At 38.7% G+C, this 72,089-nt stretch overlaps 5 protein-coding genes across 8 annotated transcripts in view; all 5 read left to right on the forward strand.

Moving 5' to 3' along the window:
• Positions 1-3,256, forward strand: part of LOC122402451 — a 4,581-nt gene extending 1,325 nt beyond the window's left edge. For both annotated transcript variants that reach the window (XM_043405239.1, XM_043405238.1), the window contains exons 3-6: positions 1-153; positions 232-1,250; positions 1,415-1,716; positions 1,827-3,256. The exon at positions 1-153 is cut by the window's left edge and continues 79 nt beyond it. In XM_043405239.1, the coding sequence (XP_043261174.1) occupies positions 1-153; positions 232-1,250; positions 1,415-1,716; positions 1,827-1,899 (1,547 nt within the window). In that variant the 3' untranslated portion in view covers positions 1,900-3,256. The remainder of the gene's footprint in view (positions 154-231; positions 1,251-1,414; positions 1,717-1,826) is intronic.
• Positions 3,257-12,676: 9,420 nt separating this feature from the next.
• Positions 12,677-32,280, forward strand: LOC122402417. 3 transcript variants are annotated; one of them, XM_043405183.1, is made up of 9 exons: positions 12,677-13,516; positions 14,161-14,295; positions 14,382-14,575; positions 15,043-15,150; positions 18,060-18,232; positions 18,323-18,438; positions 18,541-18,638; positions 19,276-19,331; positions 26,885-30,008. In XM_043405183.1, exons 1-9 carry the CDS (start codon positions 13,433-13,435, stop codon positions 28,675-28,677), a joined length of 2,757 nt encoding a protein of 918 aa, XP_043261118.1. In that variant the 5' UTR covers positions 12,677-13,432; the 3' UTR covers positions 28,678-30,008. The 3 variants fall into 3 exon arrangements, 2 of the variants coding, with proteins under 2 accessions (XP_043261118.1, XP_043261116.1); XR_006259511.1 differs by lacking the exons at positions 12,677-13,516; positions 14,161-14,295; positions 14,382-14,575; ... (3 more) ...; positions 18,541-18,638; positions 19,276-19,331 and adding exons at positions 24,827-25,062; positions 25,503-26,665; positions 32,240-32,280 and having other exon boundaries at positions 26,755-28,739; XM_043405181.1 differs by lacking the exons at positions 12,677-13,516; positions 14,161-14,295; positions 14,382-14,575; ... (3 more) ...; positions 18,541-18,638; positions 19,276-19,331 and adding exons at positions 24,827-25,062; positions 25,503-26,665 and having other exon boundaries at positions 26,755-30,008.
• On the forward strand, positions 21,285-24,065 carry LOC122402418 (DET1 homolog). The gene is made up of 8 exons (XM_043405184.1): positions 21,285-22,110; positions 22,214-22,351; positions 22,440-22,584; positions 22,674-22,782; positions 22,872-23,064; positions 23,155-23,438; positions 23,507-23,713; positions 23,807-24,065. The coding sequence occupies exons 1-8, from the start codon at positions 21,703-21,705 to the stop codon at positions 23,988-23,990; spliced, it is 1,668 nt and encodes a 555-aa protein (XP_043261119.1). The 5' UTR covers positions 21,285-21,702; the 3' UTR covers positions 23,991-24,065.
• On the forward strand, positions 31,980-33,985 carry LOC122402436 (serine/threonine-protein kinase rio2). The gene is made up of 5 exons (XM_043405212.1): positions 31,980-32,045; positions 32,240-32,381; positions 32,467-32,845; positions 32,933-33,217; positions 33,301-33,985. Exons 1-5 carry the CDS (start codon positions 31,980-31,982, stop codon positions 33,983-33,985), a joined length of 1,557 nt encoding a protein of 518 aa, XP_043261147.1.
• A 1,719-nt stretch (positions 33,986-35,704) lies between these two features.
• Positions 35,705-40,738, forward strand: LOC122402443 (sorbitol dehydrogenase-like). Its single transcript, XM_043405220.1, has 8 exons — positions 35,705-35,861; positions 37,916-37,949; positions 38,524-38,684; positions 38,759-38,922; positions 39,395-39,579; positions 39,666-39,844; positions 39,916-40,037; positions 40,120-40,738. The coding sequence occupies exons 1-8, from the start codon at positions 35,808-35,810 to the stop codon at positions 40,271-40,273; spliced, it is 1,053 nt and encodes a 350-aa protein (XP_043261155.1). The 5' UTR covers positions 35,705-35,807; the 3' UTR covers positions 40,274-40,738.
• Positions 40,739-72,089: the final 31,351 nt, after the last annotated feature.

Genomic DNA, 72,089 nt, shown 5'->3' on the forward strand with positions numbered 1-72,089 from the left:
ATGACAAAACCGATGGGATTGGCAGCAATACAACCGATGCTACTGCAAATTATGATATAGGACTACGATCTGTTGCTAGTTTTGTGACAGTTGTGCTGTCATTGAGTCTATTATTTTTCTTAATACATCGCTTGCGCCAAAGAAAGATACGAGGTATTTTACCTTTCACAACCATATTACTTGTTTGTTTCTTAAGACCATAGAACAGAAATGTTGATTTTCTTGTAAAAGTTTGCGTGGCAGGAAGACAGAACAGACAGTTGGCAGAGGACCAAAGAAATTTAGGTAATATGGGATACTTAGAACGAGATGGATTGTCGCATGGCATTCCTATGGACGATATTTCGTGTGGAGCTAATTATCCATTATGGAAACCACCCAGCAATTACTTTCCACGTGGAGAGGCTCCACCCCCTTATGAGGAAGCTGTCGCAGCGGCACGAGCAGAGCAGGCTCTTTTAGCTATGAATCCGCAAGCACTTCCTCAACTAAATTTTCCAAATAGCTATCTGACAAATGCTAATAGCCGTACTAGCGTATCGCTAGTAGGAAGCACACAAAGTGGAATAAATGGAAATCCAACGACGCTGATATGCGACGCTGGTATCACAGATTCGAGCGTCTTAATGTCGACGCCGAGTAGACCAATTTCAAATCCAAATATATATGCTAGTTATCGTCAATCGAATCAAAACGAAGCGCTATCTCCAGGCGTTAGCGTAGGAACCTCCACTACAAGTTTTACTATGGGCACGAGTACTTACGAGAATCTACCTACTCCGATTGGAATCCCAAACTTTGCTAGCCAGCATCCAGATATAACTACACAACCTGTGTCTAACTTGCAACCTGTTATTCCAAAAAGTTATCAAACGCATACTACTCTTCCTCGTCAATCTGGAGCATTTACAATATCCGCGACCTTATCCAATTCCAGCGTGACTGCCCACCGTACAATTCCTAGGACTCTAACCACTCGTACTAGTACGAGATTACGAGATATTATAAACGATTGCTCCAAGAACGAATTTCTACGACCCCCGCCAACCAATGTTGCCTCGCCAAATTTGCAACATTCTGTACAGCAAAACGCTTTAATCAATCAAGAAAATACAAGAGAAAATACAAATCCAAGTACATTTTACGAAGATTTACAAATACAGCCTTCAGCGACTCCTTCTTCGTCAGGACTACAACAAACCGAAAGACAAATGTTAGATCACAGATCGGAAAAATGCAATGATTTTAAGGTATATATTTATATGTACAAAGTATTCCAGATTTTAAGAGTCAAACTTTGTCAGTGTAATCCTTGGATTTGAAGCCTTAATACGCTGGAAAAATTTGTGCCGTTAAATTCTGAGATAGTATGTCGCGAATAAGCAATCTTGTAAATGTACTTTATTCGTTTCAGCCGCCATTGAACGTAGCAAATGAAATTAACGAAGAAGGAAGTTTCGAATCGGTAGCTTGTACTTGCAGCATGCAAGCTCTTCCTACTCTTCACGATGATACTGACGATTATAGAAGTGAATGTGAAAATTGCAAGAGCGCGACAGGTTCTCGTTACTACCTAGATAACGAGGACGAATTAGTTACATCTCCACACGAAACTATGACATTACATAGAAGACCAGATGAAACAGCTTCGAGTACTACGCCTCAGTATTATCGAACTTCGCTTACACTGCCCATAAGTACCCGTCAACGAACAAGGTAATTGTAAAAGATTTTCATTTATATTATCGCATCGTTCTGCAACGATTAAGAACTTGCCGGATTATTCATCGTAGGCGGCAGCAGACAACATATTTCTTTATTTTCAGGAGTACCGGAGTTCGAGAAAATTGGTTCAATACCATGCCACAAAGTTCAACAGAATCGTCGGACGAAAATTAATCGCGAGAATATAACATATAATTCCCACACATCATGTAGCTATTAAGATGATCTATGATGCATTACCATTGACAAAATTCAGTATTATGGTAGATGGGCAATGTTCACGTTTTATTACGTTGCGGGCAACAATGTCGTATTGTTATTAATAGAATGTCGTCGGTTCACTGAAATGTTTTCTACCTCGTTCACTGACAAATCTGAACTGTTCATGTAATTCATGTATTCAGACAGTGCACGATCTATGATGAAGATTAATCACATTTTTGCTTTCACAGTTCTTTACACGTTATTATACTGTGGGAGCAAATTTTAGATATACCTATCGTAGCATCGCAACTTACAAATTCTATAGGTTCGATTTAACGAATACTGAAAAAACAAAATAGCTTTATAGCATCTCTAGGATTTTTTTAAAACTATGTTTGATGCATATCGTTCGTTACAAATTAATCGAGGAGAATGAAAACTCAATTTTTATCGCTTTATCTCCATCGGAGTCGAGTAATAAACTTCATTATTCTTGTAATCACGAAGAACATGCATACATTTCTAGCAACTGGATAATACAATAACGTGTAAAGAGCAGATTGGTTCACACTATACGTACTGTTACACATAACTAGTACATTAACATTCTATTAGCTCGAACATAATATCGTCGATAGTAAAAGATTGAATATAAAATACAAAATGAAACGTTGCACATAAATCAGTACCGACTTAATAACTTATCACAATGTCATTACATTTACAATAATTTTTAGTATCTTCATCACGTACGATTTTTATATTCCATTCAGTATTTCTTCTGTATCTTATTGAGTTACGTGTACCATACCATTTTATGGTATAATATGTTTTAATTTAGTCGATAACGTTATTCAAAAATTTTCATCCTATTCCAACTTTTTCTTATAAAAAATTTAAGACTGTATTTTTACTGTCACATCCAATTAGTGAGACGCGTGCATTCTAAGGTCTTTTGAAAATACATATCAGTGAAAATCGCAAGGTCATATTAAATAATCGAAAGATGACTATTTTCGATTGTTATCAAGTTACATCATCAAATTTGTTATTCTTAACTTTGTGTTTGATGTGAAATGCAGACCTTCGATACGCTGTGAAGTAACAATATTTATGATTTCCATTGTTCGATTTCAGAAGTTCCATTGGTTCGAATAGTGTGAATCAGCTTTAATGCGTGTTGTATACACACATACGTTATATGTTTTTCTATTATCATGCGAACATTATTCGTTTCCATTATATTCATGTGTATGTGTGTGTACAGAATCCACAGATGCATGCACGCACAAACACACATATAACGTCTTTAAACATAAATTAATACTCAGGAAAATTATACCTTTTCACTTTCCGTGTGAAATACTTTTTTCGTGATATATTTTTTCTCGAATGTTTTACAAAAAAATTGAATGTAGTCATCTGTATTCTATTTATAAACAGTTTGATCGTATAATATATCGCGAAAATTTTCACTGACTGATTTTAACAACCTGATATAAAAATAAAAATTTTTATGTCTATACAATTGTATTCCGTACAGTAATAAGAAAAATTACATTCGTTTTGGAACTGCTTATAATAATACATACTTTTATTATACGCTATAGAAGTACAGTGAATGGAACGCTAATTATCTACGATTGATAATTGGTAAATCTTAAAGCGTATCACAGATGAAAAAAGAATGACTTCCAAAAACGCGTAATCTTTAATAATTTCAGTATCTGGTTATTAATAGAATCTAAGAATTCGACTGACTAATCAACAACACCCGAAATGTCCCCGTTTGGACCGAATGAAAATTACGTGTTAACAAAGTACACAAAAAATATGTTTCCTTTCGTAATTACTTTTATTTACATTTTTATATGACACGGGATATTGTCTTTCTTGGCTGCCAAAATAAACATTGTAGCGATTAATAAGCGCTAGAACGTATAATTATTGATAATATACTAAATTGTGATTATTAAATTGGTCTGCATTTTTATGTCATTATAACAAATCTTATTGTATTTGTACATATGTGCAGGTTTTATTATTTACGTTAATTAACGTAAAAATTTTTGTTATATCCTTGCGAAATACTTTCACCTGATATAAAATTTAAAAAACAAGGCACATTTAAGGGCTGCCTAGCACGTTATAACGGAAATATAATTACCTGTAAACTATAGTTACCTTACGTAAATATTTGTAAAATTATAGATATTTATTTCTTTTATAAATATTGTATATTATTTAAACTTATGTTTTGCATACCTCGATGCAATACGAACATTATTACGCGATATCACGATTGATTTTTTATAAACAATAGATTTTTTCGCAATTCAAATTGGTCAAACATGTATTCTATCTTCGACGTAAAATATCGTAGATTTTATGTTCATAAACTGGCCGACGTTGAAACTTATACATATTCTTATTTACAGCTTTCACGTTCAAGAATCAATTTCGATAGATGTCGGAAAATCTAATTAATTGATTCTTAACTTAAAAAAAGAATGGATCTGTTTGAAATGTATGCGTTAAATCAGTAGTTTCGTTTTACAACGCGTTACCAAACATGGAGTATAAGTCATCGAGGATCAGGATCCTACTCTGTTTTTTACTAATATTAGTGAATTAAAGGCATCGAAAGTATCGTAATATATGAATATGCTAATTATTGATATTTGATTTGTCTTTGTGACATTTAAAAGCAAAATGAAGGAAAACAATGGTAACTATAAGAAAGAAGAAATTATATGTGCTAGAATTTTGCGTACATAACCAACTGGTTGTAAAAATTGTATGTTTATTAACATAGCAAAAATTGTAAACCTATAATTACAAACACCATGGACTTTACTACACAGTGAATCTGCAGTCTTGTGTAACGCAAGCTGCATTTATTAGACAAGATCGATATAAGGTAACATGTTATACAAATTTGATATAACAAAAATACTTGTAACTTTGACAAAATTAACTACATATGTTCCATAGCACACGGAATCTTGCTATGTTCTATATTACTCATCGGTGAGGTCCGTTAGAAACGGTGCCGGGGGCAACCGTTTCGGGCCGGGTGCAAAATCGATCGATTGCACGTGTCGCGGAATATTCTCGGTCCTCGAAGGCCCGAGAATGTTCCGCGGCGCGCGCCTCGAACTTTTGCACCCGGCGCGAAGAAAATCCAAAAGACGATCGGGACCAGGGGTATATAGCCAGGGTCCCGATCGCCGGGCGGTACTTGATTTCTGACCAGTATACCACGCACTCGGTATCGTAACACAAAACGCGAAACAATATTCACGAACACAATTTAATTATTATACAAAAATATATAGTTTTTCCTGCACACGTTGTCCAGATTATTTCAAACCCAATTAATCCCAACGGACTTAACAGGACGTAGGGATCTTAAACGTACATTCTTCCGGGTGTCGAAAATATTCGTGACGAGGACTTACGACCCTCGTCGACGCGTCACACAGCAAACGCGTCTCATCCGCGGAGTGTACGAACATTTGGTCCTTCGAGCCGGATCAAATGTTCGTACACTCCGCGGATGAGACGCGTTTGCTGTGTGACGCGTCGACGAGGGTCGTAAGTCCTCGTCACGAATATTTTCGACACCCGGAAGAATGTACGTTTAAGATCCCTACGTCCTGTTAAGTCCGTTGGGATTAATTGGGTTTGAAATAATCTGGACAACGTGTGCAGGAAAAACTATATATTTTTGTATAATAATTAAATTGTGTTCGTGAATATTGTTTCGCGTTTTGTGTTACGATACCGAGTGCGTGGTATACTGGTCAGAAATCAAGTACCGCCCGGCGATCGGGACCCTGGCTATATACCCCTGGTCCCGATCGTCTTTTGGATTTTCTTCGCGCCGGGTGCAAAAGTTCGAGGCGCGCGCCGCGGAACATTCTCGGGCCTTCGAGGACCGAGAATATTCCGCGACACGTGCAATCGATCGATTTTGCACCCGGCCCGAAACGGTTGCCCCCGGCACCGTTTCTAACGGACCTCACCGATGAGTAATATAGAACATAGCAAGATTCCGTGTGCTATGGAACAACATATTTTAGTTATTTTAGTCATTATCGTTGTCATTCCTGGAGGCTAAGGCTGAAAAATATTCTAAAGTAATCATCATATATAATTTCTTTTCTTGTGTATACATATGTGTACAGGATGAATCATCTAATATGTATTGAATTTATCACGTTATCGATATCGACGATACAAAACAATATTCGAGGAAACTGAAGATACAATTTGATTAGAAGAAACATTATAAAATGTCTGACAACTCTTCTTAGCAATTTCTATTTATAAAATTTCTGTATTCCCCTCGAAATCTATTAAGTTTTGTATCTTAATTTATTTTCGATTCAACTTTTCGAGATAAATTCATTTACATATTAAATCGTAAAAAATCGCCCTGTATATCTATAGGTATATATACAGAGGGTTGCAAAAATAGGTGACCAAACTTTAACAGTTTCAATTTTTCACATGAATTTTTCTTAATCAAAATTGACGAGCACGTCGAGACGACAGAACCTACATAAATATAGAGATCTCCACGAAGTAAAGCTAAAAATGCAATAATCTCATTTGAAAATGTTTCTAACGATTTCAAGATTGTTAAAATTTATTAGTCATTTTTAATGAAGTTTTTTTATTGTTTCGATGTAGATTTACAGATTAAAAATTGTAACCAAATAGAAAAAATGAACAGTGATAGACATCGAACCATTGCTAAGAATAATTCGCGAATTTCTAATTATTAAAATTACTATTTTGGTAAAATCGTCTAAGACAAAAACATAACGGTCATAGCGATTGTTTGAAACAATTGTAATAGAAAAATGTAAAATATTTGTTTTCTAAAATTATTAATTTTTCTTGTAAAACCTTCATCTAACGTTGATTTTTCAAATAAAGACAGATATTATTTATCCAGAAATAAAATGAATTTATATAAGGTGAGAAAGAGACTATCCACCTGAAATATTTCCGTAATTTTTTTATATAGAACAAAATGTATTCGACAAAACGCAATCTGATTGAAAATTATGCTTTGATACCGATTCCTCGTATTTGCCTGTTCGTCGATCTAGTTTGTGACACTCACGTAAACATATACATTATAACAACAGTAAATAGTGTAAGTTTTTATTGTATTATCGATAGCTATCAATATAACTTTCACTCAATGATAGTTCATGTTATCAAATAACTTCTACTATGATTGACAAATAAACAAGTACACGAAAACAATCGCTATCGCGCTAAAGATGAAAGGTATGAAGTTCTGTTTAAATAAATATAGTTGATCTTAAAATTGATCTAAATCTTTCCTTAAAAAACTAATGCTACCATAATATGTCTCTCTATATACCGTATAACTGTTATACATATACGTTTGTTTCTATGTCCAAAGACAACAGAAATATTTCAGATAGACAAAATTTCTACCCCGCCTTATATAATTAAAAAGTATAGCAACGAGGTACAGCCAGGTAATGATATGTCGAAAATAATGAATTATAAGAAACGACACTGAAAGCATTTTGTTTTAAGAAAACAAATGATAAATGGAAGGGAAGCGATACGTATGTACATACCTTACAAATAATGTAAGCGAATTCTGACAAAATCGGAGTCTCTTCCTATTATAGTCGACACATTTCGTGTGTTCATTAAACTCGACTATATTCCATTTTTGAAAGAAATGTGTTCATTATATAATAAATCTCTTTCTATATGCATAAAATCGTTCGGCGAGAAAGGGTAAAACAAATGTGACGTGAAATGAATTTGAGAAAACGTTTAAAATTCTCGTAGTTCAAACGGTACAAAAACTTGAATTACCTAACTGTTCGTCTAGTAATTTGAAGAATTGTAATATATTTATCTGAGTAGTTTTAGATGGGATCACTATTGCGCTTACTTGTGTAAGTGAAATATTATGAATTAATATAAGTTATACATATTAGAAAATTTATGTCGGCTAACTATTATTTGATTGTAATAAACCAATAATTTACATAAGTTAGTATTTCTCGATCCTTTGTTGCGTGTTTTATCGATACACACTTACCTTTCTTAACACGTTCACTATACAGGGTGTACGCGTTAAATTTTTTAAAAACATGTTTCAGGTAAAAAAATGTCAATTTTTGGTCGGCTATAACATCTTGTATATTCTCCATATTGTATCTACGTTCCGTGTAAACCATATTTCTGCTCCTGAAGTATAATCTCTTTCTACCAGGAAAAAGTTAAAGAGCCTATTCAAATACGGAGCATAACTAATACAAGTTTACAGGCTACAAACTGTATTAGTACTATCAGATATGAAACTACAGTATAGGATATAATTACAAAGTATTGGACATAGTTGCCTGACAGAAAGTTTACGAAAAAGAAGTACTGCAGTGAACGTGTTAATCTTCCATTACCACATAATAAATACCTACATACGATAAATGTTATTACATGATAATATACAACACGTGGTCAGTTCATGGTTATAGATACATACTCGGAGGCATGCGTCTCAATTTCTAATTGCACCACGTGTCGCTCACGCATGCGTACAAAACTAAGCAAAACTCGTGCATAAATAGCACATTCATACGTACGTTATGTATGAACATAGTATATTTACCTGTGTATCCTCTGTGTAGATGTGGCTATATGCATAGTACAATTTCGATACATCGCAAATCGCAAATGTCTTTCATGCAGTGTGGCCAGATCTGGCATAATTGAGTGCATCGAAATCGACAACAGTGACGACGAACTTCCTTAGCGTCTAATGGAGTGGTGGGGATAGCAGGCATACACTACCGCACGAGCCACGTGTACGTGAGCTCGGCGCTTGCGCACAACTTCGGGAAATCGATAAAGAACGTCAGTGTGAGCCTTTCCTTCTTGCTCTTGTAAAAGACAAAACAACTGAAATACGACCTCGCGATAAGTGGCATACGATTCCAAGCCTCGACTGTTCCAGCATTTTTACTTTCCGACCTATGTAAGGTATAAGGAAATTTATAAAGTATCATAATGGAAAAAAATATTTCGAAATTTTTTTTTAGCGGAAATACACGTTTTAGGACCCCCTCATCATATTGTGACTACTACAAAAAAACATATTTTTTTTTTGTTCCTATGCTATTGACATGATTGCGTCTAAACGGCTGAATGAATTTCAATGAAACTTAACATTTAAGTTTTATGTTCTCGTTTTAAGGTCTCATTATATTTTAAGCGTGATCAGTTCCCATATAATGATGATTATACGTCTGTAGTTTTATAATTATTTCGATACATATACATCATTTGTAACAAATTTTTAAAGCGATTTATATAAATCTTAAGAAGGATTAAGATCAAATATACTTTTTTCCTATCTTTCCTAGACAGGAAAAATTAAACGAAGTCTTATGCCTTGCATACCTACCTAAACCACATAAAAAACGTATTCCACAAATATTTTAGAATAATGTTGTTCAAAGCAGTCTTACTCGTAAAGGGTTAATTAAGGGTTAATTAAAATGAAAAAACAACTCTTAGCCAGTACCGTGCACGCTACAGAAATAGATTACTACTGACTTTTCCCACTATGTTTTTTAATAACCGTATCAAATTGTTACACACAATCAAATGTTATATATTTGACTTAACTTTACATAACAAAATAATTGTAACGATAGGTAAAACAATAACGTGCACGCTACCGTTCAATGGAAACCACGGGAAGGTGGTGGTCACTTCCATCAGGAGGGAAATGTAAAAAATTGTTATTTCTTTGTAACATTATCACATGCCGTATATTAAAATGTTTTTATTAATGTAATGAAATTACAATATAATGAAAAACTAACTCGTGAATGCATTAATTTTTATTAATATACACACGAGCCATAAAAATGGAAAAATGATATAATTGTTTACATTTCCAAAGGATGGGATGTTGGGATAGTACGTTTGCGATTAAGCTGGCACGTTATATCGTGCATTGTTGCTCTTACGGTACCGTGACGTAAGTGTAACAAGGCGCGACATTCTACGTCATAGCCACACTATCTACAGCAAGCAATTTCACTAACTAAAAATATACGGCAAAATATAAGCAAATAAATGAAGAAAAAAAATGATAGTTAGAGCAAGCAGAATAGTATTTACAGCAAGCGAAATACGTAAAAAAAGTAACAATGCGAGACAAATTGAACGACTATTTACATATTAGCGAAGTCCAAAAAAAAATATTTTGGACATCACTAACAAGACTGCGGTTGCAGTGTAAGCGCTTTCGCGTGACGTTATGGCACATACATACATGCATCACACCTTGTTGCGCCTACGTCGCGGTACCGTTGACGTAACAAGATCAGTCTACCGCGACGTCGCATGAAAACGTTTATACTGTCATTGCAGCCTAATAGTACGAATTTACTAAAGAGCTTTTCTCTGGAGAGAAAAATCTCTCTAGAGAAAAGCTCTGTAGTAAATCGGTACCTTAATTTTCGTCATATGACGTAGCGGGAAAATTCTCAAAGTTATTGTCATATGTTGCGTTTAATCTTAAATTACACTTTTGCTTCTTAGCAAATCTATGATATAAGTTTTTGGAATACAATAGAGCTAGATGATCGTCATCTACCTCCATGGGTTGAGAGTTTTCCCTCTGCGCCTTTAACGAAGATTTCACAACGCAAATAGAGTTGACGCTGGCCGAAGAAAGTTTATTCCGTTTCTTTGTTTTTATGTCAGGTAACATGGAAAACAATCTTTCTGCATCGGCATTGGAATTTGGAAGTGATCTAATTGTATTTACTAATTTCATCAATTCAGGAAATTTAATTTTATAGTCCAAATTTCGCGTTAATAAAATTGTTTTCCAGAAACCATCGAATTTCATCTCGATAAGCGTCTGTCTACCTTTCGTTGTAAATTCCAAAGGCAATACTGACCATTCTGTTTGCAGTCCTTCGTCGAAACCGCCGAATTTCTTAGCGATTAAGAGAACATTTCTGAAGGAAATGTCTCTATTTGTATCATTTAATATAAAAGTGGGTTCAAAAACATACAAGTTGCTAAGAAATTCGTCATCGATTGGCAATCGATGACGAATTTCATTTGCAGCTGTAATATAAAACATTAAACAATTTTTCCTTACGGTTTCTACGATGTCGGACTTGCCTTCTGCATTCAGTTGATGCAGAAAATTAAGACACTCTGCTCCTAAATTTATACTATTAAATGGGAGTTGATTTTCGACTACAGAAAAATTCATCATTCTTACTAAATCCATGTGTTTCAAAAGCTGCGGTTTCAGAAAATTGCGTAATATATCGCATAAAAGTTCTGCCGCAGTCTTTTGAAGCAAATGAATTCTTGTCTCTTGAGTTTGAAAGAAAATGCTAAATTTATAAAAAAACTCAAGAGCGTAATTTAGAAAATAAAGATATGCTTTGGCCTCTGGATTTTGTCCTATCCCAACATCCCATCCTTTGGAAATGTAAACAATTATATCATTTTTCCATTTTTATGGCTCGTGTGTATATTAATAAAAATTAATGCATTCACGAGTTAGTTTTTCATTATATTGTAATTTCATTACATTAATAAAAACATTTTAATATACGGCATGTGATAATGTTACAAAGAAATAACAATTTTTTACATTTCCCTCCTGATGGAAGTGACCACCACCTTCCCGTGGTTTCCATTGAACGGTAGCGTGCACGTTATTGTTTTACCTATCGTTACAATTATTTTGTTATGTAAAGTTAAGTCAAATATATAACATTTGATTGTGTGTAACAATTTGATACGGTTATTAAAAAACATAGTGGGAAAAGTCAGTAGTAATCTATTTCTGTAGCGTGCACGGTACTGGCTAAGAGTTGTTTTTTCATTTTAATTAACCCTTAATTAACCCTTTACGAGTAAGACTGCTTTGAACAACATTATTCTAAAATATTTGTGGAATACGTTTTTTATGTGGTTCAGGTAGGTATGCAAGGCATAAGACTTCGTTTAATTTTTCCTGTCTAGGAAAGATAGGAAAAAAGTATATTTGATCTTAATCCTTCTTAAGATTTATATAAATCGCTTTAAAAATTTGTTACAAATGATGTATATGTATCGAAATAATTATAAAACTACAGACGTATAATCATCATTATATGGGAACTGATCACGCTTAAAATATAATGAGACCTTAAAACGAGAACATAAACATAAATGTTAAGTTTCATTGAAATTCATTCAGCCGTTTAGACGCAATCATGTCAATAGCATAGGAACAAAAAAAAAATATGTTTTTTTGTAGTAGTCACAATATGATGAGGGGGTCCTAAAACGTGTATTTCCGCTAAAAAAAAATTTCGAAATATTTTTTTCCATTATGATACTTTATAAATTTCCTTATACCTTACATAGGTCGGAAAGTAAAAATGCTGGAACAGTCGAGGCTTGGAATCGTATGCCACTTATCGCGAGGTCGTATTTCAGCTGTTTCTCTTTTACAAGAGCAAGAAGGAAAGGCTCACACTAGCGTTCTTTATCGATTTGCCGAAGTTGTGCGAAGTGCCGAGCTCACGTACACGTGGCTCGTGCGGTAGTGTATGCCTGCTATCCCCACCATTCCGTTAGACGCTAAGGAAGTTCGTCGTCACTGTTGTCGATTTCGATGCACTCAATTATGCCAGATCTGGCCACACTGCTTTCATGTTACTTCGGGATATGTATCTTCCTCGTTATAATATATAAATTTTATTTCGATAACGTTCAACTACTTTTCTTTACCATTCTTGCGATGTAGCTAAACGAGGAATATTTTCTTTCAAAAAATAAGAATGGTGTTTAACTTTTAATATACGCATTTCACGCGCGTGCGTGCGCATATGACCTAACCTATAGAAGATGCTTTTCATCAAGATATATTTGGAGTTTACACACGATATGCACACACGTGACAGTCGATAAAGCAATCAATTTTATAGTTTCGATATTTCTCATATTATGGAAAATAAAAGACTTTCAGTTTGGTCAAGAGGAAAAAGTGTTTATTTTTTTTTATTTAAAGGTTGCTAGTTGAAAGTATTTTTTTATCCGTAAAACGATCCCGTGGATATTCTTCGAACAAACATCGAAAAATAAAAGTCACAAGAGGTAGGTAACGGCGGTAACGCATGATTTGTCGAGATATAAATTCAAAGTACCAACAGAAGTAAGAAAATAAGAAAAATAATATCGAACACTTGCAATTGAATGCAACAACAAGGCGTTGATGCGCAATCGACTAATTTAATCGGACGCCATCTCGTGCTATGCAAAGGTATCACCTAAAATAAGTAGTTTTCCAGCTCAGATCCGACATTCGCTTAAACGCAATCAACTACACGAAGAGTTGTGACGGGTTACAATCCACCGCGAACCACGATAGTCAGAAATAGGCAAGAGGAACAAGGAGGACACGTAAAACATGGCGGAAGCCGTTATGAACGGGTCTTCACTGTCCCGATTTTTTTGTCACAGATGCAATATCGAAATTGAAGGTTTACTACCTGTAAGTATACTTATACATTTTTTACAATGATAATCGTCAATTTGATGTATTTCTTTTTCTGAAATTCCAAATCTTTTGTTTCGATCTGTCATTCGATATCACGCGTGAAACGTTTTTTCTTGCTTTCCGTTCCGGGATGGGAAAGCGGTTTTATACATGCTATTATTCTTGAATATCTTGGCAAATTCTTACTTTACACAACCGTATTATTATGATCGATTAACGTTTGTGCATTGTAAAAATGGCACGGCTTTCACGTGAAATTTATGTACGTCAAAAACCGTTTAATTTGAACAGTCTTCATTTCCTGATTACTTTAAACGTTTCTCCTCGAGCCTATGATTAATTTCGATAGTATTTTTTATGACTAATAACTTTAAAGAAGTACTGACAGTTTGCTGTGCATTTCCTATCTTTAAGGAACATAAAAAAAGGCAAATAATTAGTATATATGAATCTATTAAATTCGTGGGTATATTCTTTTTGACAGATACGTAAAAAGCATCAAATATCTTGTACATACCTTTTGTTTGCCAATATGTTTATGTTTGTTTTATTATATGTACGATACAAACTTAAAGTTATATAGAATTATTTAATTTATAATGTTTATCTGTTTGTTATATTGTTTAATTCTTTTTCAGGATTACACATGTCCAAGATGTGCAAGTGGTTTCATAGAAGAATTGGAAAGTGGTAGTAACGACAGTAGCTCAGGAATAGATTTTAGTCACTTAATTGAAGATTTAGGTGACATCGATGATTTATCAACATATAATGTAAGGAAAGTTCTTAGTTCTTTTTAATATATTTGTTAGCTAATTTAGATCATGATCCTAAAATCAATTGAATATTTATTGTGCAGTACCCAAACTTTAATGACTTAGAACGTTATGACCTAGAACATGATGAATTAGAATTTGATGAGTTACCAGAACTGACATTGCGTCTACCTAGTCCTAGACCAACAGCAAATGCTCCCAACAGAAATAATGTTCTTCCTGGTAGAAGAGGAGTGAATTGGACCAGAAGTAATTCCGACACGAGCCTTTCTGGCAGGTATGGTGTTTTTCAAGATATCTATACAATTTCTGATAACCCAAGTACAGGTATCCCACGAGTTACATGGTACTCGAGTTACTCGAATTTCGACTTGCGCTGAACCAATTAACCATGTAACTCAAGAGACACTTGTAGTTGATTTAAATTTAATCGCATGCACAAAATCCAAATTATGACTAACAAGAAAATTCTCTTATGTTTCTCAATTAATTTTTTAAACATTACAAGCATTACATAAGTAAAAAAAACATGCAAACATATCATCAACTTAAATTCATTTGAGAATTATATTAACATATTCATGACATTTCTTGCGATAGTAGAATTGAATTATTTTCTCTGATATATTTTGATATTTTTTATTCATTTTCTATTTACTATAAACACAATATAACGTAATTTATAAATAATAAAATTGAAACTAAGTTGTAAGTGCAATTGGTTAATTTTTTTGCATCAAACAGTCGTCGTCGAGGACCGCAAGCTAGAATTATACCGAACTTATTACGAGATTTTCTACTTCATCTCGCAAGAGCAGGTCCAGGTCATCCACAGAATAGGCAACCACCTGTGTATGTACAACATTAAATTTTTATTATTTGCCTGTATTATTACCTGTACAATTGTACTTGGACTTTTTATGTGCGCACGTATTTATATCATATTCCATGAAATACGTTACACACATTTGAATAGTAGTAATAAGTTAATTATGTAGTTGTTATCCTGAGTGAATTCAAGAGCAATTTTTAATTCATATTGTATGTGCATCTAAAACATTGTTGTTCGGCATACAAAACGGGATTTTGTGTTAGCCTTAAATAAATACTACCATATTATGTAGGAATATAGATTTAAATGATAGCCATTGCAATGAAATTATAAATTGAGTGCACTTACAGTTTTAATAGTGTCTAATTTCTTGCCTATTTCAAGCTTGCTTATTTCCGTGTGTGTAAAAGACCAATGCTTAATATGTATTTCTCAAATATTTATTTATTATTATGATAAAGGTGCATTGTACATAATCTGTAGTATTTTGCTTTTTCTTCTTTTTGTGTTCCACATTTTTGAAACCGCATGTATGTGGGTAAGAATGTTTAGTGTGTCCATGCGCGAGCAAGCACAATATAAATCGTACATATTTATTCTCTTCTATAGAGGAAAAATTCCCCGAATTTTCTGACTGTATTGCATACAGTAAAGCATGCTAATAGCCTTGATGCAGCATAAATTGTTACATAATAATCCTGGTTTGTTTTCTGTCGAACATCAAGTAAACTATTTTTTGTTAGATTAATTTAAAACAATAGGTCAGAAACAAACATCTGAATAACCTTGTAAGTAATCGTTGTCGCCACGTAAGTAATCGACGTGGCGACAAACGCGTTAATATATATGCATGTATAGTGGAACAAATATAGCGAGCTCGCAAAAACTATATGGTATCAAAATGGCGATATCGTTGATTATAAGATACTAACGATTCAGGAGTAGGCCTCGAGCGATCTATGTTAGATGCTAGAATTTTAAATATCTGAGTGCCTCAAACAGCTATTGCAGATACCATATAGTATTGTTACATAATTTCTAAAGGACAATTTTCCGTTGCAATTATGGAAAGACAGTCCAGTGACAAAAAATAGAAATAGACTCAGTCTAGATAGATAACTAAGGCTTTATAATCAATAAATAGCTTTTCAGTAACGAGAAACATATTTGTTCTTAAGGAAAAACTGTATTTGTTTCACGTACTATACAACCGGTGATAGTGATCCTTGTTACTTAAACAGAATACAGTAGTCCCCACTTTAACCCTTTGCGGTCGAGTGTCGACATATAACCGGCCAATTTAGTTTATATACGTATTATGGAGCGGCTCGCGTACTTACGTCTGTCGTTCTGAACGTTAGGATACGCATGGGTATAGTAAACCAAAGGATCTAATTTCCTTTCAAAGAAATTAAGGACCTTTAGCGATTAAGTCTTAACTTCCATATAATGTAAACTCACGACGTGCGAACCAACAGGTTTTCGTATATTTTATAACATCCTATGAAACCAGATGTCGTTGTAAATTATAATAAATATATGGGCGGGGTAGCTAAAGCAGACCAATATACAGGTACATATTGTTTCATACGAAAGTCCCAAAAATAGTGGCGGGAATTATTTTTTTGGGGTTCTAAGTCTCAGCCATAAATTCTTATATATTATATTGGAGAAATCAGAAGAAACACAATAGAAAAAATTTTTTGGAATAGAAACTGCTCCATAATTGTTTTTGTATATATTTTAGGTGAAAATATTTTATAACGCGCATAGCACCTTTAATTTGGTGACTTATTTTTGTTTTTCTATTCTATACACCGTTTTACTCAATATAGAATTGTTTAAAACCATAGAATATAGTTATCCATTAAATGGAATACAAAAATTCAAAGTATAAGTTGCTTTTTCACGCGAAAAACGCCGAAAAAATCGGTTTTTTATTTTTGCTACTACGGCGCACCCTGCCAAAAAATCTGAAAAAATTCAGGGACATAACCAATGACAATATGCATTTACAGTAATTATATAAATCTAGTGTCTCGAAAGCTTCAATATGAAATCGGTATTTTTCTGCGTTTTTAATTTTTCGCACCCAGGATTTGGAATCGAAAAATCGGAAAAAATTCTCAAACGCATATCTCAATAACCACAATGCACCAGATTTTTTTCATAATTTTCGTACTCGATTAAATAGGGGAAACAAGCACAAATTCGCTAATCCGGATTTTCCCTATAGCTACCCTTCCGAACAAGATACAGGGTTGAAATTTGGCACAGAATGATTTTTTTTTTGATACTCTATCGATGGATCCATCGTATGTCGAATTTGGTTCAAGGGCGCATTTGACCCCCTTATTTAGCTATACCCTTTGTTTTTGTTGTTTGTTCTAATTTTGTTGGATTTCATCAAAAAGTTTTGTATTTAAATAAAGCTTTAGTTTTCAGAACGCAAACGTTTGACGTGTATATTTTCTTTACTGCGCGCGCCAATATCTCTCGTTCACAGCGACGCTCGCTTCGTTCGCAGTCTGTGCCGAATCTCCGTTAAGGTGGGAACTACTGTACATCACGCTGAACGTATCTCCGAACTAATCAGCCTTTTTGTTATGTGGCTGGTGATACATTGTTTCATTGAGAAAATCATTGTCACCGGGTGTACAGTCACCTTAAACAATTCTATTCGTATTATACAGATGCATAGAAATCAATAGATGTATAAGCTCAATGATACACAGACTACTACTTAGGAGTTAAAACATGCCTAGCACCGTTTCTGCTTCTGTACAATATGGACAGAATCATTTGTGGTGAGTATACAAACTGCAAAGTATTACTACAAGGAGAATTGCTAAAAAGCTTGTTCACCCAGGATAAAAGTCGTTGTTTTATTCAATATTTAGTATTACTAAAATAAAACAAAATAATGTAGATTCAATATTAGACTGTTCTTGGGAAATCCCGGAGATTATGTTTGGGGTCAGAATGGTTTGGATACAATTGTAACACAAATGTTAAATCAACTGGATGGAGCCGGACCACCTCCTTTGCCAAGGAAACAAATCGATGAAATACCAACTACATCTGTAACTCAGTGTCAAGTTGGTAAGTATAAATTGCGTCAAAATTTAGACAGTAGAAAATTTCATTCATTTTTTAAATTGTTTCCGATGTATTGTCTTTTACTATCTGTAGATAGTAAACTCCAGTGTTCTGTTTGTTGGGAAGACTTCAGAGTTTTGGAAGCAGTCAAACAACTTCCCTGTCAACATTTATTTCACTCGCCATGCATTGTACCATGGTTAGAATTGGTAAGAAAAAAAAAGCTTGTAGCAAAGAAATGAATTCTTTTTTCTTATTAGTACGCATATAACATTCTATTGTTCATGATTTCTTTCTCTTTCCTTTTTTAGCATAGGACTTGCCCTATTTGTAGACAGAGATTAGGAGGTCAAACCTCTCCAGAAGCAAATCAAGATATTGTTGGATCTAGCTTAGCGGCTCTGTTTAGGTACAACGAAAAATCTTGCTTCGCATACTACTTTACCTAACTTAAAATTAGCAACAATTTTCACTAATTTCAAATGCATACAAAATGTTAACCCTTTGAGTACGAAGTATGACGCTGAAAGCTTTACACGAGCGATCACCACCAGTAGTAACAAGTACTATGGCTAACAGCATTTCAAAGCGGCGATCTTTACTGAGCGTACATATGCACTCATAATCTGCATGAACGTATACAGGACGTCTCATTTTAATCCATGCGATTATCAAGAAACTAATGATGTTTCGAAAGAATGTTTCAGATGAATGTTACTTTATTTCAAGGTAGAGATCTTATGGTGGGTATAACTTTGTTCCAGGTGGAGGCCCTTCCGATATTTCAAGGTCACCCTTGTTTTTTTAAGCGGAGCTATCTACCTTTTTTATCTATTTGCAAAATCATTCCAGGTTAAGTTCTATTCATTTCAAAGATAATCGCATGGATCGTATAGAATAGAACATCCTGTATAAACAGAGGATAATAACTTAGATTACTTTAACCCTCGGATGGCGGATTATCTTAACAATCGAACTCAAAGTGTTAAATATCCTTTTAGTTTGAGATTAAAAAGATTATTTGAACGCGTTTATTTATTTTTTAGGGCGGCGAATGAATCAAACAGTACTAGCTCATCGTCTACATCATCAACGAGTGAGAGTTTAGATTGATTATCCAATCTTGACACTTTCTCTACCTAGCAGGACACACAAGTATACACACCACACATATCTGTTTTTCACTTCAGGTTTATTTCCTGGCACTGTTGACTCCAGCAATGCTTATATACTTCGTAAACATTGTATACCGATGCTAACATAAATTTCAAGCTTTATACCTTAATCAACAATGTAATTGTAAATCATAAAGAATAATGGAGTATCGAGTTACAACATGCATATGTTACTTCGAATGAATTATATCAAGGTGCGGATCACCACAAGTCAAAGAAAAACTGTATGCGTGCATACGTATTTAAAGTTGAAATAACCATTGTTATTATATAGATGCTATTATAGTTTACAACAAAGCACAGTTTATTAAGTTTCCCAAACGAACGTGTCTAAAAATTTTAAAAGATATGTGCGTTTATTTATAAAACATTTCGGATTTGAATGTTTAATAAATTTAATGTAGCAGAATAATATTTAAAAAGGTAAACATTGTAATATAACTCAAGCATAGAAAGTGTATTACATATAAGAATTATGCGATGAACGTTAGTGGTTTTCATTTTGTACAGTTCAGTCGAAAATTCATGTGCAAATTCAGCGCATCAAATGTTATAGCAAATTTCCTTTTCGACCATGAATGATATCACATACAGTTTACATTAATACAATTAACTGTATTATACATTCTTCTGAGTTTTCGACATATTCGAAATCGAATCATTATAGTTTTTTGTCTGTATTAAAGTCCATCTCCTTGCACCAGTAATTCTTTTTTTTTGTACAAATTATTATTCATACATCTTAGTTTGAACGACACCAATAAAAAAATAATCGTGGTTAATACTGGTGTATGACGTACGTATATATATATATATATATATATGTATATATATAAGTAAATATTTTAATAACTAAATCATGCAAAATAGAAAATCATTGTGAATAATTTACAGCATAGAACAATTTCGATATTTGTATTTTTATTGAAAGTAGTTTTTTCCATCAGTCATCATCAAATCGATTCGCAAAGTCGATCGTAGATACGCTACATAAAGTTTAAATCGTGATGTACGACTTTGTCAGTGTATCTTAAAATTCCCTCATGGAGGACGGTAAATACAAGTCTTTGTTCGCTTGTAGTTCACAGTCGGTAAAGAATTTAAGTACAATAAATATACGAATATAGTAGGCATTGTGAATAGTGAGATGGCTACGTATTATGTTTACATTTATAGTTATTAATATATTACACGACTGAGATTGTTTACTACTGGCGATACCAAGATCGAACTCTCCTTCAATTTGCCATATTATCTAGAACATAATAAAGTATAATATTATATCTCTGTAGGTGGATGAAGTTTAATTTGTTTCGAGTCGTTTAATACAATGTAAAATGCACTTTAATTTTTTATATTGCTCATTTCTAAGCATAAAAAAAACCAAAAAGAAAACAAACAAAATTGAGGAAACTATAATTTGTATTCGGTTCTCATGAGTAAATCTCAATTTAACCGCGGAAAAATTGTAAATGATTTTAAAAATAAATAAATGGCTTATGTTCAAAACATCCTAAGTATGATGGTTATTCACTAGATAATACAAAAACATTTCCAGAATATTTTGATAATTAGTATTATTACACAATCTGTGTTATTTAAAAATGTTAATGTGTAACTATCTTGTAAAGATACCGCAAATGTTTAATGTAATAACGAACGAAAGATGTGTGAAATACAAAAAGTTGTAAATACATATTTGCATCCGCCTTATCTTTGAACGTACCAATTTATTTCATTCATTACGTCTTAAATGATATTTTTATTTTGTCAGGAAATAATATTTTAAAGACGATTAATCGGTACGCGATTTAAACTAACACACACGCTGTGACATTCTGCTCGTATGAGTTGGCATAACATAAATCGTATGATCATGATGTAATATTTATGAGCATAACAATTAAAAATGAAAGGAAATTGTCATCTCTTTGTTTAAAATTATATCGCAATTGTAAAACTAGTGAGTTTAAATTGTCAGAATACATAACTTGTATTCGTGTAGGAGAATAGAAAGTGATCAAAGTTGATCGTTAAATGTACTGTAATTATCAATACTAAGTTTTTAACTAAAAAACTAACGGAACTATGTATATAAAAGAACTGTGCGCAAGAAACAATGTAACGTAAAATTGGTTACAAATTTTGTAATTTAAGCATATTAATCGCGTAAAATGTCGAACATAACCAACCAAAATGTTTCGATCGAATTGAATAGAAAATAGAATACTTGTGCGTTGAGTGATATGAATTGAGTGGAATGCATATTGTGATGTATATTTGGAACATTCGTAAGGAATGGCTGAAAAGGAGGCAAAGATTGAATACGTGACAGAACCTTGTCCTATTGAGCCTCGTAAAATAGGCCCACAAAATATTGTTGTACGCTTAAAAGGTCGTGAAACGTTCGGATGCCCTTATCCAGGAACGCATGTGCATAATGCTAGACAATTTTACCAAAATGTATTTCCAAATTTTACTATAATGAATGTAGAAAAACCGCCGTGTTTTTTAAGAAAATTTAGTCCGGATGGACGTTATTTAATAGCCTTCAGCGCAGATCAAACTTCTATAGAAGTTTATGAGTATCGTGGTGCATCTGCTGCTGCTGATTTATTAGCAAACTGTGAAGGTGAATACATTGGTCACAAGAATGATGAATGTAGTTTTCAAATTAGGAGTAATATCTTTAGTCGATTTTTCAAGGTACATTGCAATAGCTTCACTTTTCTACTATAACTTTAGTTTACCTTAGGGATGATAAACAGTCATTTAAATACTAAAAATCAATGTTTAATAATATTTGTAGGCAAAATGGATTGTAAATGTAGTTCAAAGTAATGAACAATTAAACAGAGAATGCAGTCTATTTACAGATGATGGCCGTTATGTAATTGTAGGTTCAGCTGCTCATATTCCAGATGAATTGAGACCACATTTTTATCAGGTATATACCTTTTTTATTAATTAATAAACATCTGTTAACCCTTTGTGGATGACATCATTTGATATTGTATATAATTTTCTTTTTTAAGATTTATTCCAACAATGAAGCATTAACTCCAAATCCTAGATCACCTCTTGAAGATTATAGTTTACATCTAGTTGATCTGCGTGGTGGGAAACTATGTGATACCAGACATTTTAAAGTAGATAAAATATACTTATCTCACAACCAAGGTACAGGTTTTTGGTTAAACATTATTTGAAGACAGTTTGCACAGAGAATCCAATATGTAAAATAACAGGAATATACTTTCCCTATACAGGTCTTTATTTGTATAAAGATATATTAGCAGTGCTGTCTGTGCAACATCAAACTATTCATATATTTCAAATTCTTGATGGAATGTTTATCAATGTCAGAACAATAGGAAGGTATTGTTTAATTACAAAAATGTCTTTTGGCTTGTATCAGTTGTTATTACTACACTGTGTTGTTGGTGATAGTCTTTAATTTACAACAGGTTCTGTTTAGAGGACGACGCTTATTTGGTTACAAGCGCCTGTCCAGGAGTAAATTCCCGTCCATTTAGAGACATTACAATAAATAGCCTTAAACACAAGTTACTAGTTTATCTGTACAAAAGAGCGGCGTACATTACCGATACGACAAAGGATCCGTATGAATTAAGACGTTTCTATCAATACTTCGATCAGGTATCGTAGAAGACGTGCTGGCTACGCGTATTGTAACAAGTACTTACAATACTTATTAGCCGACAAAATGCTTACAAGTTAATATTTCAGTTAAACGCGTTACGAATGTGGAAGATGCAGTTATTAGACACAAATCACATACTTGTAAGATTTGCCAGTGAAGAAGTGGCGACGCTTCAAGCAAACGAACCTAATGCGCAGCCTGCACTTTTAGTTGTTTATGACATAGTTTCAGCTAAAATATTAGCTGCTTACGATAACGCGTCCACACAATTGTTAACGCTGTTCGAAAATTTCAGTGATTTTTTCAGAAATGCTAGAATGAGTACAGATTGTCAATACATGTGCTCTCCGTCTAATAATATATATGCAAGGTATTATATTTATAATATAATACTTGTACACCAAGTACAAGCCGTGACAGTTTGTAATTTTGTTGCAGACTGTTACAGCAAAGATTCAAACAAACGATTGTAAGTGCTAGATATGGCGGTGTTACGGAAGCTACAAAAAGATTACTTGCTCAGTTGCCCATATGCGCTCAATCTTACTCTAGTTCCCCGTATCTGGACTTGTCCTTATTTTGTTATGATGACAAATGGGTGTCTATGATGGAACGCCCCAAAGCATGTGGAGAACACCCTATACGGTATTATTTAATCTTCATGAGTTTAATTTTGAAAACCGCGCCGTGTAGTAAAAGCAAAATGTCGTTCAACATTTTTTTATATTTGTTTCGCAGATTTTATGCTCGAGACTCCGGTCTTTTAAAGTTTCGAATGTACGCGGGGATGTTAGGCCGTACCACACCCACGGCTGCAAGACGATTGGTTGCATTTACTTTCCACCCTACGGATCCATTTGCTATTTCTGTTCAGCGAACAAACGCTGAATATATTGTCAGTTTTCACGTCAGGCATGTTTAAAGTCTCATCGAAATATGTAGAAATTTTATTACCATTCATCTGACCTTTAACCCTCTTTACCTCCTCTTTTTCAATAAAAGCAATCTCGTTGTACAGTTTTAATAATGATTACCGAGTGTAGTTCAAAAACCTATTAAGGCAACCGATGTAGGTATCAATGAAACATTTTTAATATGTTCGTAATTTTATTAAGAAATTAAAGTTGATCAAATTTGTAATTTACTCATACTCGTCGAGTATAACAGTTATGTGCACTATGTATGAAATATAATAATTTTCTAATGAAAACGTTCCTTTATGTACATATGAGGTCATTGAATTCGTCGCAAGGCGTAAAGCTTTTCGATTGATGGAATGACGACATTGGTGATTCCCAAGTGGTGGAACATGGCGGTTCTCGGTGTGCATGCACAAACTGGTATACAGAGGCGACACTTATGTAATATAGGTTTCTATTGTATAAATGGTACTAGAGAGAGTACGTGGTCATTTATGACTTCCATTGGTCAATTTATGTGCATGCGTTTTCAAATTTGGTTTTGCAACAACTGGGAAATGTCGCCTCTGTATGTTACTCTGTGGTACATGGCGTGAAAACGAGCTCTTACATCTTATTTAAAAATGCGTCACTAGACGATAAAGCTTGCTTCTCTCTGACTTAACCCTCTATTTCGCATGGAGGAATACCAACATTGCGGTGCAGTTTTGAGTAATTATTTGTAAAGGAGATAACGACGCCATCTATTGTATACACTATCAAGTAATAAAAAAAGACGAAGCAACATGTAGAGAACGCTTATAGAAGCCATGCTACGTAGCGTGTAAAGTTGTAACGCGTGATATTTGGGTCTAAAATTTTATATCGTGTGAATCTTTAATTTGTTTCATATACATAGTAAAAACTGTGGTTGAATTTCATGATTTAATATATACATATATGTATATATATATATATACAAGAGGGAAGGAAGTGTAATGAAAAAGAAAGTATCTTTCCATGCTTCACGTTTGTGCTATATATGACTAAGGCGGCAAGCTGATATTACTTCGTAAGAATTGATAACTTAAAATTGTAAGCAAACAGTGTTACATTTCCTTTATTTCGTACTTTACAATATTTAGGTAATTTTATTTGCGAACATATTCAGTGTTTCTTTTATTTAAGAATATGTATTAAAACGTGTTTTAACCATACACGCATTGCATTTATATATACTGTGTATGTATAAATGCAAATGTGTATATTTACAAGTACCGCACGGTACTACAAAATGATTTATAATTAATAATAGTAAATCAGTAATGATGAAAATTCGAAAGCACGTCTTAGCACGTAATATTTTACCGAATTTCACAAAGTTTAGTTTTATTAACCCCTTGTCGGACGGTCCAAAAATTGTCAACGTGTCCTTTTCATACATTACTTAAATATGCTATTTTAATGTAATAAAAATGAAAACATTATGAAAAGATATTGTAAACTATAATTATATTTTTTCTGTTTTGTTGCAGCATTATAGTATAGGAGCCACATGTACTTTGGAAGATTATCAAAATTAAGTATATATTTTGTTACTCTGGAAGCAGGTCATGGAATACTTTGAATATTAATTTATTGTTGCTATTGCTTAGTAATTACCAAGATTCTTTCACTTCTTCCGAGCGAAAGGATCATTTTTACATCCGCAGTTATTTATAAATCAATGGTGGTTTTATTTGCATGTTTACATATTAATCTCTACGCTTGAAATATAATGAATAAAATTATGTTCGATGATCCTGTAGCAGTTAGAAAAATGAACGACGATAAAAGCAAAAAAGACTATAATACGCGCAGTACAGAAATCGATAAAAAATATTTTCTTCCCTGGTGTCCTTTAGATGAGAAAAAATTGCTGTTGAAGCATAGATACATATCATGCAGTAGATCGGTTCCGCGTAGAAGCAAACGTTTTGATCGATATAATAAGATAAACAGATCATTGAATTTCGATTCAAATGTTCACAACTCTAGTTCAGAAAACAGTTCTTTCGAAGAAGACAAACACCTGTCTAGGTCTGCTAAAATAATGAAAGCCTTAAATAATACCACCAGTCCGTCGTATTATGGAAGGACAAAAATAAAGAAATCGCTAAATTTTAACGTAACTCCTAGCGTGAAAAGATTTATGCCTCCGAAAAAAAGCATAAGAAAGTCTTTGAGTTTAAACTTTGGTTCGCCATTGTCTGTCTCAAAAAAATTATCAAGCTTTGATAATGATTCAAGCGATTCTATGAACAATAAATTAATATTTACGTCTTCCGAATCTATCGATGAAAATCAAAACGAGACACCGTCGCAGCATAGCACAAAAGAACACGAGATATTGCACTTTTCTACGCCCAATACGAAATTAAGCAAACAATCTTTGAATTCGCCCAGTTTTACACCATTATTACGTAGCCGGCTAAAAGAAACTATCGATAATATTGTATACATTACCGCAACGTCCAGTTCACAGTCGTTAAAATGTATCAAAGGCAGGTCCAAGTGTTTGGATAATGTCATAACGAATACATCGAGAAATTTGTATCTTGAATTTGATGATAACGACGACGATAGACCCTGCACTCCTGAAAATCTAATTCGTATAGTTCCTGAAAGTATGAGTGCCATTAAAAGGAGTCATAAAAAGGTAATAGAATACAATTTTTTTATAATCTTTTCTATTTAGCGAACAATTTTTTACCCTTTGCATGATTATAATAATACAATCTCTCACAGGAAAGATCATCAAGACGCAGCGGGCATTGTATACCCGAGCCTGCAACCAATTTTATAAATGATACGAATACATTTGAATTAACTCGGTATAAAAAACCAATTGATCATTTACAAAATTCTGACACTATAGATCGATCTTCTAGCAGAAACTCTAATTCGGAATATGTACCGTTGTACAATTCGGAAGACAATATTTCGGAGACTGGCTCACTCTTTGACTACACAGAGGAACTGAAAAATATTTTACAGGAACCTAGAACCGAGTCTGATTGTATGTCAAACAGTAACATTGTACTGCCCGAGTTCTATGAGCCTAAGTGTTGTATTAAAATAGAAAAAGAAGAAGTAGAAAATTTGTTGGACGCAGAAACTTTGAACCAAAGTGAAGTCGTTCAAAAAACGATTGACATTAAAACAGAAAATTATGATGTTGACGTTAAGACTGAAGTTAGATCAGTGACCCCAGTATTAACGGCGGAAGTATTGCCGGGATCGCAGAAATCCATTACCCCGGAGAATCGTGTAAACGTTTTGCAACAAATTTCTTACGATTCCATAAAAAAATCTCATAGAAAGAATAAGGGCGTAAATAGGAAGCAATTTTTTAGTTCAAAAGTTTTACCGTGTAAACTTGAGGCCGCGGAACAAGACGACGGGGACTGCTTGGAAAATTCCGAGCATGATCAAAGCATCGATGAAAGTAAATTAATCGTGGATGAGAATAATCTTGATACATTGGAGATGGAACGAGCATGTACGCCTGAGAAGGTAAATTCCAGCAGATTATTACTGTCGCAATTCAGTTCTGTTAAAAGATCGCACAAAAAAGATAAACATACAAAAATATTATCTGGATTTTTGAAACGACAAGAATATTTTAACAAAGAAATAGATTTCGATAGGGACACTAAGGATAAAGCGTTCGATATCGACGATGGGCTCGGATTTAAAAAGAGCACGGAAGATCTTTCGGATTTCGATAACACTGCAAACTCTAACGATTCCAGTTATCTACTTAACATGTCGTCGGATACATCATCTCCAAGTAAAAGAAAAATATCGTTGAACACGTCATCGGATCGTGATGCAAATGCATCGTACGATTCTGAATTGCAAGAGTGCGATGTGCCTCAGGAGGAATTTCAAATTTTTACACCACTTAAAAGAAAAAGATCTTTAATTGCACCGGCCGCGAAAGAGTATTTACATTTTTATGATTTACCGTCCGGGAATGATGAAATTTCAGAAGAAGCCATCGCGAATGTCAGTTTCTCGAGGTGTTTGACGCCCGTACCGAGTCTACAGGAAAATTACATGAAATCGGGAGAAAATCATCTCGCGACGGTAAAATCTGATAACGTTGGTTCAAACGATAAGACTGGCAGATCGACGCCAAGGAACATGTCGACCGAAGAATTGTACAACAATTTAGATTCCATTAAAAAATCGCACAAGAAGAATAAACGTGGTAATATTTTACGAAAAGGCTTCGACTCGATTAGAAATAATCTTTGCGAGGGAAAGGGCCAGATTTCGTCGGACAATATCAAAGAAGAGATATGCGAGAAATTGGAAATATCGAACGATAGTATCGCGGTGTACGATGCAAATAAATCGGCCACCGATGAATCGATCGACCACGATAACTTCGAAAGTTTGAGCAGCAGTTCTGCCAGCGACCAGAACTTGTCGACTACTGATCCAACCACGGCGTTACAAAATGTGACGCCACCGAACAGTTTCAAGGCGAAAAATTATCTCAGAGTATTGCAAGAAACATCTATTAAGCGATCGCATAAAAAGGTCCGGGATCAAAAGAAGCACAACTTCAAAATCGATACGAACGAATTGTCGGACGATGGATCAATATTTGGAGACAGTGATGAATTAGTTTGTATGGACGAACAGCCTGCTCGGGAGTAATGATGGTCGTGTTGATATAAAGATTTTCGATGATATAAAATAGATAACTTACTAGTGACGTGGTAAGTGTAGTTTTAATAATTCCTACACGATTAACACGTAATACGTACATCGGATACATGTTTAGAAACTTGGAAAAGTTATTGAGCGTCTGCAGTTTTTTGTCTGGCTATATTGATTTAATTAGATTTCTGCTTAAATCAGTCTATTCAGCTCCAAACACTTCTAATACATGCTCTCCGCCGTATCGGAGTTAGTTTCTTTTTATTCTTGATTTCATGTATATACATACGAAATCGCGAATGGCGCGATTCAACAATCGTTGCGCAAACACGTATACCCAAACTGACAATATCTATTTTCGATTGTGATTTACTGTATCATTTAGTAATATTGTGGCACACGCATAGTTCGAGCGCGTTTGCACACGCGGTGTGCTAATAAACAATTGAATCTATGATGAAATCATAGAATCGTGTTATTTGTTAAGAATTCTCAGTGAATTTTGATCACTTCATTTTTAAGACTGGCTTTGTGTACAATTGTCTCGTCCCGCATAAACATTAAATTGTATATATTTTGATGAAACATTATGCGAAATAGTATTCGTAAAATAATGGGACAGGAAAACAAATAGGATACTCTTTGTGTTTTTTGTTAATTGTTTCAGCATTGTTCTAGTGTAAAGTTTTTCTTTTTTCAAGTTTCATAGCATTTATGTAATGTATTGATACGAATAAAAGCAGTACGTGACTAGCAGTAATTGATTCTTAGTTTCATTGTTCAAACATTAACTTCGGAAATTCTATACGAGCCACCGATTAAGATAAATGTTAGTTCTGATAAAAGTATATGTATTATCAGTAATAGCATTACTTTTCTTTTATATGTTTCAACGATTTTTAAGTGCCTTAACCTAAGTATGTTTGCGTAATCCGCATAATGGGAAGTCTAATTGACTAAGTAATACTTAAGCAATTAAATCGTTAAAAAAAAAATATAATGGGAAGCAAAGTTTGCAGATGGTAATCTTTGTTGCAATACGCGTGTGCATTACGATTCTGTATAGCAAGTAACAATCGGGCGTTATAGAGTATAGCAGTGGAACTGTACCCTTTGCGTTCTCCATAAATATGATTTTTCGATATTATACTTTACTCACAAAGAGAAGTTGCACCCAAAGTTGGGCAAATTTTATTCACGAATAACGAATACAGAAGTTTGGATAAAATCGCCGACTCCACAGATGCGACTTCTCCTTGTCAGTGTCTTCCTTTTCTAACATTGCCGATGTTAACCGATATACAGGGTGTTCGGACACTCCTGGGAAAAATTTTAATGGGAGATTCTTGACTGAGGCTTCATTAAAAAGTTATTAAAATGTTAAATTAAAAAGTTTTAAATCATTCTGAAAAAATTATTTTTGATTGCGGGGCTCAATTACAATTATTTTTGGTGAATACACATACCCCTGAAATCCTACCCATTTTCTAGAAAAAAATTCAGTACGGGCGGGGAACTTTAAACGTTAATAACTTTTTAACGAACCCTCCATCAACAAATTAGTATTCTTTATTTTCGTCTTATTTTGGCCTCTGGAATCTCCCATTAAAATTTCTCCCAAGGATGGCCGAACACCCTGTATAATAGAATGAGAGTGGCCACACTTGATGCATCAACACTACATTTACGGACATTGCACATATTTTTATTCAAACTCGTCATGTTGACGGCTATATTAAAATAGTTATCATTACATCAGTAAAATTCAACATAAATTGCTAACAAATAATATATAAACGTTGTGTAACTTTAAGTATGAAATCTGAAGTCCGTAAAATTGGTGGTTTCCGTAAATCTAGTGTGTTAACTATTGCGTCAATTGTACAATAGACTCCCGTGTAACACAAATATTGGTCGCAATATCTTTGACGTGTTATAGGAATTCGCTCTATACGAGAGTCTACTGTATGTACGATGTACGCTCGGTAGAATATCAGAGGTGTAAATGAAATAATATTTCCCTCGTTGACTGTTAACGAATTTGAGAAAAATGTCGGCTATCTCTATGGTATATCACAAGACAGTCCGATTTGCAACTAATATACGTATACCGAAAATATCTTAGACGGCATAAATAATACGTAAATACATTTTGTCTAAGCTGTTTGATAACTAACGGTGAAAAATATTTTTGGCATAGAAGAAAAAGATCCCATAAACTAAATGACTTATGATCTCGTATATGTATAAAATAATTGTACGTCACGTTCGAGTTTGATGCGATACTAAACAAATTATTCAAGATAGATACAGTTAATGAGAAACTTGTTCAAAATAAAAATGTTTGGACCTTTAAAATACATTGATCTATTAGAAATGGCCTGATCAAATCATTTTAATTCGTTATTCAGTTTGCATGTTAACATTCGCATTTGGAAGTTTAATTTGCATATCGCCAGAGCAATACACCAGTCTTTGTATTATACATGTTAGAAAATAAGGTAATTTTAAATTGAAGCTTCTTATTCTCTTTTATGTTGTCACTACTTACACGAGAATTGTATACATAATCTAGCACTTGAAACGATTAACCTAATGTTTCTAAGCCTAATGAATTTTATTTGAAATATAGCATGTATATTGATAAGCTATAAGTTACTTGTAATTAATAAATTAGATATACGATATTTTTTCTATTTTGTATTAGTCTATATTTGAATTTAATTGTACCATTAACATTTTCTATAATTTTTCTCAACGCCGTTAGTAATGCTTTTCGTAGTATTCTACTATTATGGTTTTTAACGGCAAGTACGAATAAAATGTCTAAAAAATTTCGACTTCTCTATTACAGTAATAGTAGGGATAATAATTTTTAGAACGATTCATTCGTATACTATTATCTCAATCTATCGTTACTTCGACATAGCATAATATTGCAAAATACTAATAGTATGAATGTGTTAACACCATTGTGATATGTATACATGAAATGAAATGAATAAATTTTACATAAAATGTTTGATTTGTTGTTTTTAAGTTGTATTTAAGATTTAGCAACGTTTAATCAACGTGTTAATAAACAAGCCGTGTTTACATGAATCAAAAAAGCCATTAAAGTTCGAAATTGCCAATTTATTAATTATTTAATACTTGGAATGTTGCTTTCTGGAGTATAATTTCTGTTATACATCTTCGGATACATATCAGAAAAGTGAATCAAATTTCATTTTTTATACTTATCGTATACAAGGTTTTAATGTTATAAACACGCTCCCGCGAATAACCTGAAAACAAATATGGGCAAATTAAACGTCACGATTTTACGATATTTGACACGGGATGATTTCCGTGTTTTAACAGCAGTAAGTATCTGTATAATGTTAATTATCTAAAGTTAAACTATGTAACGTACTGCATTCATTATATGTTTAACTTTTCTTTTAATTACGCTCAATATGTATTGAGGTTATGTTAGAGTATACGTTTATATTTAATCTTTATATTTTAACAAACGAGTTTATTAAATAATTCTCTATATTGATATTTGATATTACAGATCGAGATGGGAATGAAGAATCATGAACTTGTCCCTGCATCTTTAGCTGCCCAGATAGCAAATCTTCGTTACGGCGGTGTTCATAAATTAATGAAAGAATTATGCAAACATAGACTTCTTAGTTACGAACGTGGAAAACATTGTTAGTACAACGAAGTAGTATGAATACTGAAATTTCTTCTTAAAACAACAATATTATAATATTTATATATGTTGTATTTTTTTAGACGATGGTTATCGATTAACAAATGCTGGTTACGATTACCTAGCTTTGAAAGTTTTGGCGCAACGAGGTACCGTTGCCTCGTTCGGCAATCAAATAGGCGTAGGAAAGGAATCCAATATTTATATAGTTGCAGACGAAGAAGGAAATCCAGTTTGTTTGAAGCTACACAGGTTGGGGAGAACATGTTTTAGAAACATTAAAGATAAAAGAGATTACCATGGGCATAGAAAATCGGCGTCGTGGTTATATTTATCAAGAATATCCGCAACAAGAGAATATGCATATATGAAAGCACTTTTTGATAGAGGATTTCCAGTACCAAAGCCAATCGATCTCAACAGACATTGCGTTGTTATGGAGCTGGTTGAAGGTGGACCTCTGTGAGCGAAATTTTATACTTTGCTACCGTTTGTGTAATATTGTTCGACGTCTCTATATAGTTTAAATAAATAATTTTTTTTTTATAGATGTGGCGTATACGAAGTGGAAGACATCGAATCACTTTACGACGAATTAATGAATATGATCGTAAAACTTGGAAATCATGGAGTTATCCACGGCGATTTCAATGAATTTAATATAATGATGACAAACAGCGGGAAAGTGATTCTGATTGACTTTCCACAGATGATCTCCACCGAGCACAGTGACGCTAAGATGTATTTCGATAGAGATGTGAATTGCATTCGCGACTTTTTCAAACGACGTTTTGCTTACGAAAGCGAATTGTATCCAACGTTTCAGGACATTTCGTAAGTAATGAAAGCTGAAATATTAAAACAGAACAACTTATTCCATCCAGACCTATATATTTATAGACGATAATTTATGTTAGGAGAGAAGATTGCATCGACGCTGAAATTAAGGCCAGTGGTCTGACTAAACAGATGGAAAAGGATCTCCTAAGGGAAATGGGGTTGATCGAAACGGAAGACGAGGAAGACGAGGAAGTCGATCAGTTAGCAGAGGGAATCGACGAAGAGAAAGAAACTGTAAACGAAAATGAAATTAGTCGCTTGCAACGTGAACTCGAAAACTCTGTGAAGAGTGAATTTGCATGCGCATCGAAGACGATTGCGTCGGAATCGATGACAAACGAGACTGAAAATTTGGTTACTTCTTATTTGGAAAATCAACTTATAGAGGAAGGTGTTAGAGATATCGATATAAATAGGTCATTGGAAAACACAGAGAAACCAAAATCGTGCGATCGTAATGTAAACGATAACCAAGAATCCGTCGATTCGTTTCATTTTGCTGCAAAGACGTTCGATTCGGGAGACGAATACGAGGAATGTAGTAAATTTAGTGATTCTAGAAGTATGCACAGTAACACTACGGCCGCCACGATCGCGCCAGAACTTATTAAACGGAAAGTAAAGTTGACGTTACAACGGCGCGATAAGAAAGATCATTCGAGAAGAACTCTTGTGAAAGGTGAAGCGAACGCGGTTACCAGAGTCAGAAGAGAGAATAGGGACACGATTATGCAATCGACGGGAATATGGGGATGGGAATAAAATACATAATAACAAAAGTTTTAGCATGTTAAATTAAATTCTCTCCTTACCTACCTATGTTTCGTGTCTCATGCGAATCGTGCATTATTCATATGCTGATAATACGATCAAAGGTAAAGGATGGTGTGTCTGTTTTTATTTCTTCACCATACTGTAAGAGTAACATGATAATACCGACCGCGTATATAACCACAGACGAGGTATAGGAATAGACCTATCACCTAATGTAATTTTTCGGCCGGAGTTTCTGGGGTCCCGGGATTAGTGTGCGTAAGTGATGGGGCAGCTCCCTTTGGGCACGGGTCTGCCATCTGATAATATTGCACTGTCTTTTTCAATCCCTCCCATAGTCAACTCACATGTATTTACGCACACACTACAGCTGGCTGCCCATCAATACTAATTCAGTGCCTAGTTTCTCAACTAACCGCCATCCATGAGAAGAGGCCGCTAAAATCACCTCCGAATTTTCAAGTCGGTATGGCAGTCAGATTCGGCCGCGAAAGTCCATAAGGTGAAAGGTCTATTCATATATCTCGTCTGTGATATAACATTGTAACCCCCGTACATAAAAATAATCAAGATATAAACAGTTCCATACACGAGACCACTAATTACAGAACGTGCGTATTGCATCGACGAGGCGTTTAAGTAAGAGGTCGTTTGAATATTAAAGTGTTACTTCTAACGAACGATTATACGTTATTTATTCGTTTTGACGTTGATACCGTTGTAAATAACTGATAGTATCATTCCATTACCAAACGACGTATACGAACGTATTTTCGCTTCTTCATAGAAAACAAGAAAAAATATATAAACAACCGATTATCGGTACATAATGTTATTCGAAAACGATTTAAACATTTCTTCTAACAATTACGTCTCGTTCACAGAGATAAAAGAATCACAGGAGTTTTATGGAGAATGTTAAACGTTACTTTCCATATTTGTGTAATGCTTTTATATTTTGTGGGTATGATACGTCGAGGAGATAAGATATCATTTTTGTTTGCAATTAGATACGAAATTAAAAGTTTTCCGCAAAAATAAACGGCGAACTTTATTTATTGTAAGAGATATTGTTAAATGCAAAAGCTCAAGTAAAAACATTTTGTTAAATAATACACGAAATGTTGTTCTTACGGTGATAATTTATTTTCGATTGCTCGACGGTTGTCCAAATTTGTTAGTTTCCATAAACGTTTTATTTCACAACGCATCAACGATCCTGAACTTTGAACCGAATCGATAAGCGATTGAAGCTTTCGCTGGTCCAATTTGATAGTGTTTCGGTGGTGGAACGAAACCGGGAGAAAAAGTATAATTTTGATGTACGCGCGAAAGATGCAAAAGTAATTTACATCAGTGATTCTCAAACCAGTGGCTGTTGGACTTCGGGGTGTTTGCGGGTTCGCGGGGGGAAACAAATAAAGCATATTATACGGTAAAAGAAAAAAAAATGCTTTCCACGATATTTTATGATTATTAAAAACACCTGTTAAACATTTGTCTGTCGCCAGAAATTGGTCGAGAAATAATAACCGAATTCTATTCTGGGGAGGAGGATCGCGAAAGAGTTTCTTTTTTCGAATAGCGGGAAAATTGACGGGATGACGAAATTGAGAAACACCGATTCTACAGGGTTACGAATGATAAGGCAGCTCGACGTGGTGATAGCGAGAACTAAACCATTCTCGATGGGTGCTCATATATAGACAGCGCGCGCTCTTCTTCTCTAGTTTCGAGTTTGATTCCAGTGCTCTTTCAAGGAATTTCTCGTTTCGTTTGAATCGTTCGATCGCAACCGTCGCCTTCTATCATGGCCAGGGACAATCTCACCGCTATTCTCTATGGTATCAATGACATTCGATTGGTCAGTACAAATACTTTCGCTCGAATACACGTAAAGACCGAACGGGATCGTAAAAATATAAATAGTAACGTTTAACCATAAAATATGTTATTTTCTTAGTTTTCGATAACGATAGACTTTAAGTATTCTTGCATTTCACTTTGTTGAACGTTTATCGAAATTAATGCGCCGAGTAGCGTAAACGGATAATATTTGATGCTTCAAAGGCGCAGTTACTATTGTACAGTATTTCTAACGATGTTATGTGGAAGTATGCATTAAGATTTATTTAATGCGAGCGTCACAATTTCAAAGCGTTGATCGTTGATAAATGGTGGGTCGCGAGCAGAAAGTCTGACGGCATTCAATTTGTTAACAAATAGCACGAGTGAATTTACCTTGCTCGAAGTGCTACACTCGATTTCTTCATCTCCTCGCTTTATTATTAATTCAAATTGCGGTTGCCATTAGCGCGATTGACTCTTTTTCAACGACCAATGAGACGAAACGAAACGTACCAGATGAGTCGCGACGAATCATTTGCGTTTATAGGAGAGCCAAGGTCCTCTATTTCTGTTACTATACACTCGTTAGCTGCAGTTACCTGCACGCTCAATCTCTTCCGTGTTATTAACGTATTAAAACCGATCGTGTTTCACGCAGACAAAACGCATTCGCGACCGATATCGTTCCACTATATTTTGTTTCTCTTGAACCGACGTGTCCTCTCGTTCACCTTGCGTTAATGCCAACGAACCTGTCATTTGTGTACAATTGTACTTTTCAAACTTTTTTGGTGGCTTCCATACAATATGGAAGAACATCGTACTTTGTTGGTTAAAAATCGAATCGTCGACAAGTAATTTAGTCGTTTGTTTTTTGAAAATTTACTTCGCGTAATATCGAGTCGGAGATTCAACGTTATCGCAGACTTACGTTTTATTGACTTAAGGATCGGGTATCTGTAGAAGTAGTATGTACTACGAAATAGCGACATTACTAATGTAATGGAATATAAAGTACAACTAACACGTATGACGTTATGTGTGGTTTCGAGATCTGGGTATACTCATATGAAATCGGATACGTTCGAGAACTCGAGACGGTCGTGTGCAGTCGGATCCACAATTATAATACCTGTAAACCTTTGTAAACGTTCGGGGTGTCTCGAGTTTTACTAACCTGGCCCGAAGTCCGGGAGTCCCGAGTCCCTACTGTGCGATTCAGGCACTTTTTAGCTGTCGAGGGGCCATTTTCCCTAAACGGGTGGGTGTCAACGGGTCCTCGTTAATCAAAAAAACGTTCTGCAGACTTTCCCGGCACGTTTTCCGAGGAGGAAATGCGAAACGTGAAGCCAGAGTGTCGTTGGTCGTTGCTTGGCAGGCAAGCGTAGGACTGCCACTACTCGGTTGCCTAGTTTTCACCGCGAGGTGGAGTTGGCACATGGTGGCAGCCTCGCACACATTTCACAAGTTATTCGAGATGTGCAAGATGCGTGGATCTTTATGTTATACACGTCTCGAATAACCAAATAATATATCTGTATAATTTCCTTAATCCCTTGCTGTCCCTTTCTCTTACACGAAACTTGGGTCAAACGACAGAGACCTAGCCCATCTTTGAAACACGTTCGGATTAAAACAGTTTAATTTACAAAGCCCATGAATCCCATCTGTGCCAGGTGGTACGTCGAAACCATTGTTCGCCATTCAATTATTTTCGAAATTGTCGATGCAATGCAAACGTTGCGTATCATCCTCGCTGTTATTATCGTCATCTGTATCTTCCGAGCTTCTTTGTAGTTTTATTTTTTTAATTCTTCGTTTCTTTCGAGACAATTGTCTTTCCTTGAATTTTTTCAAGATTTCCATTCAAGATCCGAGGCAAATTCTAAAATTCATGCATGAAAAGTAACTGGTGGTGTTCTTACCGACGATTGTGATTTATATTAATTAAAACGCAAAGATAATGCAATCACTGGTATTGTTATTCTGTACGATGTAACGTTTCTAACTTTATCTAAATCGATAAAGTAAATCCTGTTATTTTAACCGTTTCTAAATATTTTATTTCAGGAACAAACTCCTATCGACGAGCCTGGTCAGGATGGTAAGTGCAGTTCAATTAATTCTGCTCAACGATTTCATAATGTACACGTGCAATTGCGTCCACTCTGGATGCATTCGTTCCGATTCAATCTGTTCGGCAGTTTTAATCAAATTAAGACGGTAGTCCATTCGTTATTCCATCATTTAATTGCCAAGTACAAAGAGTGCAACGTTATCGAACCATAGTCCACTATCGAGATCGCCAAAATCGATCCCGATGTTATGCTCGGAAATTAATTGAGATTAGTAATTACCGAGTCGTGTACGTTTCGATTCGATACGATCGAATAGTACGTATATCTTCCATTAAAGTGCTTTCCAATGCAAGATGGATCACGATAATTTATTTAAATCAACGATAAGATTGCTTTCTTTCTATTTAGCGTTCTTCACTGTAGATCGAGCCGATCAATTAAAAAATTATTAGTATCTAAGATGCCGCGATAAGCGACGAACTCGAAATCGATTTAATTGTTTTGAATCCGTGACGTGATATTCTCGAAAGTCTCGATGGAATTTAGAAAAACTTCCATTAGGTTTTACAATTACAATACAATGAAGTTTTACGATTTCAGAGGTACTGCTCAAAATGGCGTGCGTTGGAATTTGCGGTTCCGACGTGCATTACCTCGTGCATGGCCGAATAGGCGACTTTGTAGTACACAAGCCCATGATCATAGGTCACGAAGCCTCCGGAGTAGTTACCAAGCTTGGAAAAAACGTGAAGCATTTGAAGGTACGACCAACGAATATTTGCTTGTCCCTTTATTTATTTGTTTCGCGCGTAGCAAACACGAATGTTTGTTTCAGGTCGGCGATCGAGTGGCGATCGAACCCGGCGTACCATGCAGAATGTGTGCATACTGTAAAGAAGGACGTTACAATTTGTGCAAGGATATTATATTTTGCGCTACGCCTCCGGTCCACGGCAACTTGAGACGTTTCTACAAACACGCAGCCGACTTCTGTTACAAGTAAATTACGATTAAGTAATTAATAAAAAAAATACAAGTCCCTTCTTGCAAATTTCAACTACGGAAACTATCATAGATACGAAATCGTTTGTTCCGTCGGCGAATAACTTTTAGCGCCACCGACTGGAGTCTTAACGAGTTCGAAACGAATTATTTAATTAAGAGAGAGCTTATTCGATTCGTCGACGGTCAAAAATGGTAGTCGAGGTCCACGGTCAAAGGACGCGATAAAGGAGGCTTCAGCTAGATGTAATGAAACCAAGTTATTGAACTCAAACGGAGGCATCGTCGTGTTATGCGATGATAAAAGGACTCCTTAGGTGGTAATAAGAATAATTCGTCGCGGAGACTGTTACTGTGCAACGACTGATTGTCTTCGACGCATGAGACGGTCGATCAAAAACTAATGTAACGATCATTGATCGATAAAACTTTGAACGTATGCTTTAATGTTAATTTTCTCGTATTGCAGGCTACCGGACAACGTCACGTTGGAGGAGGGAGCATTATTGGAGCCTCTATCGGTCGGAGTGCACGCTTGCAAACGCGCGAACATCGGCATCGGTTCGAAGGTGTTGATTTTGGGCGCTGGACCGATCGGTCTGGTCTCGTTGTTGGTAGCCAAAGCTATGGGTGCCAACAAAATTGTCATTACCGGTACGTTTCACAGTAACGTTCCTTACGAGTTTCTACCAAAACGATATTTAAAGAAACACCGTTTGAAAGGCGCACGTTTTGTTTAGATCTGGTGCAAAACAGACTGGACGTCGCTAAAAAGCTTGGCGCCGACGAAACGCTTTTGGTGAAGAGGGAATACAAGGAAGAAGACGTCGTGAAGAAAGTTCACGATCTCTTCGGGGAAGAACCCGATAAGTCGATCGACGCCTCCGGAGCCCAGTCGTCTATTCGCTTAGCGATCCTCGTACGTTTCCTTTATACCTGTTCTATCGTACGTTTTTTCGACCGTTTTGTACACGCTCTGATCATTTTCAGGCGACCAAGTCCGGCGGTGTGGCAGTTTTGGTAGGAATGGGCGCCCCGGAAATCCAAGTACCATTGATCAACGCTCTCGTAAGAGAAGTGGATATCAGAGGCGTCTTTCGATACGCGAACGAGTACGTATTACTAATTTTTATTATCTTCAGCGCGTTTAGAACAAGTAAAAAGCAACGCACGTTTCTCCGTCCCCTTTTGCAGTTACGACGACGCGCTGAATCTCGTGGCTACTGGTAAAGTGAATGTGAAACCATTGATAACTCACAATTACAAAATGGAAGATACCGTGGCAGCTTTTGACACTGCCAAGTCGGGACAAAGTGACGTCATTAAGATCATGATCCATTGCGATTAGAGGAACAAGGAACGAAGGAAAAGAGAGCAACCCTTAGTCGCGCCTTTTATGTAATGACAAAATTCGGCGATAGTGAAATCTTTACGAATATTGGCAAACTGCTTGTTCGAACGAATCGATACTAGGATATTGTATTTAATTAAACTATTATGCCGAATGAGACGCGTCAGGCACGCGTTGACTATGAGAATTATTTTATTGCAAACGTGGAACGACTGAAAATCGATTAACGCGTGTAATGAAAATTTTTTTAAAGATTTTATCGTGCCGTGTCATTACTTTCAAAGAATATCGTATGAGATCAAAAATATAATCTGGTCGATTTCTTCATTCATAAAGAATAAAATGTTCCTGTTACCGTTAATTAAAGTTAAAATTTGAATGTTGGAATGTTAACTGAGTTGCAAATATACCCGTTAAGTGTTTTAGTAAATAAAAAAACTCTGTTGGTTGTTGGTATCTTGATTCGTGCGTACTGATTTTGAAGCCATATCTAGCAGGATTTAGCGATCACTAAATATTAAAACTAACTCGAGCATATGTAAAGAATGCTATACCAATAGGTGCCATATATACTTTAACATAGATAAGGTATACGATATACCAAACATTTGATAAGAATTCGTGTTTTACGAGGGGGCTTGCAAGTCTTATCGTTTCCATGTCGTATCCAACGTTATCGAATCAGTATGGACAAGAATAACTATTAATGGCACGAATCAAAACTAAACGTGTTTCGTTTTAATGGTTCGAGTATCGGATTTTTTTTTTATTGTAAAAATAAGCTTAACGCGATGTAAGAACTGCGTGCGCGTAAATGCATGTGAGTTGACTATGGGGAAGGGTTTGAAATTCATTTGGTATTGTCACTGGTATCGACAATAAGAAATGGAAGCCATTTTACTACAAGCTTGGGCGTTTCATCGCCAAGAGCTCTGCTACACGGTTTCAGACTATCGGTTTTATATTATTTAATATAACAATAGTTACAGCTAATACCTCCGTAATTTAGTAATCCGATCGAGTAAAGTTTTATCCGGATCGAACAAAACTGGTAGAAGTTAACACAGTTATTTCATGTTTCATGTTGACGATTACCTTAAAATACGATTTTTCTTTTAATTAGAATATGTATTCGTGCCATTGCATCAAATAAATTCAACATAAATTGTTCAAAAATAATATTTACGCGTTCTGCAATTTTAAATATGAAATCTGACATCCGCCAAATTGAGGGCTTCCGTAAATCTAGCGTTAAATATAATACCATTTGTTCTAATTTCTCAAGAAGCGTACCAATTTTGGAATTACGAGGAAAACTCTACGATCGGGACCGACGATACATTTAAAATCTTTACTCGCGTTTCAAAGAGCCTACCATAAACGCGGAAGGCAACGCTCCGTAATGGGTCTCGCTAGCAACCTAATTTAATCTAATCGTTAGCGAGACTTCGCCGTGTATGGTCGTCGGCTCGTACAAGTAACTTTGAATGATGAGACGCGGGGTGGTGAGATCCGAGATCGTTAGACGTACCATGCGGAGTTACTAATTCGACGAATCCCTTGCATCGGTTTCGCCAGGCATCCCTAATGTCTCGATGGCTGAATATTGCCGTACAGAGAATCGCAAAAGTTACTTCCGCGATCGAACGGGGAACTCGTAGAGCACGGCAGGACGTCGTGAAATTGTTGTCGACGAATTAACGAGTAGGTGCAAAATAACTTTAAGGCATCCTCGTCCTTCCAAGCTTAATAGAAACTGCGTCCATCTATTTTCTCTTACCTTCGAGCTAATTGAACAAGTATATTTTCGGACGCAAATCGTGCATTCCCACGCGCGATCTCTTGCCAATAATTAAATAGTCGCCTAATTGTCGGGTGTCGTGGGATCCATTGTTTATAGTCGCCAATGTGTCGAGTGAAGCAAGCGACCACGCGTTACGTTGTTTAATTACCAACGTTTGGCGTTCGTTTCTAGATGATCAACGGATCGCGGATCCAGACTCTTTCCTCCGTTAGCCCGGATCGTTGTCGCAAAAAAAGTCGGTATCGTTTCGCCTGGCATGATCGAACAGCGAGGCGACGTAACTGTGCGCACGGCGTGGGTAAAAAGGCGACAAACGATGATGCGACGATCACTATTATTCGGTTCTAAGCGGACAAGCGGCTGTCCAACCGGCGGGATCGTTGAAATATTTTCTCCGCGCGAGGTGTGGCCAATAATAAGCGTTCCCGTGCACGCACGTACGTAGGTACCAAACGATAATAGAGAAATTGGATAATTTTAAGCACGAGTGGAACGCGAGATCGCCGCTCGCGACACGTACGGTTCCAGTTCAACAAACAGAACACGCATAATAGCGGGGAATATTACATGCCACGAAAACTTTCCAACTTGTGTCGATTCCAGCCAGCCCCCGGAGACCAAACGAAACACCATTTTGTTTGGACAAAGTCGGGAAAACGAACAGTTAGTACATTCGATGGATTCTGTTAAGATTTATCGAATGATTTTTGGGGCAATTAAACAACACCGAATTGTGTTTTAACTTTATAAATAATTGCTTTTATTACATTCTAAATAATTAAATATATGGTAATATAAAAATAAATTAATCGTTCTTCATCAATCGTGAATCATTCGTTACAACACGAAGATTTGAACTCGTACAATTTGTTAAATGCATTGCGTGATAATAATAGTAAAATACGATCGACTGATTCAACGTGTCAGCAAGAGCAAATGAAAAATATGTTCCTATCATCGATGTTTTAACTCGCTATTTACAAAAATGCACCGTGTACCGTTTGTTTCACTTCTTAATAATACACTATTAGCTATATATTATTAAAAGTCGTGTCGTGATGGATCCGTGAGATTTATGAGCAGCTTTGCTTGCACTTGCGCAGAGTGTCAAAATTATTTCCATTTCCCATGCAACCTCCGTACAAGAACTGTTCGCATCGGTTTGTATCTGGATTCCATCCGAACTTAGGCATGTTTGCTCTGCACGGTCCGTGATCCAGTGGTAATAAACATTCTGCAAAATAAAAAATTTTTATTAGGAAGAGAAAACACAAAACATTGAAAAGGAATAAAATATCATGGTACGTTCTATATACGATTAAGAATATTTTTACGTACGTGGTCCAATGCCAGCTGATGCTTCGTATATCATAGTGGCGCAAATGGCGACGGAGAGTATTCCCACGAGTTTGCTGTCCATTGCTGTGTAGCTTTGTGTAGCTAAATTATGACTGTTAACGTTATCGGAAGTTTGGTGCACTATATATAAGGCGATAACTGATTAAGTCGAACATCGGAAAGGACGTATGTGATCAATCACATTTCTTGTGTAAACAACTGATACCACCAGAAAAATAGGCGCCTTTAATTCCATTTCTATCAGAGATATTTTTAAGAGCTTCGCGTTATTATGTTTCATCTTTTCGAAAGAAACGTATCAAAGATCACTTTAGCGATTGACATTTTTCAAATGCCGTGTAATCACATCGTCATCGCATCTTCTACGCGTTAATACGAAAACAATACTTTGTTTTTAAATAACTGGAAACTATTCGGTTCTATTTACTTTAACCTCTAACCTCGAGAGCTAATGTCTGCAACGACGATGGTACAAAAATTAATTAACTATCAGCGTTCCTCCGTTCGCCCGTCTAGACCCCCGGTCCAGAACGTTGAAAAATTTATTTTCCACCGGTCGTAAAGCAAATCCCCGAGAATGTTACACCTACGTAACGACGATAGAAATATTCCCCTGGTCGGGCGTCGTTGCAACGCGGTTTACGTACGCGACTAACTTTCCGCGACCGTAGATTAAGTTACGAACCAGCTCGTACTATCGCTGGGCCCTATTAGAATTACTCTCAAGTACCCATTGTGATCTCTGCTCGTTTCCATAGATCGCTGACACAAAAGAAATATAGCGTAGGACACGACGATAGAGCCTTCGGCTATTACCACACACGTGGCTGATAACCCGTACGATCTTCTCCGGGCAAACACGCTGTAATTGCATGAGTTCCGCATTTTTCCCCCCACATACAGAGACCCGACCTCTATCTCTGTTCCCTTTTACTCGCGAGCTTCGTGCATCCATGGTCGTCGTTCCCGAACGACGTTCGTCACACAACGACACCTCGTGCTACTTATTAATTCGACCTTACTTAGGATTTCTATACCATTCGTACGCTCTTCGATCCATCGTTATCGTCGAACAGTTCGTCTCGATCAAGAACAAGCATAAATATTGCGCGGAAAGTCGACGAAGGTTTTGAAATTTACATTTAAATATTTGCTGTAAGGTACGATGCGGAACGTTTCGAGAAATCTCAATGGATCGTTCATTTGGAATCAAGTCGATCGCGCGTCTAGCTTTATTATTTCTTTTTTCAAGAAATCTAAATTCCGCGGAGCTCTTTTCTTCGTTTCCGTGGAAAAATACAGCCCAAGAGAATACGTTTCTCGACCGCGAGCACGTCTCGCCTCCGTTCTTTTTCGGGGGAGCATTCGCGAAACCGGCGCTAAAGCTAAATAAACAATTGCGAAATATCATCGGGAAAATTGCGTAAACGCGCGTGAATTCCCTGCCGGAAGATAAAAATCTGTACACATGCCGTGCAGGATATTCAAGAACGTTGTTATCGTTATCCGTTGAACGATCGCGATACGAGGTAACAAGCACGCGATAATAGCTTTTCGATGTCGTTGAACAATATTAAACGTCTCTTTGTCGTTCGCGTTTCGTTAATTTATCGCAATTAGCGTTCAAACGAAACTTAAATCGCTCACGATTCAACGAATTTGCTTTCGCCTTAATTATGCGACGTACAGTGTTCCAGTTTTTCAAGGGGTGCTACGAAAACGAATTCTTCTAATTAAACCGTGAAAAGAGCGTACCCGTCGTTCCGGAAATAGAACGCCTGTAACGTTCGCCTACTTTTCGTTGCACGGCCAGTATATTTCGCGGGTAACTCGTGTCGAACGTTCGAATCTTGGAGGTACGTTTCGAACAGTTGCCATTCCCGTTTGATAAATCGCCGCGACCGTCGAGGGGTACAGGAAGGTTCGCGTCCTCCTCCAAGATTCACGAAGCGATATTAACCGATAAAGCTGCCCGTGAAATTTACGAGTCACGAAAAGTATAAAACACCGTGCCGCTATAAAAGTGGAAGCGTTATTACCGATAAAACGCGCGTCACGTGGTACCGCGTGGTCCCACTGGCCCTAAGTCCCAGTGAATCGTGAGCGAATCGTGTAATGGAAGCAATTTTGTCGTCTAAACGGATACAAATAGTACAGCGATAATGCAGTGACATGGCTGTGTATCGGCTGCTCGATACCTCCATGATTTAATGGACGTCGGGGCCGGTGGTGCACGGCTAACGGGTATTTTACGGTAATATTATACGGAGTTTGCTCCACCGTACGGTCCCGTGTCACGGCATTGTGTTCGAATCCGTGGAAATAGGCCTCCTGACGTGGTTGCTTCGGGGACCGTTTCTTTACGAAACAACTGGCATCGTGAAAGCGAATACGGGTTAACCCCCGTGCAACACGGTTGTCGGTTTGGAAAAACCGTCGTCGCTGAACATGCTCTGTACAGTATTACCTCGCTTCGTGCGACAAAATCGGGATCGATTTGGAATTGCTTCGAGTTAAATGGAATTTTAAGCGTAAACAAGTGGCTGATCAGGGGATGATCGCAGGTATAGCAGTTCTGATAGAAATTTCGTTCACTGTGCATTGCGTAAGATTTTCAGAACTATCGATGGGACGTGAAAACAACGAAAGTAAACAATTGCTCGGTTGAATTTGTTCTCAAGTTATGGCGTAAACTTATACCGACAGATTGCGCGCTTTCACGGGTGCTCTGCAGCCCACACCGAAGGACAGAGATGGTCGGAACGTCTAAGGATGGTACTCTTTCTCTGACATATTACAGGGAACGGGGTGGAGACGCCTGGAGGACGATAAGGTCTCACAACTCACGACCGCGTACTATACTTTCTCCTATCTCCCACCACCAACACGCGTGTTGGAAAGAGACAACGATCCCCGGGGCTACCGATCTCTCTTTTTCTTTCTTATGTCACCTTTAACCCCTATCACGCGACGCGCTGTCTATCTGCGGAAGACTATCTTGCAAACTGTTCCTTTTCGGCATCAAAAAGTGCCAAAATCTATTAAACGTTACGATGTATATTTCAGTTACGAATTATCGGTTCGAGGAAAAAGAAATTGCTCGTAAAAATAGGTTACTGCAATGAAATACCAAAATGGACGCCAACAGCAAAGGGTTAAACCGCGTTACCACGACAGACCATAGAAAAATTCCTGTCTCACGGAAAGATAGGCAGAAAATGAAATTACAGTAACATTATATTATCGATAAAGAATTTTTTTCTCGAAAATGGGTAGGATTTCGAGGGTACGTCCATTCACCAAAAATGATTGTAATTTACTCCTACAACTAAAAATAATTTTTTTAGAGCGATTTGAAATTTTTTTTTCGCCGAAAAATTTAGGCACCTCTGTCGATTTTTCGCGAAAATTCGTTTATCATCGGCCAATCTTCCGCGAGGTATCGCGTGATCGCGGCTAACGAGTTTCGTCGAGTAGGAAAGGCACCCGTAACTATTGGCCAGCCTACCTTATTAAATGTTTCGTTCGCGTACGAGCGAAAGGCGCGCGTAGAAAAGTTGGCGAGGGGTGGAAAAATAAGGCGGTTAAAGTTTCCGGAACGCGTTAAAGCTGGCAGCCTGTAATCGGAGTTTCGGGGTATCGTCGAAAGAGCCGAAACGGCACACGCGCGTGTCCCGTTGGAATTTCCATAATTAGTGGGTGGCAAAGGTACAACTATTAGGGAGTTGGTTGAGTTGCTAACTGATTTGCATCGAAACGCTGGCCCGCGTCGTATCAACAGGGTCCGTCCTACTTTCCTTATTACTTCGTCATCGTGTTTTCTTTCGAGGGTAAAATGGTTGCGACGGGAGAGCGCGTTCTTCGCGAAAAAGATGCGTGTAACTAATGGCGTCGGCTAATGGAACCGAAGAGAAATTGGATTGGATTGGATATTCGTGGTTGCATTAATGCACTCCGTTCGTATTTACCCCGGCAGACGAAGCATCTGCGACAACAACGATCCAATACGGAAATGGTTTTTAATCGGAATAATGAAAACGACGGGGCATTTCGGGGAACGGAGATCGAAGTGGCGTGATTCGAAAGAATGAAAGTCGAAGTTCAGGAATAAATTTAGAGGCGAATCTGAGCGATGGGATGTCGAAGCCGCGGAACGGGAGAGGCTGTCAGACGATGGTCGAAGTTTTAGCAGTTACGGTACCCGAAATTTTAACTCATGGTCCGGTAATGGTCAGATATTAATTTTGATATTAATTTTCAGATTTAATTTTATAAAAGCAGCAAATGAAGCGAAAGATGCACAGAGCGAGAAATTGAAAATTGTTCATAACTTCGATAGGAATGCATAAATTTCAATTTTTTGTGGTCGATGAAAAGACACAAATTGTAGCACACAATTTTAATCGAGCTCTCGAATGAAACGTCATATCCTAACTGCTACAAATCCCACAAGGCGTTTCCTAACAATGCGTTTAAATTGGCACTGCAAGGTAAATAAATAAAGTGTCTTTGTTTCGTCTTGAAGAGGCAAGTATCTATATACTGGCAGCCAACAGTGTTCTACGAGAAATTGATGACGTTTGAAGAACGTTAACGACGATTGCCCGTAAAGTTCGTGGGAATGTTCTAATTCGACGCGCGAGCGAAGCAATTTCTTGAATGACAAATAAAAAAATTGAGAATTTAGCGATTCCTCGTTTTCGTAGCTGGCGTCTTTGAATTAAATATCAATTAAACGTGGGAAGTTTAAGTGTCGCGCGAGCCTCGTTCGACGCCCGACTAGTTACCGCGTTTACGGAATGTGATTTACGCGAGGAACGCCCAAGGAAATTATGGCATCTTGGGTTTCCATAATGCCGAGATTTGCCGCTCCCGGAGCCACCTAATCCAGTTGCATGCAAGAAGATCCTCTTATCTTGAGGACACGTTCCCTCGCTGAGTAAGACGATTATCTTCGGAACCTGGCGCGAGAGGATGCCTAGCTGGCGCAGCGAAACGCGAAGAAACGCCACAGTTATTTTTACTCTGCCTCCGCGCGGACAATTTTTCGTTTAATTATACGATCGATCCCCAAACGATCCACCCCGATAAGTTTCATAACGGGTAAAATTTTAAAAAGAAACACTTAATAGAGGAATACAGAAAGAGGATTTCGTGAAGCAGGGGGGAACAGGGATCTTTTTTATCGTCTCGATCGCACTTCGAACACCGTCAACGATACGTCCATGGTATTAGAGTCGTCGTGTTATTTCACGCTTCGTGTCGGCTGCCCGTACTCGCGGAACGACCTGGAAGATTGCAGGTGCATGGAAACCATAACATTGAAAATCATACCGCCGGGTAATTTCGAAGATTGCCCGCAGAGTTGGATTCGTGAAACGAAAGTTCATCGCGACTCCGGGGAGATATCGGCGTTCAAGGTGAACTGGCGGCCACCTGTTCCATTATGATTTTGACTCGGTAATCCGAGGATCCGTGGCTGCTACGTGGGCCAGTATACGCGATCGAAGAACGTATCCCTCGTCGAACAATCATTTCGAAACATTCTGCTCGAAGAAGAAATATTTACTTGTTACTTCCGACCGTACGCCAGCATGGCGGCGATGCTTTTGTCCAAACTAATATCTTCGTATCAATTTATATAGATTAAATAAAAACTTTTTACAAGTAGAAACTCAAGTTGTGAGTTTTAACGTCGAAATGTTTACTGTTTTGAAATTCCGAATCATACATTTGTCTTAACTCTGTTAGACACTTGAATCGTTTTGCGAATGAAAAAATTATTTTCTTGCTCGGACCGGTATCGATCTACGGATTTAATTGCACAGGAGTTGGGGTAACTTACAGTTTATACCAGAAGGTTAGATCTTGATCCTCCTTAATCCCTCCTCAAACTGGTAACCTGAGATGCTTCACTGTCTTACGAGGGAGGTTGGTCATCGGAGAACCCTTTCGAATTTACGTTTGTTTACCTATATACCTTGCAGAACTCGTTATCCGTTACCGCCAACGATCAACGAACCGAAAATGGAACCGTGGCCGAAGAAAAAATTGCGAAAAGCACGAATATATTTTTTAGCAACATCGAAAAATTGCAGTCAGCGGTATTCTGCGTCGGATCAAACCGCCACGCGTACCGTTTCTCGTTCGTTTTTGAAAAGTTCCGTATAAACAACATCAATCCGTAAAAAGTTGGGACGGATTTAATATTTCATCCGAGATCGACTATCTTCCTCTCTTCCGAAACGATTTGCTAGCGCAACAAAATTCGGAAATAGATAACCCTTGTGACAAAAAAAGAGGAGAATTCCATTTCACGATAAAAACTCGTTCGGCTAAACCTATTCGTACGGTAGTTTATACTTTCGATAACTTTTTCTCTTGTGTCGTTGCAACGAGAGGTTTTCCATAAAGAACTGCTATACTTTCCATGGGAGTACTCCGTCCACTCGGTGCAAGAGTTGGCAAATTCCTACAAGATCGTTACGAGAAGAATAATCGAATCAGTGTTTTGCAGCGTCAAACTATACTCCGCGCCACGCTTGATGCATTCGAAACGCAGACGAAACGGAGTTACCACGAGTTTACGATCGTTTAGTACCCAGGTTGGACGCGTGGCAAGAAATTTGGCGTCGAAGATGGTCGAAGGATCGATCGCGGGACCGCAACGCGCACAACCGTCTAGTCTTTAGAGACGCGTCAGGTGATTTACAGCTTCCTGTGGCATTGATCCTGCTGGTGCAGCACCGGGAGCAGTAGCAGTAGCGGCACAGAGCAACCAGCGATGGCAGGTGTAGTAACGGCAGCACCAGGCGTCCGCTCTGCGCACGGAATTGTGCTGAGTTCGTGCTGGCAAGGCGACGTACGAGTGATTTGCATCGAGCCCATAGCCCAACGGGAGGAGCATAACGGGCCAGTTAAGCCACTCGACGCCGTTTCGTGTCTGCCGGTTGGTCACCGGTAATTAACAGGCTCCGTAAAGCGCCGTACGAATCGAGTGCCACCGCGAGACGGTGCTCCTCGAGCTCGCGTCAAGATGCTACCCGGACGTTTGCTATTCTTGCGCCCCTACGCTCAACGGGCACGCCCCTAGATTAATTGTCACGGAAACGTTGTTGCTTCAACGTTCCGTGTACACCGTCCTCGGTCTAATTTGTAGCCTTTGGCGGCAAGTTTCGGGATCGAAACCGCGACGCGACGAATACCCCCCGGAGTTCTCGATTTTCAGCCGCGGGGAACTCGAGAACCGTGCGGTCGACTGCGATATTGGACGTCCACGTCCATGATTCGCGTCGAGCGTACGACACGTGAAAAAAGAAGAATCGGTTCTTGATATCGAGTGAATTCGAAGCCTCGACGAACATCTAATTTTGTACGATTCGAGGAAGACGAGAAAGGCTTTGCAAGCTGCATTGGAAACGATTCGAGCATCATTTGCTGCCTTTTTCACCTCCCAGGTGGATGGCAGAAAGGCTTGCTTTGCTACGCGTTTCTAGAGCACAGGAGCGACCATCTCCGATTTTAATGAAATTTCGTAAGCTGATCCGCAACGAAAATAATTCCCAACAACGAGTTACGGTGTTAGCAACGAGTCCAAACGATAGTGGAAGAGTCGACAATGGCTTGCTCCAGCTGTTTATGAATCGTTACGGCACTCGAGGACCATGTATTTCCAATTTCAAAGAGTGTCTGAGGCAGTATACGCGAACCACCTGAAACGCGATTCTACTTGCAACGTTGCCGAGAAGAAGTCCCCGCCCGATAGTCGGCTATCTTCGCGCGCCACTCAGTATTGTGTCCCTTTAGCAAAACCCATTTGCTCTCTGTTAGAGTGGCCCGTAGCGGCGGAAAGGAGAGGACACTGTCGACGAGGAGGGGCCGAGAAGAGGCTGGAGAGCGGCGACGGCGTTCTATTTAATTAAGTTTGCATTGTATCGAAGTGCATGCTGCAGGAAAAGATCGTTATCGAACTTTCGCGAGATATGACGTTGGCTGGCCCGCCACACTTATCAGGGACGATCTGCCGGAGCAAATGAACGGTGGTACGAAGGCTCACTCCTAACGAGATCGAGGACTCCGTCGGCGCGCACGTTCTTCCTGCTGTTGCTTCGAGAACCGATCGCCTCTATGCCTCCACTACGTATTTTACGTATTTCTACGTTTACGAACGAATGGGGAACAATAATAAGTATGCGTTCGCGGGTAATTAAAATCGAAATAAAAAAGTAGAGGTTGTGCGGTGATACCTTCGGTACTCGCCACTGGTATGTCTAAAATAGGATCTGCTAGGGTTGCCTTGAACGTTCCCCTGTCATTTCATTTTCTTTTCTACTGTTACCAGGCCCTTTAGTTAATGCAAAAACACCGATTGGATCATCGTGGTTAGCGTTGCGCTACAATCGAAAAACAGGCGATTCGTTATCAAAAAATAAACGAACAGTTTGGTATAAAGCGATACTTACTGTATATTTCAAACGGAAATAATTACGATCATGGGCAGTGATGTGATTTATGAAACGATCGAGATTATTTACGATCTTTTCGAGCGAAATTTACGGGAGATATTCGGTATACGTTTCAGGGCCGAAAATTATGTGAGCTTTTCAATTACGGTTATAGTTGCGAAGTTTATGTCTGTTCTGGGTAACATGAGAAATTCGTACCGGTTATTGGTTACGATTGCGAGCGAAGATCGTATCAGATATTCAGTTACAGTACCAACCGAAGATCAGATAAGTTTTTTGGTTACGATCGCGTTCATAACCGAGATTCCAGAAAGAGTTTCGACAATTACACGTTGCGTTTAAAATTTATATTGCCCTTTACAGACGCGGTAAAAATTTCTCTACTTCTTCGTACAATTTGTTACGAGTTTGCGTCGCAAAATTTCTATTAGTTCTCGTTCGCCGTTATAGTTCAGTCTGAAATTCGCATCGATTTTCGGTTCAGTTGCAACCGAAATTCTCATCTATTCTTGATTACGGGTCCAGCCGACATTCATTGCAGATATTTGATTAGTGTTGCGGTGGCAATTTAAATTCGTGTAAGCTTTTCAGTTACGGTCAAGGTGGTAACTTAATTTACATTGGCTTTTGGTAATGGTTGCAACCAAAATTCATGTAAGATTTTCGGTTACCGTTACGATTGCGACTAAAATTTGTATCAGATTCCTCTGTTATCCTTGCAAACTAAATTCACGTAAGGTCTGTCGTTACGATGGTACCCGGAATCGAGATTTTTTGAATATTTGTATTAACAATTACAGCCGCGCATAAATTTTCCATTGATTTTCGATTACCGTTACTGTTACGACCGAAATTCATATTGTGTCCAGTCATAATTGCAATTCAAATTCGTATCTGTTTTCGATTACGGCTGCAGTAACGTTCATTAAAAACTTTCGACCGTTGTGCCGGCGATCAAAATTTATATAAAATTTTTCGATCGCTGTTACAGTCGTGATTAAAATTTACAAATTGGTTACAAATCAAGTGTCCTTTGACGCGGGTTATTCGTTTAATTTGTCGGTCATTTTCCGAAAAGTACGCGGTCAGAATTCGCGGAATGAATCGCGGATAGAGAATCGATATGGAACCGGGCCGTGCATTTCGATTTCCATTACAGTTTTGACTTCACGGATTGGCGGTGATAATAATAAATGTTCCACGCGGGGCGACGTCTGACGTCACGCTAGGGAATTTCGTTTTCTAGAACAAATGTACCTCGCTGTATGGTCCGACGTAGATATACTGCGGTGAAAACGATAGATAGGAAAGGGGGACGATAAAGTGGGCCGGCGAAGTTGCGGGAAATGTGACAATCGTCTCGACGCCGTCGGAACAAGCAAGAACGGAAGAGAGACTGGCAAGGAGTGGAATCGTCCTGGGGTTTGTCGTCTTTAAGAATAATTCACGGTGACAGGGTGATTCGATAGATCGTGGAAGAACGATTTTGACCGAGAATTCCAGTATAAATTTGTTATTTATCCGTGGTTGAATTTTTCCTTTCCAATATCTTCAAATATTCGCATCTTGATTTTTGTATACAACTGTTCACCGTAAACTAATAGAACGACTCTAAAACTATGATATTAACTGTGTAAATGCACACTTTGCAACGTCTTAACAAAAATCTGGGATTTCGATCGACGCAGTTCGACGGCCGTTAATTCCACGAGGATTTCTCCAGCGATTCCGAAGCATTCGAGAAACGTGACGGCCATGGAACGCGACGCGATCACGTACATTATATTAAAATGGCCTTCGCGTACGTGTCACCTTTTTGGTGTTGTGTATTATTACGAGTTATTAGTCGGAAACATCACGTTCGTCGCGTTTTACGAGCGCTACAGATTATTTGCATTCAACGGCGCGTCGCGCGCCGGCAAAAAGTAGCCCGTTTCGCGAATGGAATCGTCACAAAATATTCCGGGATTGCGACACTTTATCCCGCGGTTCTGTGCGTCGCGTGATGCACATTTGAAAAATCTCTATACGAGTAATTAAAGTTGGACGGGGTCGAGCTACGTAATGAAATGCGCACGATTCGGCGCGCGAACGTGAATCGGGACCCGGAACGTGTTTATTTTCCCGAATTATTTTATAAGATACGCGAACAGTTTGCCATTAATATCGTTTTTTCAAAAATTATTTTATTCAAATATGAACTGCGAGGACCAACGAATCGAGACGCGAGACGCGAGGCCCGGCCAAACGATAATGGTGGCACATCGATCTACAAAATTTGTACGATCGTTCTACAGTGTCTGTTTTGGTGTCTTTTGGTTTCCATGCACGAATAAAAATATTTCTATACGATGCACGTAATATTCCTTTCATACCTGCCCTTTTAGTACGTTCTACAAAATTGTCCAGAAACGTGATCCGCTTGTCCAATGATTTATTATACAATTGGATTTATCACGCATGGAGTATCTTATGACACTATTGACAAACGATCGAGCTCGAACGTTCATGCGTAACGCGGTATCAATTAACTGCTCGGTGACCATTTACAACGCGATATTTGGTCTCAAAATTTGCGGATCGATAAGGCCGCCGCCCCATTATTTTCGGACGACGAATGTACATATCGTTAATCTATTATAATATCTGCATCAATTTGCTGTCAAACGCATTCTGCCGTGTGCATGCTCGGCCAGGAACGAGGTACGGAGGCGTGGCGACGGGTTCCCGTTGAATTCCAATTTTCGTCGTGCAATATTTATGAACTACATTTATCCGGCGAAAATAGAACCGCGGCCGGGAGCCGCGAATTTCTCTGTTCTGTCGTTACGTAACGGTGTACCAGAAGGTGAACAAACGAGATAAATTTTAAGCCGAAGGTAGCTCTTAATGAACCCTCCCGACCGCGTCAGGTAAATACGTAAATGGGGAATATACTTTCGACGAGCAACGTCGGTAAAGCAACCGCTTTAATGAAACTTCGGCTGCACGTAAGACGAGGCGAAGTCAAAGGCTTCTTGCTTGCCGGAGCTCAAGTTTTGCGCGATAAAAACGCACTAAGTATGTACGAACAAGAGACGGGCACGTTTCTTATCCGGAATAACATTCCGATCGATCAGCAAAAGATAAATCTTCCATTATTTATTCGATAATTAAATCGGGAAATTAACCCAATTCGATATTAACGATAGTACCAACAACTTTCGTTCTAACTCAGACGCAACTCGTGCTCGGTGCAGGTTGGAAGCGTAGTTTTGCAGAGACGTTTGAATGTAGGTCAACGCTTGGTTAGATTTATATAAGCTGCTACGGATGAAGTTTCAGCTTTGAATCGAGATTCAACTCCTGGTAATTCGGGAAATTCGAAGCGTTTCGGACTATTCTTCGAGGAAGTAGAAAAGTTGGACGTCGATGTAAGTAGAAACAGTACGTAATGAGCAGACGATTGTCTCGAAAACGGTGCAATATTGAAGAAAATAACCAGCGATCGCCGAGGAGCGACACACGGCATTACGCTTTCAAATGTATTCGAGAGGAGATCGAATCGGCTCGTGAATACGCAAGGAACACGAGGACAGCGGTCCAGGGCCGACATCATTCGGTTAGGGTAATGCGGTAGCTTGTAAAGATCATCTCCTGTCGTCATAACTGCGCGTTTAAGATGCCCACCGTTAACAGTAATGAATTTCTCCAAAGATTAATTCGAAAGTCTTCATGCGTCACGCGATTTAACGAGGGCCGGTGACATGTGTTTCAGTTTCGGCTGACCATCGCGTTATACGCGCGGCGACGTGCATTATCTGCCATTCGAATCGTAAAAAAATGCGCTCTAATGAGCCATCCGGCGTCGTTAAAGTAGCCCTTTAAAGATTCAGCAATGATAAATCATCGTGATTACCTGTCAAGATACCAGTTCCTCTTTTTCTTCCGGCAATCTTCGATAGGTACAAATTAAGAGTACGTAATCTCCGCGGCGGCGCCATTAATTAAGATATTTACGCCATTATCGAAATTCTACGTTTCTCATCTCGCCTGTTAATTGTCCCCTTATCTCTCATCCAGGCAATATTTACCTTCAAACGAATAACAGATGCTCCTTTTAACCGTGATTCGCAGTCCAAGTTTCCTGCGAGCGAATTATCGATTCTTATTTCGTTTTTCTTTCTTGCAACAAGGACGAACCTTATTACGGAATTACAGCGGAGAATCGATGTATTCATAGAAACGAAAATAACAAACATTTTGTTTCTTATCAGATTTTATTATAGAGCGTTGTATATTTTACGAACGGGAGACCTTGTTTTATAAACGTTTCTGCACCAAATGCGTCATTGTTCCGAATTCGAAGCGTAGACCTCGGTTAAGTTAACTCGAACGCGGCAGAATTAGCGCGACTACGTTGCAAGAGTTAATTCGAGCACGGCAAGTAGTTAAGGCTTGTTTCTAAAGTAACGAATGCTTCAAACTCAAGGATAGAGAACCTGCTGCTTTTTCTGGCGTTCGCCGCGGCCTTTTCGTATATTTTGTTAATTACATTCGGGGGACGAAATTAAGTAGGCGAGTCGCGGAAACGGTCGTTGCTGAAACTTAATTGGAACGCCGCGATTCGAAATGCATCGTTTAAAAATAAAATCGATGTCCAGTCGCGTTGGGAGTAGGACCGCGAAGAGTTCGTAGAGACTGCGAGACTTCCTTTTTCCGTTTAGATTCTGGAGTTGCCAGAGATGGAGTCGGAGGATCGTAAAATCTGACGAAAGGATCGCCACTCGTCCCGAAACGCCCGAAGGATGTTTAACGATTGCCGTAAAACCGACGCGTCTCGAGTGTTATATCGTTAACGAATTATCCGGTTGCAGCAAGTTGCGAGTCTCCGAGGAAATCGATGCGACTGGCTTTCCGCCGCGATAGTCTCACCATCTCTCGCGCGTAAATACAACAATTTTCTAAATTGAAAAGACCCGAAAGAGGTACGTTCCGAACGTTGCATCCCATCGTGAAACGACGAGCAACTTTCTGCGTCTGGCTTTCGGTATTTCAAGGGGGAACAAATTATTTCCCCGCGAAACTTCCCGATCCCGCGACAGTTTTCACGGTAGACTAGCAAAGTTGCGTCGAGTGTCTCCGAGCGAGGATCGATCCTGGTTACTGGTCCGCGACAGCGGAACAACCATGTTCCGGATGAGCAGAGCACTGGGCCCAACCTCACAGGGGTTAAGTAATTTGTCGTTGCCGATGGGTTAATGTTATCCATCACTAAGCGGGAATTTACGATGTAATAAGGCCGCGGACCGACTTGTACGATCCATCTCAAGAGTCTCTTCTCGACCCTCTTTCGCGGCGTCTCCGCCACCCCCTAGTTTCATCCTCGACTGGCCTTATCGCAGTTTCAGTCGACCTCGGTGACTTCCCTTGCCCGGAGGTGCGTCGGAACTCCGCCCAGAGCCGGATTTCTTGCCGAGCTTTATGCCCAGACCGCGATTAATTAATATGATCGAGTTCACGAGCCCCGGAGAACGGAAAGATGTTGCACGGTTATCGAACCGTGGCTCTTCCTTCTCCCGACTGAGACGATTTTGCTAAAATTTCACCGTATCGCTCCAGAGGGCACAGAATTATTTGCAACTAATATTTTTTTCCCAAATGTTACACAGACACGTTTTAGCTTTTAACGTATTGACTGTCTCGCGCGATGCTTCGTCGTTACTTTCGAATCATGTCGCGCGTGTTTTCATATATATTTACATTTTGAAAACACAATCAATCAGTGTCAAACAAGTTTGAATGACTTCACGGATGAAAAACATTAAAAAATTGTATGAGGAACTACGGGTTTACATACGTGAATGGAAATTCAATTTTAATTTCAATTTCTGGTATGTTTCACGGTGTAGAAATTTCAATGTAAAATAGTATTTCATTGTAAAAGTGAAGCAATAAACGGAAATACCTGGAGTGATAACGAGGGGACATTTTTATTTAATTGTCTTGGCAATGTATCAACAAATCTGCAAGCTTCTGAGTCTATTTTGAATCGAATCTACAACCTTTTAGTCTTATTACCAGCAGAAGTTTCTAAACGAGAAATTACAAAATGTCGATGGAATTCAGAGTCTGAGAGATGGCAGTAACGGTCAGTTTTGTTGCTTCGGCTAAAGTTCGACGAAGGAAACACAAAGCTTCTTCACGGTGTTCGCGGAATACGATCGAGATGTTCCGTTTTTCCGTAAAAGTTTATCGAATTGCGGGGAAATGGACTCTCGACTTGGACTCCCTTAAGCACCATCAAGCGTCGAACCGGAAACATGACGAATGCTGCTGTGTCTCAACTTGTCGCAACGAAACGCGCGAAAGTTAATTTTTGTCGCGAGAAGAGGAAATACCCCCGACTCAATAAAGAATCTTTATTAAAGTAGTATTCGGCGGATGCAATGAAATTTACATTCTTACGAGTAAATCGAGTTGCGAGCGGCGTTGCATATTTTCTCGTTGTACCGTTTTCGACTTCCGTGTTGATCAAACATGCGAGTTTCACCGTAAATTCCACGTGCCCGTTAAATTACTTCCACGGGCGAGGTAAAAATAAAGACGACAGCGAAAATAAGTTGACGACGAAGCAGGAACTATTTAAATACTCAGTTTTATTCGTACTGTACACTGGCATTTAAAAATATTAAAACTTTATACGCGTACAGTTCCGAAGCTATTAATGTTTTATCAAAAATTTATCCACTGTTGGAAGCAACAAACACTCCTCTTTAAAATGGTTATTGGTATTTGGCGATCCGACTTCGTTTTCGAGATATCGTAATTTATGTAAAGGGGTAATTTCTCTAATTCGACTATCTCTGTCTCCGTCTGACGCGTCGTGCCGGACCTCTCTTTCTCGTACGTGACTCGTGACCGAGTGGCCGAGTGACCTAGTTACTACAAGCACGTGCGGTCAACGACCTTTACAAGGCCGTAGCGAAAAAGTAAACAAATGCTTCGAACCCTTGTATCTCCGGAACTAATAATGTTATCGACTTGTTCGAACGCTCATTTTAAAGGGCATTTCATCCCCTATCCGATGAACATAACGACTATTATAATTTTTGCTGTCTTCTATGTTTATTTTCACATTTACTTTGACGTTATATACCTAAAGAATTTTCAGCAATTCTTATTGATTATACGACTAGTTTGCGATGAAACTGGATTATATATTGTCTATTTAATTGAAAAAGAAAGACTGATGAATGGTTATATGTGAATTCCAAAAATTAGCGATCGTTGCGAAAGTTTCCTCGCGTTAAGCTTCCTTCATCGGGTGTCCTTTGATTAATACGTTCTTTTCTTTGTGGTGTTACGGTAGTATATTTTATAAGGATGCGAATACTTTTGTGGTACGTTGTAAGTACCTCGCCGAGCGTGAGCGGATCCGCTCGCAGATCAACGGACAAACACAACCGCGCATCGGCGGACGATTTTCTTTTATTCCGTCCACGTTGGCCGCGCGTTTTCCGTATCACGTGGCACGCGGAATAGAACGACTAACGAGGCATCGTACTCGTAACGCGCTCGTGCGCGCCGCACCCCCGGCAACAGATGCCAACTCGCCTTCCTGGAGGCACCAATTAATTGTGGTATCATCACGCGACCGCGTTATGTGTGCACGCTTGCACGCGTGTACACGCTCAACGGCGAACCTCCGACCGTGCAACGGACTCAAACTACGACGCCGTACTTAACGAGGGTTGACCTGATCGCCGTCGGATTAGAATAAGCCGGAACGCACTCGATGTTCACGGCCGCAACGCGCGCGCCGCTTTTAAAAGATTTTTACGCGGAGCAGGATTTTCGCGGACCTTGCAATCCTCTGTCGAGTGAAATATTCGTTGCAAGCAAATCTATTAAGGGCAATAATTATTACAAAGTCCAGAATATACTAGCCGAGGGGCAGCGGGCCGAGAACACATAAATGTCTGGTTAATTCCTTTTTATCAAAATTAAAGTTTGTTATATTGCTTGTACAAGCTACAGGCGAATCGAAAACGAATCGAAGAAATCGGGCGAGTGAACGATGCGGAGTAGACTCGTTGTCGTCATTATTAAGATTTCACGGCGCCTCATCCGGTAATAGCATTGGTCAGGTAGGCCGGTCTGGAATTTACACTGGCTGTAATTCATTTCTGCGCCGATAAATAACTCTAATGACAGTTGAATGGCCAGGAAGGCGGGAATCACGGCCAACAAGGGCTCAGGTTGCAGGAACTCCGCGAGTTCCTGCCTTCTGTCCGCTAACGGGTCGATCGTCGTGAAAGCGATGCGAATCACGTTTACACGTACCGCGAACGCGGTGTCCTCACTCCGGATCATTAAACACGGATTTATAGAATTGATTATTCTAGAAATGGAAACGATACGCGCGCGTCAACCGGAAGATATGCATATATCCGCGCGCGGTGGGGATTTACGAAGTTGTTCGAACGGTCGGACGTAATGGTATCTTATCGGGTTATTTACTTATCGTAACGGGTATTTCATGAACGCGTACCGCGATCCTTTCCTAGGATGTCGTGGAACTCTTGTCCCGTGTCGTCGGACAACTGCGGCGCTGGATCTTTTCCAAGACGTTTCTATCGATATCTACGCGGCTGTTTACAACGACAGGTTTTTCAATTTTAAGAGCACCTGTCGATTATTAAATACGAGAATGCTACGATCGTCCATGTTTGGAATTGTCTTATCGTACGCGAGGCTCGGTAGTTTTCGTTCGTGCGACGATAAAACGATCAGTCTCGTATATCTAGCGCGACAACGACGAGAGTAATTTCACGGCGAGTTCTTATTAGCTGGGGACAGTTACGAGGCTGTCACGTGGGCGTGCAAGATCGAGCAGAGATGGTCTCGGGAACGACGTTACACGGGCGACCGTTATTTCTATTATCAATTATCGCTTTTACGCGTGCCAGAGTGTCCCGCGGCACACGCTGCGGCCATAAAGTCACCCTCCCCACCTCCGCGTTCCGAGGGGCCAGACGACATGTGCAACAATAGCAGTAACAGTAGTTGCGTCGATCCGGGCAATGATTTCAAATTGTTTTACAACGATAATAAATGTCAATCGATACCGTTTCGCCGCACCACGTCACGACGGTGCCCTTCCTCCTTTCCTTTTATTTCTTTGCCGCGGCCCCTCGTAAAAAGCTACGCTTTCACGGAGTGGAAAACTTCCAGCGATAGTTTCGCGCCCTCGTCGATCGATTCGCGGCGTTTTGTAATTGAGAATCTTTTCTCCGTTCGAGCACTTTGTTATCATTTCCTTGCTCGCGAACTTTTGCCCGGTACACTCGCCGAAAGAACCGGGAAACCATTTTGGGATAAAGTACGAAGGAGATTCTAAATAGGAAATAAATTACTTGGCGAATTTTTTTTTTCATCGCGAAGAAAGAAGCTATACGTTGCAGAAACGAACGTAGAGAGATCGATGATAAGAATTATCATCAATTTGTTAAATAACTTGTTATCGAGTAGTGGTAAAACAGCATCTGCTAATCGAACACGATTTTTCAAAGTTTCAAGAGATTTCCGAGAAGAACGTAATTATCGTTTATCGGCTTTCAACGTTTGTTGTCTTTAGTTTTATCAGATACTATAAAAAATAGATTTCAGCTTTCCCAGCGAATAATTTTAATTCGTAGAATTTTTTGAAATGTAGAACAAATATTCTCTGTATACTTTATGAATGTTTTCTCCGATAATTAAAATATTTATACCTTTCCAAAACTTGAATAATACGAGGTGTCAACAATATAAGCTATTATGTTCGTATCAATCAATACTTCTATAATTAGAACAGAATAATAACCGAGCCCTTTTATTGGTAAATGAAAATTGAGAACACTGCGTTTTCAATAAAATAAACTCACATTTATTTGGAATACATAAAATGATTGGATTTTATACGGTATTACGTTTATTAAAGTATTCTATACGAATAGGATAGCTTCTTACTCAGCATTGAAGTCTTCAGAACGCCTCTTACAGATTTTCCACGATTACGAATCGTTTGAAAACGAAACGAATTTACCTACGTATTTTTCTCGAGTTCTTAAACATATTTACTCGTTTTATCGCGGAGTCGAAATTACTTTTGAAAGCAAGATATTACTCGTAACTAAAGGCCAACGGTGGGCGAAACTTTGTTGTTATCTGCTCGCAATAGAATACAGCATCCCATTTCACACGACGATCCGAGTTAAAAAGGATTATGCAAAAGAAGAGTCGCGGCTCGTCCTAATATTTCTACGCAATAAAAATTATACTTATTCAAATTTATTCATAAGCTTTTTCTATCTCGCGGACATAATTGATACGGCGTGGAGGGAGCCGTGACTCTGTCGCGGAATTAAATTTATCGACGAACGGGAGGAGTCCCGACGAGACTTTCTCGGGAAGGATTGCGTGTCGAAATGAAATAAAACGAAAGAAAGGCAACGAGTCGTAATTTTTACAGAAGTCCGTGGACGATGCTGCCGCGTTTCCTCCTTTTTTACTTCCGTTCTTTATAATGCCTCAAGTTTCGTTAAGGGGAAACGAAAGTAATACCCTTTTAAATGAAAAAGGGAACGGGACGAACATTTCCGCGGCATAATGAAAACTTCAATGGGCGGCTCATTAAGCGCGACTTTTTTCAACCGTAGAGAGTCACTAACAAAATTTTCGTGTTTCTGTTTTTTTTTTTCTTCTTTCCTCCGCGTCGTTCCACGCGGTTGGAATCGATACGAGCGTGAACGTCGAACGCATCCAGCGTTCGTGAATTACAGAGGAACAAAAATACACGCGCTGACACTTCTGAAACCGAAACAGCGGAAAACGCACGAATTTAATTCGCAATGTTGGCTCGCGTTAGCATCGGCCTGCTGCCACGGCGGAAATATCGAAAACGACAGAACGGACGAATTTTTTCGAGCTTTTACAAGCTTTATATATTTTATTCAATGCATTTTTCACCTTCCCGAGCTAGGATTGATGCGAAATTATCGTTGTAACCGTTGAAATGCTAGCGTCCGCATATTTCACGGTCGTTACGAGCGATAACGCCATTTTGGTAGCGCGTGCCGCGCGTCAATTCGAGTTAGATTAGGAAACAGTATTATTCGTTGAATTTTCCTCTTTCACCGTCGTTCAGACAAGAATTTTATTTTGTTGAAAAATATAAAGATTGTTCTGCTTCGTTTGTCTCGCGTATAATTTAAGTCAGATATGTAATTTGAAACTATCCGAAGCACGAGGTCCTGTTGGTTTTTTAATCGAATTTTCGTAAGCATTACGTTCCATGAAAACATTTACTACTCCTGTCTCATATATCTGTAATTTTTCATTCGTAACACTGTTATTACCGCTGCACTTCATCTTCTTCTGTATCCTGAGCACCAATCAAACCAGTTGCTTTCATTATTGGTCCCGTCAATTTCTGATCGCTATCGATCCGGATAAGAATTGTATTGAAAATATTTGAAAGATTTTCATTATGGGCGACGCGTTTCGCGGCGAGATAATTTTATAGCGCGACTGAACTCGGCGCTAGTACAAATAAGCGTAACGAGAAAAGACGAAACCTCGTTATTATGCGGAATTACGTTACTCTGATTGAAGTCGGTACGATATTACGGTTGAATCGATTCCGGCGACGCGTTCCTACGTGTTCGCCAATTGTCAGCTAGGGCACAATCGTGATATCTACATATGCCAATCCGTCAAATTCTGGCTGATTTGCCCACTTGCTTTGATTACTCTGTCAATCTGCAACGCGACGATCTGTTCATTTGCCGATCGTGTCACAGGAATATCGAAGCTGCATTACGAAAATGGAGTGCACGCCCGTGGTAATAGAGACGGGCAAAATTCTCGTCGCTGTAGAAATCTCGAACAACGAATAAAAGATGAACGAGTGCTTATCCGTTACAAATTTCAATTATAAAACGCAATATTATACATCGTACGGATACAAGTTTACCCGTTCGATCGAAGCGCTGCACGTTGATTTTGTCGATCGTCTGTTATTTGAATTAAATTTTCCCATCCCTGGGTAGTAGCATGCAATAACGATTGTTTCTTATCCGCTTTATTTTCTGTTTTGAAAATTGCCACACGTGAATCCATTTACAAGAGGATAGTTTCAGGAAAATTTCTAGACGCTTACAATGTCAGATGTAATTACAGCCATTAAGGGGAGTTCCCTTTTTTGCGTAAATAACTTTTCAATACGTTCTAACTGGCAACTAAGTAATAACTAATTATTTTAAAAATATTTCGCGGGGCATATTTTACATCAGAATTTTTGCAATTAAAAGCGAATACAGAAATAACGAGAATTTATTAGCAAGAAGATTCTTGGCCTTCAAGTTAATGTTCAGTTTCGCTTCATGCGGTTTAATGGCACAAAAACTAAACAACTTCGGTTATGAAATTGCATCACATCCGCTATACTCCCCATGTATTTATCCTTCGTCAATTTTCTCCTTTTCGCCGTTTAAATAATTTTCTAGAAGGAAACGTTTCTCCCTATCGGGAAACCACAGGAATCATCTGAAAATTCGTAGAAACTATGATCACGACGACACCCAATTCCGAATTTAAAACTCTACGTTCCCCGGCTGGCAAGAATAGGATACTTCAGATCTCGCGAACCAATAATCGATAGATCGGCACAACAGAAAAACTTTCTCCGTTTATAAAGACATAAAGCAGACACACGAACAAAGATATATGATTATTATAATAACACCCGTATCAGGCAAATTAGAAGGAACCCTGTATGCCGTACGAGAGTGCGAGTAATTGCATAATTGCACCAAGTTGAGGTACATTCGAAAGGCTGCTTTTAAACCTAACCTAAAATTTATTACGTATGGATGCTGGATGCAATCACGAGGAAACGAAAATGAACTAAAAATGTACACGAGCGGCTTAGCTACAATGAATTTAGGAAAAAAAAAAGTTATTGGCATCGAGCGTACAATTTGCAAAATTCTATATTATTAAATATCATTTTAAAATGATAGACCCGGGTAGCGTAGTGACTCTAATATTGCAGTACTGTCCCTGGCCAACGGATTAGAACCACACGAGACTTTCAGGGATCGCCTCTTAGACCTTTGCTCTTTTTAATTTTTCGGAAGGAAAGACGCGTGGAAAAAAATCTTGCTCGCCGTAGGTGTTTGCGTGTCACCGTACACCGATAGTCGAACACGCCGCCGACCCTTTGTTGGCCGAACGAATCGTCGGTCGGACCGTTTTTGTCCCTTTCGCGCGGTTCAGCCGCGACGTTCGCCGTGCAAAATTATTGCCCTCCACCTACGAGTAACTGGATCTCGCTGCCTTCCGAGTGGAACAAAGCATGGCGAGCGGTCGGGAGGGTTGGCGGAGGGACCGTTGCAGAATGCGCCGCTACGCCGCGAAACACATTACACCGGGAGCCAGCACCTTTGTGACGGAGGTAACCCCGTGCACGGTGAACCGCGTTATCGGTACTCCCGGCCAAACGTGTATCTCGCTCTCCGCGAAAATGCTTGATATTTCCTGAAACGTCCCGCAGATTACGACTACTCGGCTTTTACGACTGATCCCGGCCCCGTTTACTATTTCCACGGATTCACTTTTTCGATGAGCACATGCCCACGTCCACGCGCGGCGGACCAAAGAGACCGCGGTCACGATTAAAAATCCATAATCGTTCGAAATATTTCGGTGGAACTCGGAGAAATCGAGCCACAATTTTTTGACTCGGTGAAACGACTGTAATTTTAATTTATTTGTTCGTCACTGGTTGGGTGTATTTTAAACAAAGGCATATAAGTACGTTCAATACGAGAGCAATGACAATTACGACGTTCTAAATCCGCCAGAGGACTCGTTAGTAAGGCTTTTCTAGCAGATCCTGTCGTAGACGGGTCTCCCGGTCGGAAACAAGCTCTTATAAGAGAAGCCATGTTTCAAATTCAGTTGCGAGAGGAAACGAACGTAGAATAGAACGAGACGGTATAATTGCCGGCGTTCTTACGTCCAATAAGCGCGATTATTTGCCTCGAGTTACGGGGAAATATATGAAAATTACAATTGGTAGCGCTGTATCTTCCGTTGGAGATGAATGCAGATTATTGGAAGAGTCGACGGTAATTGATTACATTGTGGTTGTTACAAACTGATAAATGAAAGTGATCGTAAGAGTCTTACTCATTAATCAATTACTCGTCGCTAAGATTAATCCGTAATCGTAAAGTTGGCGCGTAATTTGCAATCATTCCGTGAAAGATTGCTTTCGCTTTCCTATTATTAACTTATCGATTCAATCATAATCAAAACTGTAATCGTTTTGTGATTAATGATTAAAGAGTTAATAGTATTTGATGATAACGCGCGGTTTGTTTACACGAGTTATTCATGTCTTTTCTGTATAAACCAATAACATTAATCACGGCTGCTAATTACTGAATATATAATCATTAGTCATTATTGCACGGTAATCATAATCGTCGTACATTAATCAAAGTACGTTTGGTTTCGACGCCGATGGTTGGCAAAAGAGTCACCGTCCAAGTATCTCCGACCGAGTGTGGGAATTTCTAAAAATTTTATACGAAATCGTTAAAGTTCTGTTATAAAATGACGTTCGCGTCGGTCTGAGTGGGAGCCCGATCGCTGCAACAGAGGGGTGCGCGGCAACCAACCTTCGAACGAGAGCAACACGAAGAAGAGGAGAACTCGAGACACGCGTGTATGCAATAGAAAGAAAACGCGAGCCCTGGACGTTTCTCTTTTCGTACGTTTTTTCGACGGGTCGACACTCGATGGGTCGACGCGGTCGTTAATTAGACCGGCTGGCGACTTGCCCTCCGGCTGCACTTGGCAATTGCAACAGCGGCTTAAGAATTCAAGGTGGCGTAATCTCTTTCCCATGTGCGTATGGCTGGGGAAGTGCCGGGAGGGCGAGCGGGGGCTAGAATAATTCAGCATATTACACGCATAGTTTAGCACGCGAGCCAACGTCTGGCATCCTAACCGCCGACCTTCTTCGTCGGTTCTTCCTTCTGTTTCCCCTCCGTACCCTCGACATCTACCTCTTTCTCCAATTTTTGTTCGCTTTCCTCCTAATGGTCCCCTTCGAGAAGATACAAATAGATACAAAGTCGAGATAATTTATATTTTCGAAGATTTTTCGGGATTGAAATATTTCAGAATTCTTTTCCCGGGGAAACGGGAGTGGAAATCCGTTGAAAAGTCTCGAGAATGCTCAGAAGCAGAATCGCTATTCGTATCCCGTTGGCTGATGCAGGCGCACGCTCGCGATCGCCCAGAAGTTTTCGAGCCGATCGAGCATCGGATTTCGTGTTACCAGCCGATTCCGGTTCGCGAGCATCCGCGCAGCTCTCTCGCCTATTAGGTATCTGTAATGGGCGTTGCTATTCGATCGTATAAACGTTTATTGCCGTCCCGATCTTTCAATTCGAAAGAAAACACGACGCTCTTAGCCGTGTACGGCCGCGTTTACAACGTCGTTCGCTCGCGTTCCGCGAGATAGCCGCCGCGCGCTCCAATCCCCCTTGAAAAATTAACGTCCAGGAAGTAGTAAGAAATTTCAGCGGCATTAATACGGAATACCGTCGAATCGATCGATCGGGCGCATAAATTCTCCGCTCGAATTCGCGGCTGCACCGGCGACCTAGACGGTTCGTTGCGCAACGCGTTCTTTCCGGCTCTCGGGTAGCTGTTTAGATATTTTCAGACGTTGTTTAACAATTTTACGAAACATTCTTGAAAAACAGCCTCCTTCATATCACGAATTATTAAGGAGATTAATTGAATGAAACTTCGATAGTAAGAAGTTCAATTTAGTTTGGACGGAAAAATATTTTGCAAACATGACGGTCGTATCGTAAATCTGACCTATCCGATATCTTAACCCCGGCATAGACGGTTACGCGATCGCGAACAGCGGGACTGCGTGCTCGTACCGACGCTGACACGCAAGTATTTAATAATGTGCATTAAAAAATAATTGCACATTCCGCGAAATGGAGGCTTTTAAGCCGCAGCATACATTACCGCGGCGGAGGACTGCCCAGTCCGATTCACAAAGGCACAGACCGCGCGGAATTTTTCATGAAAGTTAAACCCCCTCTGAAATTACTTATTCGCTCCGGCTGTTTCGCTCGAATAAATATGCTTTGAAGTGTTACTGCGGCCGCGTCGCTCCATTGTGAACGACGCTGCCCGTCCCCGCGAAGCGCCACCCCCGCGTCACGAAACCGTCTTCCGCGAATACATTCAAAACCCATTACCGGGAAATTGTGCCCAAAATCAGCTGGAACCGCGTCGACGATCCTCGCGTTTGATATTCGAATAAGCTGGACTGGTTGATAGTTTATATTCAACGTTAAAGTTTCGGTGCAACGGTAATATGGTGTTCGAATCCTATCAGCTCTAAAATCTGTACTTCGGTTATTCCTTCCCCACCATATTTCAATTGCGATCGATCGACGCGTATGTTCTGTAAATTCGCGAGAGGCATACCAGTTTAACGGAAGACTTACTTTCATTCGCGTGGAATTCCGCTCTCTGGCGCGCGCGTGCAACAAAGCGAGACGAATATCAAAGCGCGCGGGTGAAACGATCGTCAAAGGGGCTGTTTCCGTTGTCTGTCGTTGCAATTACCGCGAAAACCATAAACGCGGCCGCCAAGTCGTAACTAAGATTTAGATTGCGGGCCAAAGGATGCGTCGAGGGCGTCGCGGGCCGGGTAATAACGCCCGGTAAAACCGTCTGACGATATCATTCTACCGAATGGTACCATTCGTGTTCTCACGGGGATCTCGTCTTGCGAAATCCTCCGGTCGTTGCATTGCGGTCGCGGGCCCAATGAATTCGATTCGAACTCTTTTTCTTTGCAAACGGAGAAACACGGACCGTATCGTGTGACCGTCCGCGTCGATGGTTTTCTTTTTAGAAACCGCGGTGTAAAAATGATATCTCGAAAAATTACCAGTGACTTTGCGGGGATGGAAAAAAGTGGACGTTTTAATTCGACGGACCCGCGAAATAAAACTTGTGAAATCTTGCCCGCTCGACCGCGGGCCCCGTAGCATTTATCGAGGCGTTTCAAAGGCGGAGGAGTCGTGGGGTGCTTTCGCGAGGCAAGGAGAAGGTTATTTAATTAACCAAATGCCCCTACTGCGCGGCTCACGATGCGTTAAATATTACCAGCGAGAGAAAGTGAGGCGATTCGAGAAACAAACGCGTCTATGGGCGTTCGTTACATAGGTTCGAAGTTACTTCGCAAACGATCGTCTCATTTGTTTCATTATCTTGCACCGGGGAACGTTTCGCGGTGCTCTTTCGGTCGCCTCGAGAAATTAATAATCCCGTCGCGCCGCGACTTTCGAGCTACGGACCACGGAACCGCTGCACGAACTCGGTATCGAGGAAGTACCGATACCGTGCTGGTTAATTCGAGTCCTCCTCGAAAAAAAGGGGGCCTCTTCAGCGCCGCTAACGATACCTCTCCCGCTTGAAAAATGGCCGCGCCGTAATGGCGACCGGCTAAGTACCTCCGGGCCGCGCTGTCGACTATTCGTCATAATCTGTTCGCGTTCCCGGATCTGTTCGCTCCGAACCAGGAACGCGAATCGTTAAGGTGGGTCGTTGTGGGTCAGTCACGAATCTGGGCCAGAGTTTTCGAACGTTTAAACGAAGCCCTTTCGGTTCTTTTTCGCTGATTAGAAACGCCAAGAAATCTCGAAATACAAACTGACGACAGATCGGCGATCAACACCGATTTATAGGTTTATTAAATCGTTGTATGGCGATTGGAGGCTTCCTCGGTTCAGCGCGTTTAGATCGTGCCGGATTCCGCGCGATGGGAGCGCACGTTCGCGGGAAACGTGTAGAAGGAGATTCCGCAAATTGTTCGCGCGACACGTTTCTTCTCGCGATCCGCGTCGACCCAATTATACGATCGCAATACCAGGACACCATCGCGATTTATTCCTGCCACGATGATCGGGCAATGTTCGTCCCCGTGCAAGAAGATTTAATTAGAGTGCTCTCTAATTTCTAACACCGGCCGCGTTTGTTGGACGTGCTGGCAATTTGCCCCAAAAATTATTACGACGATGGCGGGGTAGGTCTTCATAAAGACTGTATACGCAAACAAAACTGTGGTTCTCAATACATTTTTGAATAATTAATTCTAAATATCTGCAGTGTGTTTCAACTCCGGATGTTTGCTCTTTTAAAACCTCTTCTCGCGCATCTACTTCAACGGTTTCATGAATGCAGTCTCCGCAAATCCTGGATGAGTTTAATCTTCTCGTTTCTGTTGGCCTCTATTAATTTCTACCTGGTTTCGTATTTTCATTACATTTTTTGCGACGAACGTCGAATGAAAATTTGAGGGATAGCACCTAGGGAACCGAGACTCCGTGGATCAACGAAAGACAAAGTTAGTTCGTCGAATCTGTTCATAGTTAATTATTATGCTCTGACTTTTTCGTCATTCTTCGGTTAATAATTGAAGCTACTATAGCGCGAGTCTATGCTTTGACTTTAAGTCGACGATGCTTTTGCTCAGGAGCGTTGGAAAACCCTTTGCGAGATCGATCGTCTTCCAAGATAAAATAGAACGATCGTCGATGTTTACTCAACGGATAACGGATCTAAAAATATCAAGTTTAATAACGTGACCGGAAAAAAAACTTAGAAAATTGCACGCGAACGATCTATAATCTGCATCTGATCATGGCAGAGCGCGCAAAACGATTTCTAAGAAATTGACGTTGACCGACAAGTACACGGTGCAGTGTTTACTCTCGTTAAAAACGATTATCATTGAATCGAATGTCAGCGATCGTTTTGCATAATAAATAGTTGCCCGGGAACATGCGAAAACCGGGGGAAGCTGTGTACGCACACGCACGGGTTTCATACGTTTCTTGCGATAGAAACTTCCGCGCAAGAGCGAACATTATGGACGAGGGAAAGGTACAAAGGATCTTATTTTTCAATTTCTTCGGCTTTGAATCGACTTCGAAATTGCTTTCCTTCGGGTCTCTCTGTCTGCATCGATTCTTTATCCCCCTAGAGGAATACCAGACACGCTGTAGGGCATTCAACATTACCGAATGTTAATACAGACGATGTAACATTATATTACTAGATGAACACCATTAGACGCGCCACGATACACAACAAACATCGAACGAATGGGCATTTATTGTTAGTAAAAATGAATTCACGACAATTTTTAACGAGATATCATACGTCATATTCTGGCGTACCTTTTAAATTTACAAAAGAAAAGCATTGTACGTTTCCTACACGGAATAACTTTATTCTGCATTATTCCTGTTCCTTTTGAACGTTTTCTTAATCGATATCTCGTAACAAGAACTGCAGGACGTCGATGTTTTCGCAGTCTATGTACTATGTAGTATGTACTGAATTTAATTTTAATTCTGTGGCGCACCGAGGGTAGCATCAATTAAACATTCTTTGTCGAAATTTTGCAGACAGCTTGCAATTTCCGGGGTAACGAACCGAAAGGGAAACCGCTTGTAACGAGGAAACCGACGGCATTGCGAGCAGACTGCATGAAACTCGTAGTTGCTTTCGCGGGCGTGTACAAATTTCGAGCGACAGCGCGCGTCGCAGATTATTTCCTCGTAAATAAAAAGAAAGGGAGGAACATCGTAAAGCGTAAGACGACGGTTTGGCTCTGGAAATATCGAAAGACGCGAGTTACAAAAATTCGATACACGTTGCGACTCGTATATCAAAATTAATTCTGTCGAAGTAAAATGCACTTTTTGTTGTTGAACGCGCGTTGAAACGGTAGCGCGTACAACAGCTTCGCATAAAGCGAGAAATAAAAATTTAATTAGAAATTATCACCGGGTCTATAAAGATAACATATTTTCTACAACGCGCAACGAACGAAGGCAACTAAATCACTTTCAGTGGTACTGGAAAATGTTTATAGGATAGTCTTCGCTTATTTAAGCGAGCACGAGCACTTGTGCGCTCCTAAATTTTTCAACGTTCCTTTTTTACGAGCAGTAAAACTGTACGAACCGGCTCAGCCGATTCGTCGGACTAATGTTAATATTTTGTGAAATAATAGTACTCAACAACGTTCCCGTACAAGCCT

Source organism: Colletes gigas, unplaced genomic scaffold (genome assembly GCF_013123115.1).
Source record: "Colletes gigas isolate AHSC1104 unplaced genomic scaffold, ASM1312311v1 Colletes_gigas_Sc00036, whole genome shotgun sequence".
Lineage (NCBI taxonomy): Eukaryota > Metazoa > Arthropoda > Insecta > Hymenoptera > Colletidae > Colletes > Colletes gigas.

What these genes read in the sequence shown, in the direction of transcription:
- LOC122402436 (XM_043405212.1), top strand. Translation starts at nt 31,980, where the DNA reads ATGGGCAAATTAAACGTCACGATTTTACGATATTTGACACGGGATGAT. An exon ending in ATTTCCGTGTTTTAACAGCA is followed by an intron (nt 32,046 to 32,239) that starts GTAAGTATCTGT and finishes TTGATATTACAG; the next exon opens with ATCGAGATGGGAATGAAGAA. An exon ending in TTACGAACGTGGAAAACATT is followed by an intron (nt 32,382 to 32,466) that starts GTTAGTACAACG and finishes GTATTTTTTTAG; the next exon opens with ACGATGGTTATCGATTAACA.
- LOC122402443 (XM_043405220.1), top strand. Translation starts at nt 35,808, where the DNA reads ATGGCCAGGGACAATCTCACCGCTATTCTCTATGGTATCAATGACATT. An exon ending in GTATCAATGACATTCGATTG is followed by an intron (nt 35,862 to 37,915) that starts GTCAGTACAAAT and finishes ATTTTATTTCAG; the next exon opens with GAACAAACTCCTATCGACGA. An exon ending in CGACGAGCCTGGTCAGGATG is followed by an intron (nt 37,950 to 38,523) that starts GTAAGTGCAGTT and finishes TTACGATTTCAG; the next exon opens with AGGTACTGCTCAAAATGGCG.
- LOC122402418 (XM_043405184.1), top strand. Translation starts at nt 21,703, where the DNA reads ATGGCTGAAAAGGAGGCAAAGATTGAATACGTGACAGAACCTTGTCCT. An exon ending in TCTTTAGTCGATTTTTCAAG is followed by an intron (nt 22,111 to 22,213) that starts GTACATTGCAAT and finishes TAATATTTGTAG; the next exon opens with GCAAAATGGATTGTAAATGT. An exon ending in TCTATCAATACTTCGATCAG is followed by an intron (nt 23,065 to 23,154) that starts GTATCGTAGAAG and finishes TTAATATTTCAG; the next exon opens with TTAAACGCGTTACGAATGTG.
- LOC122402417 (XM_043405181.1), top strand. Translation starts at nt 25,745, where the DNA reads ATGAATAAAATTATGTTCGATGATCCTGTAGCAGTTAGAAAAATGAAC. An exon ending in TTAAAAGGAGTCATAAAAAG is followed by an intron (nt 26,666 to 26,754) that starts GTAATAGAATAC and finishes AATCTCTCACAG; the next exon opens with GAAAGATCATCAAGACGCAG.